At 36.1% G+C, this 54770-nt stretch overlaps 1 protein-coding gene across 6 annotated transcripts; it reads left to right on the top strand.

The window, feature by feature from the left end:
• Positions 1-213: 213 nt before the first annotated feature.
• On the top strand, positions 214-51317 carry LOC131737105 (interleukin-11 receptor subunit alpha-like). Of its 6 annotated transcripts, none has more exons than XM_059023912.1 (13): positions 214-409; positions 23061-23126; positions 27683-27779; positions 29154-29214; positions 29836-30002; positions 33338-33452; positions 37269-37435; positions 39037-39200; positions 40573-40714; positions 41321-41407; positions 43438-43540; positions 44388-44469; positions 47844-51317. In XM_059023912.1, the coding sequence occupies exons 3-12, from the start codon at positions 27683-27685 to the stop codon at positions 44464-44466; spliced, it is 1182 nt and encodes a 393-aa protein (XP_058879895.1). In that variant the 5' UTR covers positions 214-409; positions 23061-23126; the 3' UTR covers positions 44467-44469; positions 47844-51317. The 6 variants fall into 6 exon arrangements, with proteins under 6 accessions (XP_058879895.1, XP_058879879.1, XP_058879887.1 ...); XM_059023896.1 differs by having other exon boundaries at positions 215-409; positions 29148-29214; XM_059023904.1 differs by lacking the exon at positions 23061-23126 and having other exon boundaries at positions 215-409.
• The last annotated feature ends 3453 nt before the right edge of the window (positions 51318-54770 follow it).

The following is a 54770-nucleotide window of genomic DNA, read 5'->3' on the forward strand; positions in this document are numbered from 1 at the left end:
TGCTTTCTTTCTTGAAATGAATGCGGCCAATCTATTTTTTAAATTAAGATTCAAATGAAACGAGCATTTTTCAGATGTAATATGCATCACTTAATAGAATAAATATGCACGAATAGTTATTGGAATACGGTTCCAGAGTTTTAGAGCCCGGATTTTTCCTTATCCAGTTCGTAGAGAACTTTTTATTTTTTCCCCTTGGAAGCAGGAACTCTACTCTACTCCCCCTAACTGACAAGACGTCTCTCCAATGGCACCAATAGGCGCCCCTGTTCACGTCTGAATAGTAGTACTATACATCCTGCCCTACTGATAAACAGATGTCAGTGAACTAATCGAGCCTGCTAAAACGTAGCTGCTCAAAACAGACGAAGATGGGGTTTATACATCGATAATATCCAGAGGAAATAAGGTAAGACATCTTTGTTGTTGCTGTTAGAGTTTTGTGACTTTAAATGAAAAAAAAATGTATTTGTTAAACTACGAACAATGTTAAACTCAATGGACTTTACCGATAGGTTTCATTTCTCTTCCAAAAAAAAAAAAAAAGAAAAAAGAAGAAAAAAAACACCAAAAAAGAAAAAAGCAGTAAAATAAAAATAAAAAACCCTACTACAGCCAACTACATCATTAAGATTGCTATTAGGTATTCATAAACGTGATCTTTTAAATTATGAAACGGGACTAGCTTTAAAGGGTGCTATATTGTGTATCTGTTGTGGTCGTTTTGTTTGATTTTTGTAGAGCTAGAATGACAAGTCTGTTCCTACATCTTGCAATCTCGAAAGTTCTGTTGGTAGATTTATTGCAGATATTATTTGGAAGTTTATGTGCAGTCATTTATTTTTCATGTTTTACGTCATGTCAAATAACTCGTCTCTGGAATCTTTTAAATAAAGTTATTGTACCATAATAATAATAATAATAATAATAATAATAATAATAATAATAATAATAATAATAATAATATAATAATAATAATAATAAAGGAATTTTAAGGCTAACGAATTGTATAAAAACTGGAAGGATGTTTTCCTAACATGGCAACTATTAGTGTTTTTATTTTGCTAATCTGTTTGTTAAAAGCTAACATGAAGGGTTTCAGGGTTTTGGGGTACCTTTTGACAACAATCTGCTAATGTGCGTGATACTTTCCCTCCACAATGAATCTGTATACATATTTTCGGATTAATCCAACAAGGCGTTCAGAAATTCTCTCAAGCTGTCATAGAAATAAAAAAAATACACAGAAGAAAACGTATAACAAATACAATTGGATCATTTATGCAAACACGTTGTTTTAAAAAGTTTGGCAGCTGTCACTGACTCATGCCTGATTGAAGTCTTTATGAATGTAACATTTTAGAAACATTTACTCCTTTATGGGAAAAAGCAAAGTGCTGTAGCTGCCTCAAGCAAGTTATTTTCTTCCAACAACATTGTCTTCAGCAGATAAAGCATTTTGGTTAAACATTCTTCAAGGTTAAAATGTTACTTTTGATATTTAAAATGTATCAGCTTTGTTTAATCAAATGCTAAAGAAACGATAATTTTTGGAGGCATGTTCAGTTATGTATAAAAAACACAGCTAAAGCCCAGTATCATTCTGGGTTTATTGAGAGTAACTACACTTGTGACTGCATGTGTTTAAAGCTGTAAACATGTGAATTTGTACACAAATAGAAGTCATTAGGTATCAGTATTGCAGTTGTGATAAATACAACAGTGCAGACAGCAAAACAAGTGTAGAAGAAAATAGAAAGCAATGTTACAATACATGATGAAGGCTACAAAGTTCAATCAAAGTAAGTTTGATTTTCATAACTTTGGTACTTATAGAGACCTATTTTAATGATGTAACCCGTGGGCAGAAGTGTCATTGACAGGAACCCAGCTCAATCGCTAGACATTCATCATAGCAAAGACAACTGTATGTTGATTACTTCAGCCATATGAAGCAAGCGAATAATGAAGGTAGACAGTCCGACGAATATCATGTTCCTAATCAAATTATACCTAGTTTTCTTTTTTTTTTTTTTAATTTAGTCGTTGCCAATTTTTTTTTTATTATTTTCTCCCAATTTGGAATGGCCAATTATTTTTATTACGATCGGCTCACCGCTACCACCCCTGCGCTGACAAGGGAGATCAAAGATGAACACACGCTGTCCTCCGAAGCGTGTGCCGTCAAGCCGACCGCTTTCTTTCACACTGCAGACTCACCATGCAGCCACCCAAGCGCTACAGCGTCGGAGGACAACGCAGCTCTCGGGCAGCTTAGAGGCAAGCCCGCAGGCACCCGGCCAGACTACAGGGGTCGGTGGTGCGCGGTGAGCCGAGAACACCCTGACGACCTAGCCCTCCCTCCCCCCGGGCGACGCTCGGCCAATTGTGCGCAGCCCCTTGGAAGCTCCCGTCCTCGATCAGCAAAGGAATAGCCTGGATTCGAACTCGCGACTTGATTCTGCACTCACGTGGAGTGCCTTTACTGGATGCGCCACTCGGGAGCCCCCAAATTATATCTACTTTTAAAGGTAAATAAAATGTTGCTATGAAGGCATTTATTTAACAACAGTAGCTGAGCTCACATGGAAGGTGGACGGGTACAAGCACACCCCACATATATAAAGGTGGTTATCGTATAACTTACAGCAGAGGAATGACACAAAACAGGTTTTTATTATTTAAACTGTTCAGTATTGAATACATGTTGTTTTGAAGTGCTAAAATTGTTTTTGTATTTATATTAAAAAAAAAAAAAAAACATGCAGTCAACATTTAAATGCCTTTAAAATGTCACACGCACACATATAAACTACACAAATAAATATTATATTGTACTTGGAAACATGCAAGTACAACATGCACAAAAACCTAGTAATAAAGGTCATTGTCAACACAACCAGTGCTCTTTTTGTTAAAAAAAAATACATAAAGAGAACCTGCAGACGTAACAAAAAATTAAAGTCCTGTAGCTGGAGACATGTAATACACACACACAGACACACACACACACACACACACACACACACACACACACACACACACACACAGATCCAGAGTAATGAAAATGACTCTTGGCTAAACAAATACATATTTAAGGATACATGGATAATTTTAGAAGCGGTACACCATTTCTGCATCTCCCTCAACTCTCCCGCAACTCTCAGCAATATATCCTGCCAGTAAGTAGGAGCTGTGATTGTGGTCTGTGAAAAATGTATGTATTTTTTTGTAACCCTCGCGAGGCAGAAATGGGAGCAAATGCACCCTAAAAATATTACCCCTTTAAAGAAGGATTATTCCTGTTTCCCTGAGTCTGACAAGGAAGTTTTTCATATCATGATAAAGGTAAGTAATTAAAGCTGCATCACATGTAAGGATATCCTAGTCTTCACAGAGTTATGAGATATGCTCATTTAAAACACGCTGGGGTGCATTTGCCGCTGACGAAGCGGTAGATTGCTAAATAGCTTCAATATTACTATGACAGTTACACTAACTACAAGGGCATTGGAATGCTTTCCATAGAACACATGGCACCTCTCCTGTTTAGAGACGTTTTTGAAGGCTGATGATCAAGGTACTGATGTACTAATCAATACCTATGTGTGACAAAACCCTGGAAACCATGTACAAATGTTATGCTTTGACTCTATGTGCTCTATTGCATGTCTAAAAGGACTTCCCTGATAGGTGTTAATAACCATCTGTCCGTTTATAACACTAGCAATTTTCACTAATTGTGAATGAAATTACTAAAAGATAACATTATGTAGCCTGGGATTAGTGGTAATCTGGGTCTGAAAAAAACAGCCATATACTTCTTATCCTATGAGAACATAAATAAATACTGTGAAGTGTGATTAAGTGGATGTGAGTGGCATCAATCATTTAAGGAATACAGTCCAAGACAGAACCTGAGAAAAGACAACTTCACCCAAAAAAGCCAACCCCTTTTGGTATGCTTTTTTTTCAACTTTTCTTTTAAAAGGTTTGCTCCTAATTTCATTCTTAATTTTACTGATTTGTTTTCCACAATTCAGAAAAATGTTGCCTCCTTTTGCAACAAGAATAAGTTTCAGACAGGTTGCCCTGTGCTGCCTCCCTTATGGGTTATCATATGGCTCTCCCCAGCTATAGTATAGTGGCCAGCATTATGAAACCTACACTAAAGTTGATGCCAAATATAAGTAGTGTGCAAGGTATATTTGTATTTGTTGTAGTTTTATAAGTAATCATATAAAACCTTATTTGAATTCAAAATCATTTAGAACCCACCTTTATTGAAATAATCAGACTGGACAACATTTCTAGTGAATATAAAATAGCAGTTTTATTAGAAATAAAACTAAATAAGGGAAAAATAATAAATGTGCAACAACTAAACTGAAGTAATACAGAAAGGAAGAATGAACCAAACTAAACAGTATAGAAAAGAAAATATAAACAACGACACCCCACTCCCGATAGCTGATTAGCGATCCAGAGCAATCTATGGGAGATTCCCTTAAAGGTTACAACCACATTCCTGACAGTTATTTAAGACGAAGGTTAGTCTTAACAGGGGTATTGTAAGTAAAACAAATATTTACTTTAGTTAATATTTGATAATCGAAGCATTGTTAAATCAGAAGGCAATTCTCACTCTTGCGAGATAAAGACGCTTTTTGCGTCCAGACAACCTATCGAGAATTATCTGTTATCAAGACAGCTAAATTTGGATTCTAGCTTTAAACGCAGAATGATAATTGCCTTGTAAAACCCACATCAATTTATATAAATCACATACAACAAACAATTACTATAATGTTCATTAACTCAAAGCATGAATTGAAAGCAATAATACTTTTCTTACATTATACCTAAACAAAACGTTAATTTTACTTTAATGTCTGCTTATTCTCAAGTTCGTAAGAGGATAAACACACTACTTATTGAATACTTAACAGACTTTTGCTGCCTCTTCCAGCGACTCAAAGGTGCTCTTGTAGGTGAAGGAGGCTGTGTGGTCCAGTGGTTACAGAAAAGGGCTTGTAACCAGGAGGTCCCCGGTTTAAATCCCCCCTCAGCCACTGACTCATTGTGTGACCCTGAGCAAGTCACATAACCTCCTTGTGCTCTGTCTTTCGGGTGAGACGTAGTTGTAAGTGACTCTGCAGCTGATACATAGTTCACACACCCTAGTCTCTGTAAGTCGCCTTGGATAAAGGCGTCTGCTAAATAAGAAAAAAAAGGAAAAGTTCAGATTCCAGTTTCTGTTTTCCTCGTGTTAAGACCCTCGTGCTTCATGGTATGAAAGAAATGTCTTTGCAAAAACAAGTCATTAACTATTTAGGTATTCCACTGAACCAGCAATTCCTCCACCAATATGTGCACTCTTCGTCCTGTCATGTCTGAGATATTCCACTGCAAACTCTGGCACTGCTAGCTCAATAGATTGGATATATTTCAATCTCTGTTGACTTCAAATATTCATCCAACTCTTTCTCCAGTGATTAATCAGGGCTAAGATTTGATTACAAGTACTTTTAGGAGTTTAGACGTCTTATGCAGCGGACTCCCACACCAAGGCAAACACTAGAGTTGTTAACTTGTATCAGATTTTCTGAAAACGTTTTTTTCTGTTCAGGCCAGTCGCAGGCTGAGTCTTCAGATTGTTGAAGTTCAGAGACTTGGTTGTGTGTCAAGATTCCTGGATTTCATGCCGGGAGCCCTGTTTGAATGTCACGCCTTTTGTAATTCTCTCTTCACCCCTGTGATTGGATAGTTTGTTTATTTTGGGCTGTGCCTGAGTCCACATGGGGTCTTTCCCATTAGTTGTTCCTAGATGGCCCATTGTTCTCAATTGGTCTGCTGTTTCTCCACTGTCGGCTGTATTTATGAGAGGTACTGTTCGCTCTCAGGGGTATCAAGGCATTCAAACCCGTCTGGTTTTACCTCTTTGACGATCCTGTTGGCACCAAGGGATTTATTCAACGATGGTGAAGATAAACCCCTTGTCCAGTATTTAGTTTACGACTCTTTTTAAAAGCATTCTTTGTCAGTGGGGGAGTTTGTGACCAGAAACCAAGTAGACACAGAGAATGGCTTAGAACCCCCCTCTGTATATTCCAGTTCTGTTAATTCCATACACAGAATGATATTATGACCCACTCTGACACTACATATACCATTATTACTCTTTGTGTTACAATAAAAACATAATCCAGTGGTCAAGATGCAATCAGACCATATAACCTACAGGAAAGGCACCAGGGTACTCAGTATAGCATGTATTGTCATTTTTTTATATATATATTTTCATATTCTGAATTACTTAGCAGTCCTTTTAATATTAAGGAAAACACACGCTATGAATGGCTCAGTGCTGCTCTTGAGAAAATAAGTGTGTCTTTATTGTGGCATAAAGTCGAGATCTTGCGTATTTCACGGAACTGTTCACGTGAAGTGCACTGTTGGGTCGGGACAGCACGTGAGAGGGGAAATAACTGTATGGGGGGCTTTGGTTGGCTGAGGGCCAATAACAAAGTAGCTGTTCATGTTTATCTGTTCAATCTATCTGTTCAACTCCACCAAACAGGGGAGTTTACCCACTTTTTTATTTACCACAACACCACTGATCCAGACCACTGGAGAAAGCTACCACGCTGTATAGCATATTGTATAAACCTTGTATAATCTGTAGAGAATGGTAGAGATATCTGTGTGTGAATGTGAGAGCGTGAGAGAGTCAGTCGACGCAGGCAGTAGGTAAAGGACACACACTTGCAGGTTTGGGTCGGGTCAGGTTGTGGGTAAGAAGACGGTGCTGCAGCGGGTTGCGGGTTCGGGTCTGGTCCTATAGTAGCGGGTCTGGGTTGGAAGCAGACGTAAAAATGGGCCCCTCACAGGACTCTGTGCTGTTCCAGTCCACAGATGCCATTGCTCACATACCAATGAAGCTAGCCAGCCTGGCTCCACAGGTGATTCAAAACAATCTATCTTGCCACAACCTTCCCGGAGTCCTTTCTGCCCCCGACCATTCACCATGAGTTCCCTTCATCCCTCTTGCAGGAGCTCTTCAGCTGGGTCTATCTTAGGCTTCTAGCGAAGTAGTTCTAAGGCACGTGCCTCAGTCTGGCATGCTGGTTGATGGATCCAGATGCCTCTGGTTAGGATCCTGTGGTCAGTGCATGCCTGCACACCCACTATGAAATTCTGCCTTATTTACAAAATCAAAAAAAGAGTTTGCTATATGAACTCAGGCCATTGACCACATAAAGACATCAACTGTACATAAGTCCTAGGCTGATCTGGATAGAAGACTAGCAGTTCCCCCTTAAATACAGATAACCTGGTTAAATTGACAATTAATTATAAACCTGACCACATTCTCACATGTCTTTACAGTTCTGCTCCAGTCAGGTCCAACAACACAGTCCAGCCACATTCTCACATGGCTGGCTTGTCTGCCTATTCGAGAGAATATTAACCAGATGCATGGCTTTAACTCCAATCTCTGCCCTAATATCAATGTTTATGCTGTTTATACTGTGCAGGGCCTTTGTCCTCCCACAAACCCCTAGTACAGTAGGTTTCAGGTGTTGTGATTTGCACAGAGAAAGTCAACCACAGTAGGTTTCTCATAAAAAGTTATTTTTCTAAAAAGCAAAATACAGCAATAAGCAAGCAAATAACAACTACTCGCAAGAAGCTTTTTTTTTAGGTTTGGGAAAATTAATGTTTAATAAACCTATGGCACATTTCATTGACCTTGTTTAAAGAGATGTTTAAATAAATGCTTTCCCCGCTTGTCCAGTTGCTTGTCTGTTTTTACAGATTGAGCTTTACAATCTGAGTTTTTACAGCTTCAGCTGGTAGGAAAATTGAGCTATTTTTAGGAAGTGTGATATTTTGTTGCTTTTATTGGAGTTGTTACATTGCGAGGGATTCATCTAGTAAGCTACTCTGTTACCAGTTTCAATAATGAGATACTGGATCCTAGTCACAAAGTTTTGAAGGGTTAAACATTTTAATTTGCATTATTAAAACTGAAACGAATTCTGTATGTAAAGACTTAAATTGTATGCTATAGAGGTTCTCAGCTTTCTTTGAATCATGCCCCACCTTAGCAATTTTAGGTGCCACAATAGCGAGGATTACACATCACACATCAGAAATTAACCAATCACACTGAAGTGCCAAAATTTGTAAAATGTATCATCCTAGTAACTTCACTGTTTCTTTAAATTTTGATGAACTTCACACTAGTTTCTTAGAAGAAAATATTACCAAAAACGCTACAAGCTTTTCTCCAGCTTTTGTTTTCAATAAAAAATAGTCTGTCATTAGCCAGTACATCACCACAGACGACACACTAAGGACGAAGTTTATGTGCTATGCCGACAAAGGTAAATCCAGTTTCCAAGTAACTTTTATTTTTTTGGATGACGTCATACCAGGAAATGAATGAAAATCAACAGCAGACGGGTATGACTGAAAGCGCTGCTCGCACAGTGTAATTATAAATAAAAAAAATAAAAAGTTTGAAAAAACAAAAACACTTTTGTAAAGCAAAATGGCACGTTGGCAAAAAGACAGACAAAACACAAAATAAAGCAAACTCTAAATAAAACAAGCATTGTGCTGGTTTAAAGCCAGCTTGAGTAGCAATTGCTTATATTTGTTTCTAGTTCTTACCGTTTCACTTTCTCGTTCCACCTCTGAACACTCAACCCCATTCAGCCAAAGCTGCAGGTCTTTTATATTGTGGCCGAGGGGTCAACTGGCTATCAATTACCTAATTTACCCCTCAACCACATTCGGCACGGGTTTTATCATATGCGTGGTCAACAGCCAGTTTATCAGTAAGCACTCACTGTTTATCTGGATGGGGAATCCTAACCTCATCCAGGCTGTAAACAATAATAATAAAACTGTGTGTTTTTTCACACAAAACAGTACATTTAAAAAATAAAACTAATACAAAAATAACAAAAAACATAATAAGTACAGGGCCTGGGAGTACCTCGTCACAGTGTGTCAAAACTATTCTAAGACCACCTGTAATATTCTTCTTTTAACTTAAATAAATAAAATGGCTTTGAAAAGTCTATAAAGCCCAAATACAGTTCTAGATGCCTGTTTTGATGATTTAAGTGAGTGGTTATCCATCATGGACCTCAATTACTACCAACGGTCCAACAGTGTGTATAAGACAGCACTAACAGCCTTCAAACAGTGTAGCTAAAGTAATTTATCTGGAGACTATATTAATCACCAGCCTGCAATACAAATTTAAAAGAACAAAAATAGAACAGTTGTACCTTATCCACATTACCTAAATAATGTATGATCATCACGTGCTGACAACCTGATTATAAATGAAGTGAATGGCTCGTGGTATCAAGACGGGTAGATCGTGCATTATTTAGGCACTGTGAGTAGGGCATTTTTCTTTTATCAGATGCTATAAATAGGTGGTTTCTCTGTTGTAGTGTAAAAGGTAAGGTAAAAGCTGTAAGTTGCATATGTGGCAGAGTGCCCCGCCCCTATGCATATTTTGTGTTTTATGTTTTATGTGGTGTGTTATTGTTGGTGTGTATGTATTGGTGCATGGGGTATAATGTCAGCTATGTATCACGAGTGATTTAAAATAAATATTTGTATTTAGGCACGGAGATTGCACAATCACTTCACTTGCAGATTAAAGTGGGTATCTGTTTGGGGGCACGGGGAGTGCACAATTAGTTCACATGCATACTGTGCTGAGATTAAATTGAATAATTGATTAACAATCAAGTCTCGGCACAGCTGCATAAGAGTGTTAAAGGTCTTTATTTTCGACTTTTAATTAAAGAGTGTTTCGTGCACACGGGGTTGGTGTGTTCGCAGTGGAGAACGGGAGAGAGAGGAGAAAGAATGAAAGAAATAATAAATAATTAAAATAGCAAACTCGTGCTGAAAGGACCAGCACAATACTTGTTTGGGGTTTGTCCACTGTCTGTTTTGTCTGTATTTATTTTGGCCAAAGTGCTGTTTGTTTTGTTCACTGTTTTGTGTTTTGTTTAAACCTTTTATTTTACAATAAATCCGTGCATCAGTGCTTTCATTTACTTCAGGCCCCTCTGTGTCCATTATCCTTCCTGCTCTGACGTCACTACAAGCCGTCCTGTTCACACATATGTAACTAAAATATCTCGTAAATAAGGGATCTCACTGAGTTCAGACAAAGTAATGGGGATGATTCTACTTTGCCTTTACCTCATCCTGAGCCTGAGAAGTTGGTAGCTGATCATTTTTGCAAACACTGCCCAGCATGGCCTGGAAGAGAAGTAGAACACCTACTGTGGACTTTCTATGTGAAAATCACAAGAAATGTTAGGGGGAAAAAAAATGCTTAATGTATTTTGCAAAACGGATGCTAAATTAACATGAAACAATTGGTCTGCATTTATACCCTGTGGATCTAAGTGGTACCTAATTAGACAAAGATTTAATCAATCACAATTTTGTCCAAAAACAATAAAAATGTTTATTCATTTAAAGTGGTGATTAGCAATGCAGGATTTTCCCCATTGTGCTATACAAGATGCAACCACTGGGTCTGTTGGTTTGAGGCAGCATTTAATACAACCTTTTTTGACTTCTAATGCAGTACACAGTGTTCATCTTTTTGCATGAAGTGCAATTCCTTCCAATGGATGATTCACAATGGCTCATCCTGCACTGGCAGTGAGAACCGATTAGGGTTGCCACCTCTGACACACATAAAAACCTTCAGCGTCCATACATTAAAACAGTACATTCAGTCTTTTCACTGGCAACCAGCAACCCTCAGTCTGATTCATATTGCTAATGTATAATGTACTCACAAGGCCATGGTCGTTTATACATTAAAAAAAAAAATAAAGCAGTTTTTGTTTTTGTAATATTGGAAAGATACTGGACACTTTGATGCTTTGGTCCTATTTTTGTAAAGTAAAACACATTTTCAAAATCAAGTCTTAAATTAACATAAAAGTATGTACACCAAAGTCCAGCAGATGTTGAGTGTGCTGGATTTAATCCAGACTGACATTGTGTAGCCTAAGCCCCCAAGATTTATGTTATTTTTGGCATTTACTTAAAACGCACATTCTGTGACAAACACTAATAAAACCTTCACATTGTGTTGGCACAGTGGTTGATCCCTTGTCAAGCAGTGTTTCTTCCTCATAACACATAAACCCTTTTAACGCCTGACAGCTCTGTTGTGAAGATTTTATTAGTCAGTCTCCTTTCTCCTTGCGTGCTCATAGTACTTTTGGTATCTGTTTGTGATTGCTCAGCATGAACACAAGTATGATTTTTAACCGCAGTGATATGTAATCCTTAAAGAAAGTTAAAAGAAAGCACGTTTACACATGTTTACCATTTCAAGATGCTAACAAATCAACCATAGGTGTGCTTTGAACACCCTGAATCTGTCAAATACATCATTCTACACGCAGCGTTTGGCTATCGAGAGGATTACCAGCCATTTGAATTGAAGTAATATCATTAAGTTCCCATGTATTGTCATTGTTATTTTTAAATGGTAGTACAAATTAATGGAAACAATCTTTAGGGTGAAGATGAGTTTAATATTTGTTTCTTTAGCGATACAAAATTACATTTGTGTAAGCTTTGTGAGAAAGAAATACAGTATGGGTTTGTCAATATGGATCTCTGTAACAGGAGACAAAACAGTCTGGCTGTAAACTTCATTTGAGGGCCTCTTGTGGAATACTGCTGCTTCCATTTTCTTTTTTTGAAAGTGTTTGCAGGAGAACTTTTCCCTGTTTCCCTTGAATGTTACAGACATTTGCACATTTAGGAAGACTGAGACTGTTTGGAAATTTAGCATTTGGGGTTAATTTTGCACAGGGTACATGTACATATGAGAGGACCATTCATTCCCTGAAGTCAGTCAGTGTTCTTTACGAATGACTGGGTCTAGGGCCTTTCATGGCTGTGACTCATCTACCAAGAATACAGTTTGCCCTGCCTGAAGCATTCATTTGGGGTCTTTTTTTTCTCAAAAGCTGATTAAAGTTAGGTATTGTGATAGAACACAGTAGTGGATGTTTTCCACAGCAACCAGCCAGGATTCTTAACTTGGCAGAATCTTCCCTAAATGTAATTGTTTTTTTTCCAGCATATCCATTACTTAGTAATGCGGCTTTTGAACTGCATTATTTTGTTGATTTTTGTTGAATCGCAGTATTTTGTTGATTTTTGAAGTTTTTAGACAAATTAATAAGGTTAATTAAAGGGATTATGCTATACCATAAACATATGCAGCATGCTTGGTTAACTCCTGACTAAATTAAAATTGCAGTTATATATTGCAAATTTGTATTCTGCATCTTTGAGAAACCTGACAGCATATCAAATAAAAATGGTGGCCTGTAAAGAATGTAAATACTACTTTTAGCTGTGTTTTTTACTCCTATGCTGTCATCACTTATAAATCATCTAGCACTATTTAGTTTAATCATGAAGGCTAGGCAATAGCTTTGGAAATTCATCATTTGACAAGCTTCATGTGAGGGGTTTGCATGAATTTACAAATTTGCCTAAACTATGGCAAACATTTCTGTATTTTGTAATTTATTATAAAATTAAACACAAACCTTTTATTGCATGTGAGATTAACAGCTTAATGTCAGGTTTCGCTTATTTGCTGTAAAAGCACAAATAAAATATGGATGTAATGTAGGTTCTTTGTAAGTTTTATTAATTTATATTTTGTGCTATTGCTCTTTTTTATTGGTTTAGCAACATTGATAATTGAGAGGTAGGCTTGGCTGTTGAAAAGGATGTGAAGTATTTTAAGCACCTTGGCCTTTCTGGTCCTCTTGAACACAGCTCTCTGTGTGTTCAGTCACTTAAAGAAGTCTTTTGTCTGGTGCAGCACTGACAAGCTATAGCTTTCTTACCCACATCAGGGATTTTCTGTCAGGCTGTGTGGGAGTAAATGATATAAGAATGAATGTGGCTGATTGAAAAAAGTATTTGTTGGAACATTTTATTTAGATATAAATGATTTTTTGGTCTTCGAATACAACCTCACAGAATGGGTTAAACATTAAGTCAGATTCTAGTTAAATTCCTAGTTAGACAGTAAGTTGATAAAGATCTTTCTGGTCAGTTTTGTCTTTGCTAGGACAAGGCTCCAAGACAATCTGAAATAGGTGTTGGCCTCTCCTTTGATGTCCAGTTCTAACAAGAAAGGCATTTGCCATTTAGGGTGGATCATTGTTTTTGTGTTAGAGGTGCCAACACATTGTTAAACATATTTACAGACTAGATATAAAACAGGTCTTCTTAGAAGGGTTATAAAAAAACTAGCTACTTCAAAGAGAAACTGGATTTAACCAGATGCTTGGAAGCTAGGGTTAGGACAATGGACAACAAAGTGATAAGAGATTTATGTCTTTGTCTGATTGGTTTAAAGAAAAATCATGATGTCACTGAAAGACTGCATTTAAACTGAGAATACCGAAATGTTTTTTGTATTGCTCTGATCCGTGCTTGGAGAGAGTATACCTGTAACCTTTAAGATGCCTGGTTGTAACTTTGCAACTCAGAACTTTTATCTTCAATAAAACTACACTTATCTGGACTCGAAAGTAAGAAGCCCACAACTTCTATTTAGCTTCTTCTTTTATTACTTATCACAACAGTATTTCGGTAGCACTTTAAAAACAAAAATACTACACATGAACGGTGAGTTTTTTAGGTCAGTTTTCATTGCTTAGAAACTGACTGAACTTGCAGTCCATCATGTTTATAAGCCATGCACTAGGAATACTGTTTTCCTAAAGAGAGCTGTTTAAAATGCAGATTAAAACATAATGTGCCTTATAATGTACCCCGTATTATATGTGTTGGGCCAAACTGTGATCATTCCAATGATCATTTGAGCAAAAATGACATAATTTCATGCCTGTTTGAAAAGGTTTCAAGGCAGTCTGAGTTTGAGAAATTAGTCTGGCATGGACTTGTATTCCTATTGGAGTTGAGCCATAGGAATGAATGGGTGTTTGAAGTATGCCTCCAGGAGAACTCTGCCCAGTTTTAGTGACAAAGTTTTTTTTGTGTTTGCTGTTGACAGATCTCATTACTATTTCTCTTCAAAAGTAGACTTAATTTTCTTTTTTCTTTGGGGGGGGGGGTCATTAAAAAAAAATAAATAAATAAACAGAGACCCTTATGCGCTGATAATGTCTGTCAGCCTGTCACACCCTACATGGGTCTAGTACCTGCCATAGACATGTATAACCTTGGCTAAAGTAGCTGGATGGTGATAGCTCTTCCAGATGTGTTGAACATTTTAACATTTTTGGTTTGCATTTAAGATGAGTGGATTTTGTTTTTTGTTTGACTAATCTGTTGCTTGAACCTTTGATGATAGTGGAGTGAGGACTATTTTTGAGCATATGTTTGATAAATTCACGCAGAAATCTTTCTAAAACAGGATTCCATAGAGCACTCAGAATGTATTTACATGTGGCTTAAGTTTTAAAAAACACTGTTCTTCTGTGCAATTTGTGCAAGGTGCAGTGGGCATTTTCTGTTTGTTTTTGTCATTTTGTAAAACTGCTTTGCTGTTCTGTGTGTCTGTTGTCTCTGGGGTCTGTTTGATCTTGATTTGAGCATTTGCTTAACACCACTGTAAACTTTGTTTATCTGTCCTCACCATACTATGCTTGGTGCCTCTGGAATTGAGTGTTTCAATTTGAGCAATTTATTTTAAACGGGTCTATTAGTTCTGAACACTTGTACACAACATGCAGTGTACTTTTCTATTTATTCATTAAACATTTAAGGATAGCAGAGCAATAATTTACATTATTCACACTTCTCGAGCAAAACGTGTTTAACAGGGCCTTATGTTCGTGTGACTGAACATGTGCTTGTTTGTTTGAATGGGAGCACTAATGCCATTCATTAAAAATGTTTTGTAAAGTGTTTCAGAATGGAAGGAAACCATTAGTCACTGTCCTGTCTTGTGGACTACTGTGTGTGACTTAGAGACAAACAAGAGTTATTTAAGCAGTCCCTTATGCTGCATGCTACTTAAAAAACAGTTTTTTTTTCATTCATCATCTTTCTTTCCAATTGCTTATTGGACGGTCATTTCATTCCTTAAAGATGCTGTAACTCCATGGACTGGAATCTATAACCATGCCATCCTTCTATAGTATGCAGTGTACATTACTTGCTTGTAATAGAGGTGATTCATTTGCTAAACGTTTAAACTGCAACATATTGGGATTGTTTGTAATCAGAAAAGCCATCACAAGAAACCTGCCATAATTTTTTTTTTTTAATGGAAGGCCATGCAAAGCACAAGCTACTTATTTATTGTGTGTTCAGTAGCTTACCTGCGATAGAGTTAGCTCTTTGAAAAGACCTGCTTTGAGGACGTTTGTTTAGATTGTAAAGGCAAACCTTTGCCCTGTCTTCAAAATCGCTTTGGTGAAAATAAGTCTACTTCCTAAATATGTGTCCGACACCTATCAGTAGCGCAGACAGAAAAGCTTGGGGCAAAACATGCTACCAAAATTACTTCACAGGGCAAAGTCTAATTGCACCCATTTGCGCCCACCTACTGTAGCGACCCATAATCAGTCGCTACCAGCCTTTAGCTTTAGCATTCGTGCCTTTGCCCTGTATGTGTACATCATTTAATTGTATATGGAAAAGGCTCAAAAAAATATATACATATTGGCTTACTGCGTAAACTACTCCATACAATCAATACAAAACAATATGCATATTTTTGACACTTGACAAACATTTAAAATGTACATTCTAAACTATTAACACTCCTACTTTGTAAAAAGTGTGATGCTTCAGCGCATGACAGGTCTGTAGACCCACCTCCAAACAAATCAGGTTTTATAAGTAACTGTAAAGAGACCTTCCAGTTCCTATTTACCTTCCAAGGCTAGATTTAAAAGCCACAGGTGTTTAGTACTAAAGCAAAGTTATTTAAAAGAGTTGTTAGGTGAGCCCTTGTTTTCTGAATTGTTTGGTGTTTCAGCTTAAATGACAGGGCAGCAGACACTAGCTATGCTTCAGTACAAGTTACAGCAGGCTTTTTATGGAAAGGAATGTTACCATTAGGAGTATTAAAAAAAGACTCTTTCTTAGTGGTTATGTTACTTTTCTATTTTCGTAGTTATCAAGGGGTGTTTTTGTTTCCCTCGTAAACCATTAATGTTTGAAGAGTGCATGCAGAGCCATTGGCAGAATGTGTAGTTGACTGTGATGGCTGTTGTACACATCAGTGAGGTAAGTTTGCTTGGTATAAATAGAGTTTGCCAAATTGCTGGTAACAGGACCTTTTTTTTTAAACAACTGACTTGAAATATAAAACTGCATAAGTTCTGTATTATTTTAGACTGTATTTAGTAAAACAACTTCTGGGTGATGAGGTAGTGTGCACTACACTATATGTACATTTTAAATGGAGGTAGTTGAAAGAGAATATACCCTCATTAAATAAGATACGGGTTAAAGACTAAGCATTCAGTTTGACCAAACTAATTCCATGCACAAGTAATAACAAAAATGCCTGACGTTTTGGACTTGTTTCATGATTGTCTCTAAAGCAGGCACAGTGTTGGGATGTCTGCTGTAGTACTTGAATAACTCACTGAATTTGTGGGAAAGCTTTGCTGTAATGATTCACAATGTAGTCTACTTGACACATGAAAATGTATACACCTTCTAAATTATTTGAAAGTATTCTGTTTTTTTTTTTTTTTTATTGTTATAAGTCTTATTTACAGTCATATGTGCACGAGGTGTTCTGCAATTGCTTGTCTCTCAGAGGGGATTTATGTAATTAACTCTCTGGTATTTAACTGAGTAAAGTCACATCTGTGATAAGCTTGGGTGTTTGATCCTCTGTTTCTCCCTCTGTTGTGTTATAGAGGCAACCTTTCCTGCTTTTCCTTAGTTATACAGTAAATATACAGTGCTCAGCTGTTATAACACGCCTTGTTATAGTGCGGCATCGGTTATAACACAGTAGGGTCGTGGCTCCCATTTGCTCTATAATGCCATTACATTAGCCCTTCTATACTCGTTAAAAGGCAGAACACAAAAAGCACGGTCTTGTAACTATGGCTCCCCACTATAGCATTATAAAGGGCGAGCACTCGCGTCGCCTGTGGTGTGAAAGGTACTCATCAAAAGCATAGGTTCTATTCGTTTTGTCGCATTGCTGCACAGTTTCGCTTAACACTGTCTCACACTTTACTGTTTCGCATCTACAAAATGAAACTTGCTAACAACATTATCTGACACAATTTATCGAGAGTATCATAATCTGTTGTAGTTGGAGGCTGCCTTTCCATCTGACTGTATGTCACACATTTTTACGTGGTGTATTCTATTGCATGTCGAGGAAACTGCTTTTCCAGTTGTGATGAAACTTAATTAGGACACAATTTGTTGAGTATCAGAATGTTGGTCTACAGTACAGTATGTGAGGTATTGGACCATATTTTCAAAGCATTTACTTCAGTTTCTAATACACTGGATAAATTAAAGACTGGAATAAACTTTTTGAAAATATGGTCCACTGTGTCATGGTGACATTGTTATTTTTAATATTTTGACTGAAGTTTATTAGACAAGAGAACTAGTGTTCTATTACTCTTTTTCATGGTACTCATTGCTCTTTTTATTACAGTCCTGACAGGGGGAATGAATGTCATTTATATTGTTGATTTGAAGTCTTTTTTAATGGGTTAAATAAAGTTTGATATCCAAACGTTTCTGTACTATTGTTGGTAGGTTTAAGAGTCAATAGCAGCGATATGAATACAACCTCCCTGAACACACAGACTATATTAAGATCAGCAGTGTGGAGTAGTGGTTAGGGCTCGGGACTCTTGACCGGAGGGTTGTGCGTTCAATCCCAGGTGGGGGACACTTCTGCTGTTTCCTTGAGCAAGGTACTTTACCTAGATAGCTCCAGTAAAAACCCAACTGTATAAATGGGTAATTGTATGTAAAAAGTAATGTAATTGTTTGTAAAAATAATGTGATATCTTGTAACAATTGTAAGTCGCCCTGGATAAGAGCGTCTGCTAAGAAATAAATAATAATAATGTTTATTTGCTACTGAGTCCATGTTTAGACAGTTTCTGTGTCGTTATTTTTTATATTTTGGCTAACGTTTCTTAGAAAATATGATTGAATGTCACTTATATGCTGTTTGAAGTATTTTGAATGAATTCAATAGTTTGATATCCAAACTGTTCTATACTGCTGGTTGGTTTAGCAAGTCTGACACTGGCTTGTCAATATTTTTTGTTCAGTTAACTGAATTAACTGAGAAGAACCAAATACTAAGTATAACAGTATCTGTTATATAAACAGAAAACATTTAGCACCTACCCCTAAATAAAAATGAAGTGCTGAGTATTACTGTAAGACATCCCACAGCTTGCAGCCTACTGTATTTTTAGTTCTTACTGAGATTTCGGCACTGAAGTGTTACATTTTGGCATTGCTTCTGAAACCAAACAGAGCAGAGACATACATTCATCACAGATAAAGCAGGGGTTTTCCCTGTAGACAGAAATTAATAGAGATACCATTTTTAGAGGTGTATGTTTTTAAGAAAATGTAAACCTGGCTGATATCAAATATTACTGACTGTCTCATGCCTTTATATAAAGGTACTGTACTGGTATGTAAAATGGGCTAGATTTACTGCAGATAACAGAAGGCAGGGTCAATCCCTGTACTTTCAACCCATCTGTAGAATTAACTATAGAATATCACAAGGTACAAGGTGCAACATGTTTAAAACAAACAAACAAACAAAAGCCGTTAAATCACAGTTAATTCATTTTTAATTCCATGTTCAGACAGTTTATTTACTTTTTCCATGTTAATTTTTACATTTTGACTGAAGTTTATTAGAAAAGTCAGAACTATAGTTCTACTTCCCCTAAAAGCATTAGCAATATTGATAAGGGACAGAAAATGCATTGCTTTTGAGACATTACACATTACACAAGTTTTTTTTTATATTGCCACAGTTACCATTGCCATGGACCACTGTGGTATTTTATTTATGCCTCAGTTCATTTGAGTAAGGAGTTTTTGCTTTTTTACTATACCAAGCCATTTGTTGCTTTAGTTTCTTAATATTTAGATACTGTATTTTAATGTTCATTTAAATGTGAATCACTCCAGTTCTAGTATAATAAAAGCAAATGGTGCCAGTATTTTAAAAAAGTATGTGGAAAGTGTTGTGTAAAACAAAAGTGATGCCTATAACGGCATACAGTGCAACCATCCCGGTTTTGTGACTTATGTACTTATAACAATAATCTTCCACTTTTGCACAGCTTGTTCATTTGTGAAATGGTGAGACTCTGGTTATTGGAATGGTCATGTTGTTATGTCCCCGTTGCCACACCGGTTTAGGGAGACACGCTTTTCTGTAAGGCAGCTCTGTGTGTCCCAGGCTTTGTTGAAAAGGGAACCCCACCCTCCCACACACACACACACTTGTTATTTTTTATTTTTTAAAGCCGAAAAGTCCACACCCCTATAGCCTTCCATCAACTCTAATGTAGAATGTTTTGTACTGAAATATTATAAACTGAAAGTAGACCTTAATAACCCCAGGAGTATATTTTGTTGTTGTTCTTTTTTAATGTAGAGTGTTTGTAATTAGAACTTTGTATATCTTTTGGGATTAGAATAAAATGCAGATCACATGTTTAACAATTGTGAATTCTGTGTGTACAGTATAACATATTGTGACAAGTCATCTAATTTGGATGGGACCTGACTTTATGAAAGAACACTGTACAGCTTTTTTTTCAGCATCTCTTTTCACTCATCCCTGAGTGCACTGTTTTTGCAGCTGTGTTTATTCTTTCTGTTGGGTTAAAAAATGTTAAATGTTTAACCTTTCTGATAAAACTCCATCTGCCCATACTCAAAAAGTTTTCATTCATTAGTTATTGAAAGGCTAATTTCATTATTATTCTGTATTAAAATTGAATTCCAGTAAAACAATTCAATTTGGTATCATGGAAGAACAGCTGCAATATAGAACCGTTTCATTAGAGGCTGTTTTCCTAACCTTGTAAATCCCACCCATTTGCATTTGCAGATGACTAGGGTCATATACTGTAGCTATTAATAGCAGTGAGTTGTTGTTTTCGTGGTTTTGGGGGAATGCTTTGTTGCAGTCTGCAATTTTGCTTGTTTCTGTTCCCCACTATTGTGAGGTTGTATGCAATTCTTTTAATGAATTCAGCAAGTTGAAGAGTCACAGAAGACAAATGTTCATCCATAGAACTGTAAAAACAGTATGTGCACTCATAAATATACTGAATGTCTGCATATTTTATGCAGTCTGAAATGCAAAACTGTTTTCCATTTAATCAGTGACTTTTTGCATTACATCCTGAAGGTTAACGATAAGTTTCCTGTATATTACTATATGATGGGTTATACTTGGTGAGGCATGCAAAAAACAGTACCTCAAGGCACTAAATTCAGTTTAAGACTTTCTCAGGAATGATTTACGCGCTTGCTTTAGCAGAGGCTGTACAGGTACAGCTTCAGGTTGTGATATTATGAAACCCTTGTAGTTTAGTTGAGTGTCAGTTCAGACAGGAATTAATCATTTAAATTCTATAACTTTTTACTGGCTGCCTTATTGCAACCCATATTTTAAATAAACACTGTGACATGGAGCTGTTTGTGATCTAACTGAACAGCTGTCCATTTCATATTTTGTAAAATGAATCACTATGTGTCGTACCATAGCCTGGTGGTGTGTTCATTTAGAAATGTGCTTTCTAATATCAAAGTAAACTGTTGTGTCCAAAAATATTAAATATATGTCTACATCACTCTGTACATTGTAACTACTGTAGTTGAGGAGAAACTGCTGACTTTGTGTAGTGAAAGGATGGTGAGGCAGTGTGAGAGGAGCACCTAGGAATTGGAGTTCTACTACTGTGGCTATGCCCCTGGTTTACCGGCTTCATTTTGACAGTGCTCAATCCTATGCTTTCTAAACAGCAGCTAGCTGCTTTGTGGTTTGTAACGAAGCACAGGTACTGCAGTAGGAGTTTTAGATTTCGCAGTGTGCCCCTGAATTTAGTTTTAAGACATACAGTGATAATTCAGGAGAGAATATACATTAGTAAATAGCAATGCAACCCTGTGTATCCAGTCCCCTTTTATCAACATTTTCAATCAGAACTATTATCAAAGAGGCTACACCGTAGCTAATGAAACAATTACCAACATATTATGTTCCCTTCCATTTGCTACAGTATTTAGATCTCACACACATGCAGAATTTAGATATGACAGAAGCACATGTCATGTCTATGATAAATGTGAAGGTAGATGATTACAATAATTATTTTTTCTTTTTCACTAATTTTGAAAATTATATTTCTGCTGTTGTTTTCCCTGCCAGCTTGAAGCTAGACACTTGGAGCCAGCACTTCCTATTTCCACATTGAGTCCAAAATATATTTAGAAAAACGTTAGGGGGTCACAACAAGTCAAGGACAGTGCTCTGAACATAGTGTTATGCATTCTTTGCCAAGTACAGTAATTTGATGAATGTGGCCTTGCAGATAACACATGGCTGAAGCAAGTTGCAAGTTGTAACACATATGTGATAGATCATTTATTAAAGGCCAAGAAGTTTAGCATTTCATCCTTTGCTAGTTAGAATTGAATTGGTAATTTAGAATTTTTCAAGTACTGTATGACACTGTTTTCATTTGGAGGAAGCGCTGTGTAACGGCACAATAAAAAAAACCTGCGGGCTGTGACAGATAAACAAGTACATTGTAACATTGAAGGGCTTTGTATTAGAAAACTGGTGACGGAGTAAGAAATTGCATGTGACAGATAAGTGCATTAATTTGTTACATACATATAATGGGGATTGATTTTATTCTTAATACAAGGACTGTAAAACACGACTGACATGTATCTGAGTAATGGATATCCGAATGCTAACTGTATTTAATGATAGAATATTTGCTCATCCATTGTGCTGCAGGGGTTCCAAACCAGAGTTTCTAAATTTTGTTTTTAAGTTCTGCGTTCCTTTTTATATAAAACAAAGGGCATACTTTATTGGGAATTATTTGGAAGAAAAATTGTATCATAAAATAAGGTGTCACATGATCAAGTGTAAAGTACTGGTACTGTATATTACACTTAGAGCACTTACCGTAAGTGTTATTGGCTGTCTATAAAATGTTGAAGAAGCACATATTTATTTGGGTTTTACAGGGTTATAGTAGGGGTCCCACTATAGTGTAGCATTTGTACCACAAACATCACATGTACAGTAAGTAGCATATCAAGAACCACTGTCTTGCGTGTCACTTGGACAGAAAATCCCACTGAACTTTCTAGGTGTGGTCCTCAGGGAACTGATGGGAGAGGGCTGCAGAGCAGTGTGAAATTTGAAAAGGCTGCAATTAATATGCACAGTAAACAAAACTGTGGTGTACATGGTGGTTCAATTAGCTATCACTTGGAAAAGGTGTGTTACTGGTAAGTTTGTGATCCTAAATTATAGATCCTGTCACAGAAGGGTCATGTTCTTACGCGACTGCAGTAGTTATTGGCAGGGAGGACTTGATCTTGAAATGCCTTTTTCTATTCTGACTCATGCTTCTCTGGCAAGTGCCAGTTGGATGGGAATGTGGGTGAAATAGTAGCTGCCGCAGTCCTGGCTTACCTAGAATAGGTTCCCTTTTAGGCAGAGATTTGTGTAGAGTGCTATGCGTGGGTAGGGGATTAGGAAATGTATTGCCATGAATACTAACAGAACCAAGACTTAAGGTCTCAGCACACCGGATTTGATGCAATTTGTCCTGCGATTAAAATGGTACTTTCGCTGCGACACTACCTTTCACACCATACCATGAACCATACACCCCAGCTATTTCCAGTTCCCTGGAAATGGACTGCCAGGTATTCTCCCCGATTGCCTCTTCATCATTTTTGTGCCCTTTATTGTACAGCTCCAGGTATTTTGATGCTGCAAGAATGATCTTTTCTTCCACCATTGTTTACTGAAGGCACGCAAGGTAAGGAGTTCCTCATTGGTCAGTTCCCTAGTTGCCATGCGACAATATCGCAAAAATAGACACCAATTCGGCTCGTATCAAAAATGCATTTTATTTTTTTGTCATGGTGTGGTGTGTCGTATGACACATCACATCCAGTGTGTAGAGGTCTTAACAGTACAATAAATAGCTGCTAAGATCAATGCATTTTATTCTTTAAAATGCTCTAATTTTCTCTGTCATGGATAAAGCTTCACTGACTAGCACTTTAAATTAATCTGTCATTTACATGGAATTTTTAGAATATCTTAAAGCGTGTCATGAAACAGCTCCTGTATTTTACTTTTAAAACTACTGCACATTATATTGATGCATGGTACAAAATGTTCAGTGCATGAGGCTCCTTATGTCTTTTTTGTACAATGCAAGACTGCGTACAGTATTGTGAGTCTTAGAATCGAACAGGACTTTATTTAACTGCCATGTGCAGGTAAAACAGAGCTGTGTAGTTTTTTTTTTTTTTTAATACAATTATGTTTAATTTGACTTATAAAGTGTGTGTCTCAATGCTAACAATCCAACCAATGTTAAATTAAATTAATTGTGTGTGCTATGTCACAAAGACGGCCGGAGTGGGTGGCGTCAGACCAGATGCAGGAAATAAATAAACAGAGAGATGTGGTTTGGTATAAGCTGGGCGCGTGATCGCGCTCAGCATTTAATAAACAGAAAATAAAAGGTTTTAAACACAAAAACACGGGACACGGCACTACACGCCAAAATAAAAAGACAAACAAAACGGACTACACAGACAAAACACGGTGAGCAGATTTACCTATAATTATTATTATTATTATTATTATTATTATTATTATTATTATTATTATTATTATTCTCTTTACCTCCGACTCCAATCCCGTTCTCCACTCACCGAACACCTAACCACGAGTGACTAAAAATTTGCCTATTTATACTGTTGTGCTGGGATTCAATTACTAATTAATTATTCACTTGAATCCCAGCACGTGAATTAATTCTGTGCAACCCCGTGCTCACATATTACATTTAACCAGCACGTGAAGTGATTTGTGCTCTCCTCGTGCCTAAATACAAATCTACACTTTTTAAATACACGTGAAACACAGACCCGTTTATATCCCGTGTACCAATGACTATACACCAACATTAACACACGCACGCAACACACAACACACAAATGCACACAGGGGCGGGGCGCATTGCCACAGCTATCAAGACCTTTTATAGACTTTTTGATGACTTGTACACCTTCCACACAGACGGGTTATGGCGGCTCAGAACCAACACTGATGTGGCATTTTAGTCTGTGTGAATTGCCTATACCGTCACAGAGCCGTCATATTTTAACTACCTTGCGAGGTGGTTCAGAGAAGACACTGAACCGTCTAAACTCCTGTGTGAAATGCTATGCCGGCACTGAAGCGCTATAGTGGGCGTGGATTGAAAGTCAACATCCCATATGACTGCATGAGTACCAGACATGTTGGGTATTTTTGTCGTTGGTGTTACATGCTTTCATTTATTTTCAAATACAATGGCTGATCAAGAACGAGGTAGTAATATGAGTCTGGAATAAGTTAAGGAATTGTTAACTTTACGGGCTGATGAGGAGGTGAATTCACAAATAGAAGGGACGGTGCGTGATGCTGTAAATTATGGGCAAATCGCTGTTGCCATGAAAACGATCTGTTGACTGACAGGTTTGAAAGTTGTACTCACAGGATCCCTTTGGCTGTGTGAAAGGGTTATGACGGTATTATACCGGCATAGATTGCGCAATTTCGTGCTGTGTGAATGGGTATTTTAAATATTTTTTTATGTCTCTGAGACAGCTCAGTAGCAGCATTTGTGTGTGAAATGGGCCTTGTAGTACCTGCTGTACCCTAGGTCTGTGGGTGAGTTCTGTGGTTTGACCTGCAGTCTCTATTTACTGCAGTACCAGCCCACTCAATGCTCCTTGACAAAATCCTAGACTGAAGTGACCCTCCCTGACTCAGAAAGTCTGCTGTACTGAACAACACCCGCAAGATCAAACTACTCTCACATGACAGTTAAAGAAGCCAGTAAATTTGAATTTCTACTCTGTGCACTGAACTAAAGTAGCCTGACAGAGTCATTATTGTCAAGTGTTGTTGACTGATTTTCTGCCTTAGGAAGGTTAAGTATATTACTCGACTGCAGAAACCAATACTGTAACACAGCAAAGCAGCAAAGTCTTTTAATTACAGCAAGCACTAATACATTTTTTTGTTTGTTTGTTTGTTTTTTATCAAACAGTAGAAATTATACAAACTGGTGCTAAATGGCTGTAATACAGTGTAGCCCAAATTAATTGTCCAAGATCAGATCTGATCCAGGTCTGTGAAACCAGTCACGAAAACGGACAGTTGAAAGATATATATATATAATCAAGAATACATTGATAACTTATCTTTAGGTAAATGAAATACGACTGAATGTGTTTAATTTATTTTGGTTTGGTTGTGGCTCCACTTCATGCCACTGGAGACATTTGATAAAATAACTAAATGCTACAGTAACAGCAAATGTGTAGCAGGAAGGATTTACTCAGAAATAAGGGTTCATTTTCAGAAAGATTTATTTTTTGGCATTAGATTTGACTACATGGATTATCTCTGCATCCCTTCAACGGAAAAGGCAATTTCCCTTCTGGTGACCCTTTAGCATTAAAATAACAGTTACAAATAATGATGTGAGGTTAATGGAACAGTATATGTAGTATATACAATTAGTAATTCCCTGTTATGTTGCCAGCGTTGGCAGATGCTTATGCAAGGACTGTTTACAGAGATAGTGAAGTAGGGAGTTTCCCTTCATTTATTGCAAAAAAAGAGAGAAATATTTTTATTTATTTTTTGAAAATTGAATGTTTTAATCCCAGGCTGATTCATTATCAATGTGTGAAGAAAAATATAAAAACAATCATATTATGATGAAAGATACATTTCTGTGATACGTACAAAACAGGATACAGCAAAGGTAAGGTACTGTGTTTGTTGTAGAATCAAATAATAAAGGGTTTCTATAGCCTTTTAATTCATAGTTCAGTTAGTCACAAATTTACTGCTTGACTCTAAGCAAGCTGCTTTAAACAACAAATCATGAACCTTAAAGGCAAAGATGTATTTACCAGAATTAACTTCAAACTATATATATAAAAAAATGCCATGATTCCTGTCTGTCAGTGTTAAGTGATGTAGTATACCTTTGCTACTGTAACATCTTTTTTGGTTAATATTAAAATTAAGATTCCACCAGCATTTTGTGTTTGTTTTTTTGTTTCTTTGTTTGTTTATTTAAAGTGCTGTAGGTGCTGGATAGACCTTTAAGCTGTATTCTTCTGGCAAAAAATTGAAATATTTTTGTTATTTAAACATTTGACACAATTCACACTCGCAATTTAATATGTTAAATAAACAAATTTTTGACCCACAACAATGTCTTGACTTGGGAAGCATGCATACATACAGTAAATACAGGAACTGCAGTGTATTTTCTTTAATTTGTCCATGGACCATTCTGTTGTACAATTTTTTACATTGGTTTGAGTATTTGGCAAATGGATGACTATAAAATATTTCAGGGTCAACACTTAAATTGTTCTTTGATTATATTACAGATGATGGTATTGGGATCTCAGTGTGCCACATGACAATGGGGTGCAATGCTGTGTTGGACTAACATTGTCTTATTATCCTTTGTATGCTCACTTTCTGGAAACACTGAGCTAAAACTGAGCTAGTTCCTTTGTGGAACTTCCTATGATTCCTGTATTAGAATGGCTGTATTAGAAACAAGTATGCTTTTTCAGAGTCATTCAAAACAAATCAAATAATAATAATATCTGTCTCTGGAACAGCACTAAATGTTTAACATTTCTACCAAACGAAAACATGAAAAAAACTTTTTTCAATTAAATTGTGATTGTGGTTCTCACGAATGTTATTGTCGACACTGGGGCTCCCTGCTGAGAGTCTGTGCATTTGCATGCAAACTGCATGAGTTCCAAGTTAGAGAGCAGCACAATGAGGCAGTATCTTGGGGAGGCAGCTATGTACTACACATTTAACACAAAACTAAACTAAGAAGCCAATACTTCATACATATAATACATTTGCCAATGCATTTGTTAAGACATAAATCGGTAGACTGTCTCTGTGTATCATGATTTTATATTCATTTGGTTTTAAGCCTGTTTGCGAAGTTCAAATATGTTTATTGAACTCCAGAGTTTGGATTTCTAAAATAGAAGGCCTATAACTCCCGGGGCCTGATTTTTGATAACACATATTGTCTTCATTTTGTTTGTGTCATCTTTCAGAACATTTGATTTTTGTACTGATGAGTAATCACAGACATTCATTGAAGGTGTCCTTGGGGTAACCAGAACAATCCCTTCATACTGAGAACAGTATCAGATATAGTAATAGCTCATTTCAGGGGTGAGTCATTTCTTGTTGCTGTGTTCCAAAGGGTCAGTGTGTGTAATTAAAGGGCCACAATGTTTTGTTCTGCAGATGACTGGTTTTGCATCATGTCCAGGCATTGTGATCATCACTCTAATCACATCCCTAATCTCCATCCCTGTCAAGGCAGAAATATGGACGAATGAAAGTAAGTTTGCACTGTTCACACAGCATACTATAAATTAATCTTCACAGTGGCTGTTTTTATGTGTATGAGCTGTAATCATGTGTGGAATCATTTTTTTCTGTTTTAATATGCTTGTAAAGAAAAAAAAGTCAAATGACTGGTCTCTTTGTTTTTCTTAGAGGCCTTTTCAGTATCTAAACAGCCTCTGGCAAAGCCACTGCCAGAATGCAAATAATTGTACTTTGTGTGCTGGAAAGACCATTTTCCCTTGTGGGACTGTCAGTGTAAGAAGGCCGTATATCACAATTCTTGCAGGCCTGCTTATCTGTTCACAAACAGAAAAAGCAATGTATGATATTGTATAGCAGGTCAGGAATAACCAGATCTTTGTTGTCAACCAGTTTAGAAACATACTTGCTCAAAGGTCAAAAGTTATCAATCAAATTTTACTGTAAGACAGCGTTCAGTTTTAATTTGAATCCAGGATTATTCGTGCGAAAATCATGTTGCTCAATGTGAGCATGTAAGCAAAAGGCTGTTGATGCAAGCGAACAGCCTGATTCTTCCAATAAGCTCTAGTAATACATTGCAGTGTCATGCTACCATGTCTGTAGAAGGGGCAGTACCATTATGCAATATTTGTTGCCTCTGCTGGTGCTGTGGGTCTGCTAATGGTTGTACTATGATCTTTAGAGTAATGCACTGTAATAATTTAATGAGTGGTATTTGGTGTTTCTTTTTTTTGTAACAGATTGTTGATTCACAAAGTTCACACCTCTTTCAGTTCCATTAGTAATTCTAGTGTTCAAATTACACAGTTTCACAGGAAGCTGCTCTATTTTTATTTGCAGGTGGTGATACAGTTTGATCTGGACAAACAACATGAAGCACAGTTCTTGTCTCAGCTCTTTACAGAGTTTATGTTAATAATGACTCCTCATTTTTTCTAACTGTAATACTGTATAGACACTTTTGAGCCTGTTTGATACTTGTCTGCCATACTACTAAACCATACTACTACAATATCAATTGCAAACCTTTCCTTCAGTTGAAAGTGATTGAGAAACGCAAATGGTCTGTTTGAGGATTGAGCATGAGCATGGATAAAGACATTTTGTTTTTTATTCTTGTCCTTCTACTACTCCCCAAAAAGAAATGTTATCCTTGTCAGTTATCAGTTTACTTATCAGTTTATTTGTACTTGTTCATGAAAACGTATTGTCTTTTACCATGTGGCTGTGCTAAGTCAAAGTCAGGGACTGGATTAGCCATCCTAGTGCTATGTAAGGTCTGGCAAAGCAGAGCTATGCTCTCTAGGGGCATACACTGTGCTATTCACAGGGGCTTGCCCTGGTTAGCTCTATTAACTATCTGCTCTTTCTTGCCAAGTTTCAGATGTCCAGTATGGAAGAATAGGATCAAATGTAACTCTTTTGTGCAGTGCTTCCAGAAATGGGTATGTAGGTATTTTTCCATATGGGTAAGGGTATTGTATTATGTAAAATATTTGACAATAGAAGCATCTTCAGAAAAAAATAAACTTTTTGTAAATTAGTGTTTGTTAATAATAATAATAATAATAATAATAATAATAATAATAATAATAATATGCTGACTGCATGAAAGTTGAACCATTCCCCTTTACCACAAATGTATGTATTTCTATAGCATTTGAGAAAAGAAGGGGGAGGGGCTTACATATATGTTAGGCTGTTTCTTGATTAATTTCTTACATTGCAATTCTAGGAATTGTTATTTATCTTCCCATGTATAAATATGCTCTTGGTCCGTCTAGTAGTTATTTAGATGTGCAGTGCTTGGTATTTTGTTAATCAGGTCTTTCTTTGGTGTGGATTCACCATGTCATGGTTTAAATGGGGCTACTGAGCAAGCATTGTACTTTTTCAGAATCTATTATCAAATAAAATCAACCATAACTTCAAATCGCAATCATAACTTCAAAAGAAAGTCAACCAAAATCAACACTTCTTTGCCAATGAAAATGATTAAGCTTACATGGATAACCAATACAAATGTAGGTGTCATTTTCATTTGATTCCTCTTTTTGTATTGACAGCTCTGCAGTGGAGTGGCGACTGAATGGCACTCAAGTTGCTTCCTCATTTGCAGTCTTACAGAATGGGAATCTCATCCTGACCAATTCAGACTCCACAATGGAAGGCAACTACAGCTGTCACGACAAGAAGGGGCAGCTCCTGAGAGCCACCGCACTGAGGCTTGGATGTAAGTCACTGGTACATGCACCCCTATCCCCAGCCTGTTTTGCTGGAGCTTAATTGAATTACCCACGTCCTGAGGGTTTCTAGTTTAATCCCTGTGATGTTTGTGCAAGCCCGTTGTATCCAAAGGAAGCGTGTTGTTTAGAATAAAGCAGGGTCTCATATGACATTAACCTTTGATAGTACACAATAGAGACCTGTTTTAGAGATTTAGAGTGTTACAATTATCTCAAGAACCGCTCATTCATTTGTCACGAAAATGGCTAAGGACCTTCTCTAGCACAAGTTACATAAAATATAATGGTATGTAAGGGGCCTGTCAGGTGTGGAGGGGTTCAGGAAGATGTATAGAGACTAATAATCCCTTAATTACACTGGTAGGGTAAAACACACTTTATTTGACCTACACAGATGTAGGGTGCAACAGTCACAGTTGCACAGGCTCATCCAATGTCTCAACTCCTTTTTTTCCATCCTATTTATTGAACCTGCCTACTTCTCTAACTCTATTGATTTACACACACCACGCCTGTAACAATCCTCCATGCTCAGCCTAGAGTGCTAGTCAAAACAACCTAATACCAACATCAAAATGTACTATTTTATCAGGGAATTATCAACATGACATGCTAACACTGGTTAATGAATACCTGCACCAAATGAGCCTAAAACCCTAGTCCCCAAAGTCTCTAAGTCCCACAGTTATTGTAAATTAGTCAAATTTACAGGGGATTTTGCTGGACCAGGTTTGTTGGTTAATCACTGCCAAATTTCTTGCCATTTTAGGTCCAGGGGCTGTAATTTCCCAGTGCAGCCTCTGTAATTTTGTTCAAATTCAAGGCTCAGCTGAGCTTCATATCTGGTCAATGGTAATAACAGCATATACACAGGGTGATTATAAAGTAAGTTTACCACATTAACACACCATATTATTGATGTAGTAAACTTACTTTATAATCACCCTGTATATCCTACCCAACTTTCTTCATGTTTAGGAATTCCTTATAGTCATGATGTAGTACACCATTTATTGGCCAGTTTCGTGCAAGCAGCGTTATGTTTTTTCTATGATACCCATTTTCTGCAGCGGTTATCACTGAGTAATTGACAATACCTTCAACTGCATGTAAAGTTAACAAACATGTTACAATGACTCTGAACTATCTTGGAAATTTGGAAACTTATTGGCAAGAGGAAGGGCAGTTCCCAACAGTCTTTGGTTTCCTGAAGATAAAGGTGGGAGAGAGATTGTTTATTGTTGAGCACTAGAATTTAGAGTGTTATTTTACATAGATCAAGAGCTGTACTTTTCTTATTACATGGTCATCAGTGTAAGGGTAAAGACCAAAAATCCACTTCCCAGCCAAATGGCCCTTTAAAAGTGTACCACAGTATTTTTGTGTGGTATTTTTGCAGTATTACCATGCTTTTCCCATGGCTATGAAATGCATTGACCATACTTTATCCTGGTCTGCCATGCCATTCTTTACAATGCTTATCTATGTTTGTACCATGCTTTCACTGGGCTTTATTACACTTTGTTATGCTTTTACTGTGGTAAACTTTTATAAAGGATTATTCGTCTTAAATATTTTATTTTTCAGCATATTTTTCATGTTTTTGTTCGGTCATTTAAAATAGACACAGTAAAGTTTTTTTTTTTTATATCGTGTTTTTGATGACTGATTAACCTGAATAATCAAAACATGTCATGACAGGACAGTGCTGTATAGCACAAAGACAACAGGTACCTTCAAGGAGTATAGCCAGTGCCACTAATGCTATTACATGACCACGACAGCTTTCTAAAATGACATCCGACAACACCTCTGATGCATAGCTGGCTGCCGCACCTACTGTACACATCAAATTGCACTGCCTTCCATGAATACTACAGCCTGCAATACGTCAGCCCAGCATTGATGAGCTGCTTAAACTTTCAAATAAGAATATGTCCCCAGTGGATAATTAAGTTTATATAACAACATAAACAAAGCATTTGAAGCTGTCCTGTTTTTCTTTTAAATCACATCTTAGAACTGGTTAATTTGAGATAAGAATATCTGGCAGCATTATAAAGTTTCATACAGTTTCAAAACCTTTCTGTTAAGTTATTTGAAGTCAAGTTAAAGGTTGCATCCAAGAAAAACAGACATCTGCAAACTATTTTTAAAACCAGCAAAGGACAAAGCCAGGTATTCGTTTTCCTGTTTGCATTGTCCTATTGCTCTGGAACTGCAAATAGCCCCTTTTGTTAAGTGAATATGTTTATGTTTAACTACTTTGAACTACTATTAAAGAGAGAAAGTCCTATATTTAACTATGCTGACTTGGTGGGTTATTGTTATATGGATGATCTCAAGCTTCATATGTCTTCTATTAAAAATTGCTCAATTTGTCACATACAGTTTTTGAGCTGTTTCCCAGATTTGGATTTGGGCTTTGCATACAGTTCTTCCACATTTGGATACTTGGGAGTATATTATTTACCACAGCACTAAATCCACTTGAAATACTATCCTGTCTTAAAGTTCCAAAAGATCGAGGGCCTTTTATAAAGTTTATTTTAATGGTGTAATATTAGCAATAACTAAGCTGTTTCTTTTTTTTATTCCTCTCAGAAAAATTGTGTTTGTATTTGTACTGTAATTAGTCAAAATGCAGTGTGGCCCCATCTGTCTGCGATTATGAAAGTTTTTAAATGTTCTGTCACGTAAATTAAACATATACCAGATAATGTCTGTATGACTGATAAGCATGCAGTACAGCAGTATAGCAGTGTAGGTTACCTGTAAAGGTGTGTTGTTCTGTGTTTATTTCTGCACAAGGCTGAGAGAATTGTATCTGTAACACATCATCACATTTCCTTTAACAGTTCTCCTTTTATCGTGGTTGACAGCAATTAGTTTCTACTTGGGACCAAATGGTTAGGACAGAATAACACGGAGGGGACTAATATGCAGGCCTTTTTATATAAAAAGTAATCTTTAGCTGGTTTTGCAGACCTAATGTTGGTCTACTAAATGCTACAATAAAGTACAGACAGTGACTTTACAGGGTGTACACGGCAATATTCTATGATTCTCTAAAAATCCATAGACGTGTTTTTGAATTTCCAACATATGAGCTCTTTAACAGCAAGGTAAACTGCAACATAGTAATGCAAATGCCTTGAAACGTATATACAGGGCCAATACATTGCAATATAAGGAAGTTATCTTCACAAGGGGTATTGTATTGTGTTTTTTTCATATAGAAAATGTTAGGATATGTTGGGGTGATTTGAAAACCCTTGAAACTTAGCAGTGTTCATTTGTTGTTGTTCATTTAAACACACAGATGGTCCAGCATTACTGAGAATCCACTGCATAGCAGCAAATTACTACAGCATCTGCTGTTCCTGGGAGCAAAATGTGAAGACATTTCTGCCTACCGAGTACATTTCAACCTTCAGGTGGGAGATTCATTCTTTTAAAGAATACATTCAAATGCCATGTATTATCTGTCAAACCTACCAATGTACCTATAAACAAACATTTCAGCAATTACCTTCATCATTATCTAGTCTTATGGTATACTTTTAAAGAACGTATTTGTTATGAATATTTACACCAAGCTGTGATGAAGTGAGGAGTGGAAAGGGTACCGATGTTAATTGATAAAATCAGTAACAAACTTATTTCATTTTCAATACATGCAGCCCCTCTCTAACACATACAGTCATCTTGTCATTTTGCACATAAACAGGTTCCTTCCGTGGTTGTTAAGACCATTGCTAAGGAAATAGAAAACACCTCTCTAGCCTATAGCACCATTCTGTGATCATAGCGTCACAAGCAGCAGGGAGCCCGGGAATCAAAATGTGTAGGCGGGAAGCAAAGACAGATTTCTGATCACTGATCACAGAAAATCCTGAGGAAAATAGTGATTTCTGAGTTTTGTCACAGACACGAAAAAAAAAAAAAAAAAAAAAAAAAACAACAACAACAACATGGAAAGTACAAAGTACCTGCGGTGGTGGAGTGTGCTTTTAATAATTATCAGTCAACTGGGGGAGAAACAAGCAGGTTGCATCCTGCTAGCACTGTAAAGTGACAATATGAATAAACTGCATTCAAAACACAGCACTGGTAACTGCCACTAATTTATACCGGTAGGTTTTTAGTTTTTTTCAACAGCTAAAATGAGAATGTGAATTAATTAAAAACTCAGGCACAATGCAACAGCTGTATTTTTCCAAAATGAGTAGGTATTCGATATACGATATTACAAAAAAAATAATACAAATGCCAGGGCAAATTAAATAACATGGCAGAAAAAGTACTGAATATTTATTTTTCAGGTTTTGTTAGCACACAAATAAAGGTAATGAATGTATGGAAAACGTTTCTAATAAATAACATTTTGCCTAGTGCCTAGCTTGAAAAGCAAATAATTTGGAAGGTATTTAGTGTTTTTTTTATTTAATTTTCCCTTTAAATCCAATTCTGAGTAAAACATTGTTGACAGTACACATTTATTAAGCTAATGCAAACTAATGCAAACTACAAATATTTGGAAGTTTACCTAAACTAATATTAGGTAGTCCAAGGTCAGTGCTAATCAGGGTCTGTGAAACTAGAGTCTTTAACTAAGGCTTTAAATGTTTTTTGGTTTTTTTTCCGGTCACATCTTATACTTTAACTTTAACTTGAAGTTTTATGTATATGTATAAAAGATTAATTTGTTTTTGTACTTTTTTTTAGTACAGTATTATGTTTTGTTCTGCCATTAGGACTCCAACAGACACCTTTTTATTATGTTTTGTGCTTTTGTGAAACAGTATCTGCTACTTAAAAATGTCTACTTGACATTTAATGGAAAAAGACACTCCATAGCTCAGCTTACTAAGAGGAGAGATATGTAGTACACATTCTGTTACCTGTGAATTATATAAAACTGAATTATATAAAATTTTGCCTCAGTTTCTTTATTTTTCTATTTGTCTTCTATGTGTTAAAACCTTGAAGTAATATCTCAACGTGAAATTAAATGCCGTTATGAAACTCTGTTGTGAGTCATTACATCGAACAGTGCAAAATGCAGTACACATAATGAGACAAAGAGGCTCCAATGAAAAGGAACATTAGCATGTCAAAATGATTTCAACTGTATGCCTAGGATGTCTGGCAACATACAAATATAAACATCACGTTCCATAAAAGGTACACTAATACAGCGTTTATCATCTTATACATAGCACCACTAAGTGCAATACAGGCGGTTTATTTTAATTTAGTGTGAATTTATTACTGTATTTTAGTACTGGTTTTGGAGGAATCTGCCAGTACAAGTTTCAGTCTCAATTATATTAGCAGACAAGCGACTCCAATGCTTTTAATGGTTTTGCTGCACGTACTTGTGCCCCGTGCTCAAAATAAATAATTCGACAAAGATGGAGATATTGCATGGGGTACTCCAGGGTACCGCGATTAGTCTCATATAACAAATAAGGGGTGGGTGAAGTCCACCAGAAATAATCACTAGCAGCATTAAACAGCAGAGCTCTTTTTTGTGGGCACAATGTGAGAATGCTAGGGACTGCACATTTTGGTCCGTATTGCCTGCCAAATAAGCCTGCTAAGAAGGTTGCTTTTTTAAAACATACCGGTATACCAGGAAATCCCACAGAGACCTGGGTCTTGTTTACAGTGCTGTCCTAGTATATGAATATAAGAAATATGAGTGACTTCAAGTTTCATCAGTCCAACACAACACATTCCATGATGTGTTCACAATGTGTGCAGGGCAGTAGTCCATAATGTTTGACACTGTATATGCGCTTGGCTATATGAGAAGAAAATAACAGCAAGGGTTGGCTGCTATTCAGCTGAAGAGTAGCGTGTCTAATAATTCAAAGATCGTTCCTTTTGTAATTTATTCAGTTTCTTCTCTTGAACATCTGCTTTAGCTAGGAAACCCTGTATTGATGTATTACTGTAACTGCTGGTTTCTCATCCCCAATAACCGTCAACTTGCTGTTGTAGAAAACTTTTTTAGAGCCCACCAACTTAACATCATTGTAAAAATGATCATTTGCTGTCTGACTGAGGGGGGTGGAATCATTGGGTGATATTCATTAGGCAAATGGTAAATCAGCAAAATATGCCTGGAAGTGAGATAGCAGAGACCACTTCTTTGACAGCTTTCTATTTCAATAAGTTGAACTCTATACATATCAACAGCAAACAATACGGGACTTCTAAAGCTTTTCATGCCAAGGCACGCAACACAAAGCATGCTCATAATATTGTTCAGCTCACTTCCACTCCAAATGAAAAATAGGCACAATTAATGTCAGAACCTTTTAATTTGATCTCTGTCTCTATAAATCAAATGCCAGTTGTGTGCACTATTTATTATTATTATTATTATTATTATTATTATTATTATTATTATTATTATTAATAATAATAATAATAATAATAATAATAATAATAATAATAATAAGTAAAAGGTTTTTGGTAATACATAAACAAGAGTGCTAGCTTGCGTTGTGTGAAAGGATAGCGTCACAGCCCAGGCTGGTTAATGTCAGGAAGCAGACCCAGAGACAGAAGCTGCAGTTTAAAGGTGCTGTTGCACACTTTTATTTCACCGTAAACAAAGAAAAAGTCTCAAGGGCCAAATAAAGGTTTAGACAGTACAAAAATACAAATCCTTTTTATCATCAGGCTGGGCATTACCTTCACTCACGGTCTCACCAACACAGTCCCTACCCTACCAAAACTCTTCACCCCACAACCTAATTAATCATCAATTGTTCAATTATTCACTCCAGCCACATTCTCACATGGAGTTGGCAGGGAGAGATTAAGTCCTTCCCTGCCAACTCAACACAACACATGTGCAGGGCCTCTGCCCTGTCACACATTGTTTATCTACTTTAGAAAGTATGGCTGAATTAAAGTAACAAGTTATCCATCCTTCAACTCCAACTGTTATAATGTGCTTTACAACAGATGCCAAATAGTACTTTTGAAATAGAAATAAAACATCCAAAACATACCGTAAAACAACGGAAAACATTTCCAAGAGCTTTTATTTTTCTTGCTTTGATGTCGACTTTTCAAATCCGGCTGTTTGTTCATTTTATAGTTCCCAAATGGTGGACATAATGTTTGCCTTGCCCATTTTTGTCCCATGTTAAACTCTTTACAAAACAAAAACAAAAAAGGTATGTATTTAGTTATTAATATTAATAATAGCACCACTGTTTTGTTCTGTTTAGGCATGCCTCTAAAGCGAGCGAGACATGTCACCAGGACTTCTTCAGAACAAATGTGTGCACCATAAAAAACCCCAAAAACTGGCACTCTTCTTATGTGGTTAACATCACTGAAGTGAACCCCCTTGGATCCACATTTACCTTGTCTAGAATACAGTTCCTTGATATTGGTAAGTTGGTAAACTCAGTTGAATACTTGTGTACTTTTTTTTTTTTAATATTTTTTACAAACACATTTCATTTCAGGCTTAGAATTCAGAATCCTTTATTGAGTCTTCAGACTGTTTTTTTCTTAAACAATATCTAATCTTTTTTGTACAGTGTTTTATGTTGTTATACAGAAAAAAAAAATATATATATATATTTTTGGCCTAGCCAAAATAAATGGAAAAATACAATTTTGCTAACATGCCAACACTACAGTTATGTGAACAATTCAATACTTTCGAACTACAATTAAAACTTTCATACGAGTCTGGTGTAACCACCTCAGGAAAGCATGAATTAGGCAGTGTTCACATGCAAGCATGTCTACACTTTCAGCATGCAGGAGTTATGCCTCAAACATACTGTATTTACTCACTCTGAATCTTATATAATAGTTCCTTGGAAACTAGATGAACATTTTCTATGGTATGTTGTTGATGCAAAATGCTTTCACCACACACTGGGACAAATTCTCAAAATGATTGTGCAGGAGCAAATTATATGCAGTATGAAACTTTATTACACTTGTGTTTTTAAATTGCAAAAGAAAAGTCTGTTGTAGTTGCAGATAGACAAAAACATACACTATCACTATCACATACACTATCACTATCACATACACTATCTGATATTTCTGTTAAATAATGAGGCTCATGCAGATTGTAACATCAATATTTATTATTTTACTATAGATTTGTTATTCGTTTGTTGTTATACTTTGGGCAAGAGTCTCAGAAAATAAGTATTTTTTCAAATTGATTTTTTTCGTTAAGGTTTGCTTGGATGATATGTTAGCTTAATAATAATGAGATACTGTACTTGCATACTTAAATGGAGGGAATGTCTACTAGTTATCCTTTTTTCTGAGGAATTTTCATACTTAAATGCCCGAAGTGTTTGTGTTTGTCCGTTTTCAAAGCTGGATATGAAAACCGATTTCTGTTTATCAATAACAAAGACACATAGGCCTATGGATTGTAGCTGCATTAATTACATACTTTTGTTAATTATAGTGTGAAAATGTATTAAATGTATTACACCTTCTTTAAACGAATATATAACATATACATTGTGTTTGGATTTGCTCATTATTGAATGCAACATTTTTTTTTTTAAATGTACTACAGAAATTACTGTAATTATGAAAAATAATCTCTAATTACTAGTGCACTGACAGTATAAGTCCCTTCGTTATACTGATCATCCAATATACCTAAGCATTTGTAGCCTGCGTGTCTCTCAATGGGTTTGACGGATTGCAACACAAATTTTGCAGACAATTCTGATTTATTAGCTAGCATAACCTCATTTTTTATAACTAAATGCCCACTTATCTTGAGGAAGAGTGTCCCATATTATATGCTACATTAGGTGGAAAACATTCCCTTTCCTCGAGGAGTGAGATTATAATATGGCAAGCCACCCCTAATTGCCTCATTTATCATCTGTTTAAGAGCAACCACTGCCTAGTGGTTCAAATGGCAAGCTTCTGCTTGTTGTGGTCAGTAGGCCTTGGCTTAGCATAGCACGCCTAACCTAATGTTTGTGTTCTGTTGTCCTGTAGTGAAGCCAGATCCCCCAGAGCGAGTCTCAGCAGAGCCTGTCCATGGTTCCCCAAGACGACTGCGAGTGTACTGGGAGTATCCTGCCACCTGGCCCAAAGAGAGCTCTTTCCCCCTGAGGTTTCAGGTCCAGTACAAGCCTATGGAATCAAGGTCCTGGTCTGTGGTGAGTTTTAGCAGGTCAATTACCTGTGGTTTGTGGTCAGATGACAAATGCTGAGGTTTCAATTGTTTGCCCTTTGTTGACAAGTGCAAAAACAGAAACTACTAGAAAAAAAGGAGTCAGCAATACAGCTGGAACGTTATAGAAGAACATGTTTCAGTCACTTTGCATATTCCATTTTTCGTTCTTGTTTATGTTTCCTTTCCACTTTGCAGCTTTGTGCAAGATGGTAATGTAGGGACTGCTTTGTCCACACAGCAAGCACAATGCATTCCCTACGTGTAGCTGGTGCATCAGCTATTCCAGCAGATGGAATATTTGTTTCATTTGGTTGGTCCCCCTTCTGATATCCTGATTCGATATGAAAATACTGTAGATACATGACTAAAACAGTTAGCAAAGTGATAGACAATGTAGTAATATATGTGGGTTGGAGTTAGTAATCTAACATAAAAGCTTATACTGTATTTGTAAACTTAAATTTCTTTTTTCGGGTTCTCTACTGTATGTGGCTAATCAAGTGGGAAGTACTGTAACCTAGGTGTTATCTCAATTTCATGCAACAGAAAACAAGAGGATAGACAGTAAGATTATGTTATTGTATTTATTATTATTATTATTATTATTATTATTATTATTATTATTATTATTAGAAGTAGTAGTAGTAGTCGTAGTAGTCGTAGTATTTCTATTTATTTATTTATTTATTTATTTATTACCATTTTTCAAGAATACCGTTATTTAAACAGTTTATAATTAAGGTTTGATAACTTTACCAGACTGTTATTAAAGAACCCTAGAACTGTCTAAAACAGGTTTGTGATTATCAAAACTGTTTTATTCATAACAAACAGACTTTGAAAACAATGTGTTTCAATAGATTAGTATAAATAGGTGGAAGGAAATGAAGTAAATAAGTATTTTGCTTTTCATGAAAACACCTGGTAGCTTTATTTAGTCAGGATATCCGAATTCAAAATCTTGTGTTTTGAAATAATGCCACTGCTGGACAAAACGTAGCTGCATGTTGTTGAAGTGAGTTATCTCACGGTCACAGACTGCAGTGTCTCAGCAGCACTTAAATAAATAAATAATTTAAATAAACCTCTGCCTTTTAGGTTTATATACAGATCCATTTAAAAAGCTAACATACCTTTAAAAATCAAACATTCTGTACATTAAAATAGCTGATTTAGTAGAACAATAAAGAAAAATACAACAATAAATACCTTGAAAGAATTATTGTGTTTTATTTTTTATTTCGTTTTCAATTTCACTTCAATTTAGGAAGTTCTTCTTGAGCAGGGGGATGTCTGTTTGTTTTGGATGGTTTATGCATCTGTGTTTTAGCATCTGTTTTATTTATGTAACACAGGTGGAAGCTACACATCTCACGACAGAATTAACAGATGTTTTAGCTGGTCATTTTCACATAATCCAAGTCAGAGCAATGGATTTATTGGGTAACGGAAACTGGAGTGAATGGAGCACTGAAATCAAAGCTCTTCCTTGGCTTGGTAAGCATTTTTGTACACAGTGCCTCTCAGGTGTCTGGAAAACTTAAATGAATCCCAGAAAGAGAATATTTTTTTATATATATATATTTTTTTTTTGTTATTTTTTATTTGTGTAGATACCATACATGTCTATTTACTTTATACAAATTATTGTTACTTCGGTTCTTTTAAAATGAGTTTTGTCATCTGGGGTAAATATAAGGTGCACGTTGTTGCTTCGTCAGGGGGCAAATTCTCCAGGAACATCACGCTTCTAGGAGAATCTATACATAAATGTAATCCTAATCTAAAATGTTAACCCCTGACTTCAAAATTGCTATTCAGTCCCCTAGCCGGGCGATCAAAATAATATTCTCAACACAAGAGATGCTATTCAAGGTGGACTTTTCCAGATCATTTTATACTGATGAATCAATTATATTCATGTAGAGTACAGGTATCCTTGTGATCAAGCAAACCATTTCTTGTTCAGTGTAACAGAAGGAAATGTTTCAGCAACTTGTTGGTTTGATTTGATCAACTTTCTGTAAAATTTCTTTAAACAGTTGGAAGAAAATGATACACTTCCAACATATAAACTAACCACATTTGTATTTTGTACATTAGAACCAACTCCTAAACCAGAGGAGGCTGAAAGCAGTACACAGAGTCACACAGAAAATACAGATCATTCTTCAACTTCAGAATCGAAAGGTAAATGTTAGTACAGTATGACTGTTAAGTACTTAAACCAATGCAAAGTTTTTACCAGACCGGTAAAACTAGTAATGTTATAGAAATATAGTCAATTGTCATGTAAAGTGTGAAACTTAAAGAGTAAGATGCGGGGTTCCGAAAAATATAGCATTACACATCCCCACGTGTTGCTCATTTGGAATGAAAACCAGCAGACACAGGGGGTCCACTGATTTAGAGGACAGATCTCAAACCCTAGTTCATTAGAGCGGACATTTTGAAAAGAGCTTTGAAACAGACTTTAAAGTTAAGTGTTAAAAGTTGTCAGGATGTTAACAATGAAAAAAAATTGCAGGTACGTTATTTAAACAGTTGTAGCAGCTTGTGGGGACGTATAACGCTATATTTTTCAGAACCTTGCTACTTACTCTTGAAAAGGACTTACTGAGTATTTTTGAATGCTATTAACATCTTGTTTTTTCCTTTTAGAAAAATCAAACTTTTTCTAAGTAAATCTTACATAATGTAAAAATCTCTGTAGATAAAAAGGTCAAGCTTCTGAATTTAAATTAGATTTGGCTACAGTTTGTAAATGTCATGTTGTGATTGAAAAAATAAATAAATAAATAAAAAAGAAAGAAAAATTGGGATTGAAGCTCACCATCAGCGGTTACACATAGTGCCAAAGGAAACATCCTATATTAGAGCTTGAAAAGTGTAGATGGTAGAATTTTTTTTTTTTTTAAAAAAACCTTTCATCCTTACAAACTGTTTCAATAAACATGAACCCAGGAAACCAATTACTCCTTTTTAAATGTACAGGATTCTACTCTATGTGTTTATTTAAAGTTCTATTAATAGGTTGCAACATGACTGGGCCAAAATAAATAGATGTTGTGGTTCCAGTTATGGTGCGGAATAAAATAGGGTAGGTAGGGCCAAAACCTTTTCTAAATATACAACCAAAGAAATGAAAAAAATAAAATAATAATTGTGAAACAGTATAATAAAGTAATCAAACTTATTGGATGCTATACATTAGTGGTACCTTCATAATAAAAACAAATGTGTTTTTTTCTTAAACCGTGTATGCTGATGCATAAAGGAACACCTGAATAAGTGAATGATGGCTTATTGCACTGTAAATGTATATTTCATGTATTGAAATGGTTTTATGATATTCCCACTGGAAATATAAAAGTTGTTCAGGTATTTTAATATTGTGTGGTTATTGCAGATCACTGATGTAAAACCCAGTTTAGCACAAGTTCCTTGAGATATAAGGCAGCTGGCTCTTTCCCAACATAAAACCAATGTCACCTTACAATAATTGATTTTGAGTTTCAGTGTTTTAAAATTAAATATCAAATAGAACGAAATTTCAATGTACCATTTGTAATTCAGTAATATGAGAGAATTGGTCAGGGGTCTGAATACTTTTGCAAGGCACTGTGTGTATATATATATATATATATATATATATATATATATATATATATATATATATATATATATATATATATATATATATTTTAGCTCAATATATATATATGTATATATATATTTTTTACACACCTGCACAGCACACAAAACCTCTCCTTCACCTTCACCTTCACCAACAATAATTCTCATTCTTCACTAGCTTAAACTGACATTAGTTCTCTGCACCACTAACCAAGTTAACACCTGTGGTCACCTTATTTATACACCTGTGGCTGGAGCCTTAATTAATTATTTAATCACTTATTCAACTCATGGCTCCAGCCACCTTCCCATGTGTTTTTGCAGGGACGATTTTAACATCTTTTCCTGCCACCCAATAATCTACACACACACCCCTACACCAATAACAACACACAAAACAATCCGAAAATAATACAAATAAGCACAGGGGCGGGGTGTACCCCGTCACAGTGTCCCTGTGTAAAAACACTTGGAAAGGCACACAAGCATAAAAAATTATCAGAGAGGTGGATTAATGATTTCAATTTGATGCCTTTATTTGCTTTTATTTGCTTTTATTAATAATATGTGTTTTTGTCATTTAGTTGAAAGCGAAGAACAGTATGAGAAGCTGGCCCTACTCGTCTCTCTTGGATCCTTAGGAGGAGTTTTTCTGGCATTGTTGGCTTTTTTTACCATTTTGATCTGGTAAGATGTGGTGTAATACTTTGGCGGGGTATTTGCCAGTTTGACATTTAGTCTAGCGAACCCCTCCTTGTGGATAATAATAGATGTAAGAGAAAAGAAGATAACATATCACCTATTTCACCAGGCTTCTTTAGTGTGCATGATCGTTTCAGGTATATATTTTAGCCCAGTATCTTGGTACATCCCAAAAATATACCAAGATACTTAAAAATGCTGTGTTTTTTTTTTTTTTTTTTTCAGTGTAGATGTTGCTTGGTATTTTATCTGATTTTTAGCTCAAATACTGGTACATCATGCTGAAATATCTTCATAAAAACCACATATAATGTAGTCATCCCTTCAGTGTAATCTGATACATTTTCTTATTATTGGTTACTAGGGGAGGGAGGCCTTACAAACTGCTTTAACGTAGCCAGCTGGATATACAGTGGTGGCAGTCTATATGTTATTTCTGTAAAAGCTCAGTTATTGACCATTTTAAGATTTAATTTAAGCAGTTATAAATAATGACAGAAAAACATTTTAGGAACCATTTAGTTAAGACAATTCTTTTGAAATTGGTCAGTGGTTTGTTTTCAAAGTGAAAGGCCGCCAAATATCATTTTCCATGGTCTGTCCAAAATAGCTGGAAAAGTAGTTTCCAAAATCATTGGTTATTTTTCTGTCACAATCAGTCTTTGATTACAGTTATTAGTGTACCTCTCACCAGCAATACTTTATTAGGCATAGAGTTAAATAAATATACCAGAATGGGCTTTTTGATGTATAAAGTTCTCACATAATATTTTCACATCTGACTGAAAATTGCTGTTATGATTTTGTAAAGCTTTATTTTCATTTTGTTAAGGGTAAGACATAAAGGAAAGGAGGAGACATCAAAACAAGAACTTACCTCAATGATGAAGATGAAATCCCTGCCAATGTAGGATGTAAGTATACACTGATCTATTTCTCTTATATTGCTGTTCAGATAATACTCTCGTAAAAATGATTTGCAGGATCTCAAGACCCATAAATACATATGGAATATGTACTTATTATTATTAAGAACATAAGAAAGTTTACAAACGAGAGGAGGCCATTCGGCCCATCTTGCTTGTTGGGTTGTTTGTAACTTATTGATCTCAGAATCTTATCAAGCAGCTTCTTGAAGGATCCCGGGGTGTCAGCTTCAACAACATTATTATTATTATTATTATTATTATTATTATTATTATTATTATTATTATTATTATTATTTCATCGCAGACACCCTTATCCAGGGTGACTTACAATTGTTACAAAATATCACAGTACAAAGTATCACATTACAAAATATCACTTTGTAAAGTATCACATTTCATAATATCACTTTACAGAATATCACATTACAGATAAGAGCAGTTGCAAAGTACAATAAAATCAGTAGCAAAAGATTCAAATAAGAGCATAAAATAGAGAATACAGTAAATAATTACATGTAAGAGCAGGTTCCACTAAGAGCAGTTAACTTATATTACCAATATTTGCTTATACGAGTAAAGTCCAGTATGAGCACATAGTAAGTACGATGAATGGATGAGAATGATTTCAAATAAGAGCAATTACAAAAAAAACATGAATACGGATACCTATAAAATATATATTGAGCAATAAAAACATTGAAACATACATTTATAAAAAATTACAAAAATAAAATTTTAAAAATAAAAACTCCTATTTTACACAGTAATATAATATAATACAATTTAATATAGTATACATGGAGGTGTATAGTGATCAGGTCATTAAACTTACTGGATACATTTGCAACAGGACCTTTTTTGTATGTGGAAAGGAAGTATGCCCTTGTCTTTCTCATGATGGATTCTTAGGAAAAGCATTTCATTGTTAACTGCTGTGATTGGCACATGAAGGAAATCCTGCAGTGTCGAGTTAAGGGAGTACGTTAAATAAACCTGCCTGATTTACTGAGGTGATTTTCTTCTTGGAAAATCCTGAGGCATCATAATAAACCACATTAAACACACAAAACAACCACGTATAGATTGTTCCATGTGGATGGTTAATGTTTAATATAGATCTATTTAGTTAAATGATATGTCTGGTATGAAAACTTGGCAATATAATACCTGGTAACCTACATGTGAATTAATCACCACCATCTGGAAGTAATATCAATTTAATATTAACACTATGTAGATCTGAGGAACTTTTTTTTTTCCTCTCAGAAAATCAAAAATAAAGGAAACAAAACACGTCCATTCCATACTCCAGTGTAGCGCACCACCGGCCCTCGAGGTCCATTCCAGACTGGGTCTGAATTTAAAAAAAAAAAAAAAGTTTATAGCTCCGCCCTCACTATACTTTACGATGGATATGGCACCTCCCTAATTCTTTATTCCAGACAGGCCCTAAAGTAGTTAATGAAACGTGGTATTAGTCAGTTAAATAATGTATTCCTGTAATTAGTCAATTAAGTTATGACCTACAGTGGTTTACAGAAGTATTCACCCACCTGCAAAGTTTTCACATTTTGTTGGCATCTGAACGTACTCCACGACGCTTTCAAATTAGGCTTTACATGTCGAATCTACACAAACTACTCCACATTGATAAAGTTAAAAAAAAATGCATATAAAATATAAATAAGTAAGATTTACAGAGAAAAACAGATTAATCTCAGTTGCTTAAGTATTCAACCCCTTTGCTACTGCAGCCCTAAATCAGCTCAGGTGCAAATGATTTGATTGAAAGGTCACAAAATTTGTGAAATGGTTTCAGCCTGTGTGTACTCAAAGTGGTTTAACTTGTAATAATATATAAAGGTATATAAAGACTTTCAAGCTGCAACTCACATAGTGATCCAACAAAGCAACCATGAAGACCAAGGAACTTTCAAAACAAGTCAGGGATAAAGTGGTAGAGAGGCACAGAGCAGGAGAAGGGTACAAGAAAATTTAAAAGGCGCTGATTATCCCTCTCAGCAATGGTGAAGTCCATCATAAGAAGTGGAAGATGCATCATACCACCCAGAAACTACTCAGATCATGTCGCCCTCCCAAACTGAGCAGCCAGGCAAGCAGTAAACTGGTTCGGGATGTCACTCTGAAGCCAACAATGACCTTGATAGATCAGCAAAGTACTGTGTCAGAGATGGGAGTCAGTGCTCACACATCAACAATAAGCCGGTCCCTACACAAAGCTGGCCTGTATGGATGGGTGGCAAGAAAGAAGCCATTACTCAAAAAGCCTCATCTTAAAGCACGTATGGAGTTTGCGAAAAAGCATGTAGATGATACTGCAGACATGTGGAAAAAGATTTTGTGGTCAGACGAGACAAAAATTGAACTTTACGGTCTAAATTCCAAGCATTACGTCTGGCGCAAGTCCAACACTGTACATCACCCAGTCAGCACCATCCCAACTGTCAAGCATGGTGGTGGCAGCATCTTGTTATGGGGATGTATCTCTTCAGCAGGGACTGGGAAGCTTGTCAGGATAGAGGGGAGAATGGATGGTGCAAAATAAAGGAAAATCCTTGAGGAAAACTTGTTTGAGTCAGCCAAGACTCAACTGGGGAGGAAATTCACATTTCAGCAGGACAATGACCCGAAGCACAAAGCCAAAGCCACACTGGAGTGGTTGAACAAGAAGAGAATAAATGTTCTTGAGTGGCCCAGTCAAAGTCCTGACTTGAATCCAATCGAACATTTATGGCGAGACTTGAAGATTGCAGTCCATCGACGATCCCCAACAAACTTATCAGAACTGGAGCAATTTTCCTGTGAAGAATGGGTGAAAATTTCACCATCCTACTGTGCAAAGCTAGTAGAGACCTATCCAAAGAGACTCATAGCAGTAATTGCTGCAAAAGGTGCTTCTACCAGGTACTGGATTAAGGGGCTGAATACTTGTGCAACCAGTAAATTTCATTTTGTACATTTTCTTTGCAAGTTTTGCTGACATTTAACCTCCTCCTCAGATAACAGTGTTCAGTTTAACCACTACAGCTTTAAATAAAAAAAAGTTTGTTTGAAAAACTGTGCATACATTATTTGTAATTCAACAAAATGTGACATTATTGGTAGGGGGTGAATACTTCTGCAAACCACTGTAATTGGAACAAAACCCTGGACTGAAATGGATCTCGAGGGAACAGAGTTGTGCACTGTTGCCATGTACTATTCTATTAAAACATTTTTTTAGGCAATACAGGTCAGAGGAATCAGTTAGACAGAACACCAGCATATACTACATTCTATAGCCTTTACATTTGTTTACAAATCAACATTAAATACTGGACGTTTTTCTTTTTTTTCAGGTGCACAGATGACATTTACAAGAATCAACCCTTATAGGGTAATCTCAAAGGGAACTATCACCACTGCCATTAATAACAATAGGACAGAAGAAGAGCCATTAAAGATCTTCTGAAAAGAAGTTGCTAACTTGGTGCCTTGTGACTGTCTACATTTACAGATCCAGTATCTACCTGTTTGTTTTGTTTCGTTTCAAGTGGATTCAGTTCCGTCTGTTTTATAAACCTACAGCGATTTTGTAGCACTTGATTCATGGACTGGCAAAGTTTGCTAAATTCTTCAGTTCTTCACAAACCACACCAGTGGACACAAAGTGTAATATTTTCTACAGAAAGAACTTGTGAGTTTTACGCAGGGTTGCGTGGATTCCAGGTTGTCACAAGAATGAAGATCTCATCAACCATTATCTAGCTACATTTCCCTTAAATAATGTTATTTTTTAGAACTCCCTTCTGAGATGTGCGAAGATCCAAGTACTGGATATTGAGGTTATCTATTAAAAAAGAGATTTCTGTCCTTCATGAATGATTAGAATACAGGGCATTATGTACATATTATTGTATAGCCTTATAACAGTATAAAGAAGTAAATATGCATATTTGGGTGATTTAAATAATAGATACAAACTACCAGTTGTCCACTGTTGGTTGATGTGGAATTCATTGAGATGAGCAGCATTACTGTGCTAAGGAATGATTTCTACCTCACAGAGATGTGTACAGTGTAAGGAATTTGGTTTTGTAAGCTGGAGGGCCCAAAGGATATGGAGAAGGCTGGTGCAGTAGAATGCACACCTGAATGACTAAAGAGACAGTACGGAGAAGGGCGTTTGTTAGAATGCTGCAGAAAATCATTGGCTATGTTTTCAGGCCTTAACCACATCTGTAACAGAGTTACGCTTGTACATAAAACAAACCTATAAATAAATCTTTAAGTTGCGATTAAAAAATGTGAATCCCTCTCGTAAGGTGTAGGGCCATGAGAAAAAGAAGCTCTATCACATCTTATTTCTTGGCACACAAAATAAAACCAGGTCAGGTTGTAAATCTTGGCAGTAGCCTTTAAGAAATGTGAAAAGAAATCAATAGAGACGTTGGGAACTTGTGTTTAGTCATTTTTTAGTGAAAAGTTGTTGCAGTAATTACAAAAGCACAGTCACTCTTCCTGTTACTTTTCAAATAATTCTAAAACACAATGCTCAACAAATAGGTCCATGGTTGAAACCACAACCTGTAAGGCCTTTTTAAAGTCCACAGTTTTCACTACTTGAACATGTGTGAGAACATACAATCAGAACTGCCACAGATGTGGTAAAACCTGAAAACAGAACAAATACAACTGAAGAAAGGGCCCAACAGTGAAATTTAGTTTCAGTTAATGCTAATAAAGGTATTCTCATAGAGCACCATTCAGATTTTTCATTAGAAGATGATATCCTTTTTTGCTGGGTACCATACCAGCAGAATTATGTAAGCATAATAATACAACATTTTATTTGTTATTTTAGCAATTTTATAAACAATATAATCAGATTTTCTACAAATTAAAAGATATACAGTAGTTTAATTCTTTACCTTCAAAACCATACCCTGCCAATTCAGACAACAAGTTCTGACTCAATTTGTATAGTAGATCTCTGGAATAATATGAATGTTTTAAGAACCCGTGTTTTTAGAAACTTTGTTTTATTTTTTTTACATGTTCTATATTTTAGCATTGTGGATACTTGGATAGTAGATGACACATTAGGGAAATGACTCACCCTGTTTAACAGTTGTTACAGAAAATAGTGTGTGTGTGTGTGTGTGTGTGTGTGTGGTTCCAGTAGGGCCAGTCATCGGGATACAGTTGGATGAACTTGACTATAAACGGGGCAGCTGGCTTTTTGAGCAAAATACTACAGAATATGGTGAAGCGATACATGGGAAATTTAACAGATGATAGGTTGGTTTATTGAGTTTTAGGAAAGAAGGTCGTAAAAAGTGTAAAATATACCAGGGCAGTGGAGGTTTATCAGCTGTCAGTGAGTGAATGTTATGATGGAACAGCTGATATACCATAAATATTTGTATTTTTCATCAATTCCTAGTATTTTGGGTGTTTTAATAAAATATTAACATTCAACCAAAAATGCCTAGACATTAGATAGGTCAGTATTCTGAAAAGAAAACTTCAAGAATGGGCTCATGAATTGGCCAGTGAATATCTGCTGCCTTGGAACTTGAACTCATCAGACTATGAAATGCAAGGCTGGGCCTGGACAGTATTTGGACGGGGTACCTTCTAAGAAAAATGGAGTTTTGAATGAAGTGTTGTTGATTTAGTAGGGGTCAGGGTCCTCACTGGGCCCCAGGCTGGTTTCCTCAGGATGAGATGTTAAACTCTATACCCGGGATATGAATGATGCCATGACAGATGAGCAGGAGTACGTGACCTGTTTATTTTGGGCCTGGCTAAGTGCCACTTCTTAGTTCTCTAGTAAGTCTCCAGAAGAGATGTGATAATACACTGAGGTCACAATAAGGTCTCAGTCACAAAATCTAGGTCACATTAAGTGGTGTTGTCATTATACAGATCAAATTGTATTTATTTTGTATGATTTATGATAACATTTTAATTAATAATGGACTAAAAGGTGCAACTTAAATTAGATGCAGTGCTTTTTGGTTGGGCATCATGATACACACCTCTATCACAGCATGTAAGGAAATATGATTCAAAAATACAATTTACTCAGCTGGTCCCACCTTGTTAAATAAAGGGTTGATTTGATACTACTTAAGTGTTTTTGTTAGACCCTGCAAAACTCACTGAAACAATCAATGGATTTAAAATGAACAAATAAGTATATAGACTTCAATATTTTGTATTTAAATGTTATGCATAACACAGGAATTGCATGGAGTTACATTAAAATGATAAGACGTTTGTCCAGTATATTTTAGAAAGGGAAAAAACAATTCAAACATATTTTTGATGGTAAAACTTGGCTGAAAAGATGCAATATTCACACACCAAAGTAACTGCATTCCATTGCAGAGTGTTCTGTATCTGTTTTATTTATAGACAATTGCATCATTGCACAATTCAGTGTATATTGTTGACCTCCCTTGTCATGATTTTGAATTTGGAATCAATAAAGAAATCAGTGCATTTAGCATTATAAGCTAAATACATCACGAAAGCTGTAACAACCCAAGGTGTGCATTTTTCATTAGACTTCAGTAAAATGTAGAGCATGTGGCATCCCTATATTTTTTTCTTTGAAATGGTCCTTTTCTGGGTAATACACAATCTGAGGTATGGGGTATCAACAGAAGAAAACAAGTTTTGTCATTGTGAGTAAACAGAAAAAAAGGAGGAGACCACACTTACTGTACAGTGTGTTTTGCGCAGGACAACAGACCGAATAAGCTGATTTTGTTACTATTCATGTATGTATTTTCATGTAATAAAAGTGATTTTAGATCTTGAAACTGGTACTTTTCTTAATCTCAGTCTACACTAATAAATAACTGTGTTTGCAATGATGCTGTGGAATTGGTCACCCATGTGGAAACGCTTGTGATGAGTTATACCAAGGATGAAAGCCCTTCTCAAGGTGTGTATGGTGGACAATAATATTGTTATGTTTTTAGTTTCAAGCAAATTAACTGGGGAGATAGCTTTATGGAGCAGTTTGAATAAAATGGGTTTCACTACAATGCGTTATGAGCAGATAAATTATTTACAATGTCTGACTGCTTACCTCAATTATTTTGACAGAGGCTGCCAAAAAGACTCTGGTTCTAGGAGTCGGGTGCCTGTACCTTTTAATGGTGTCAGAATAGGTGCCAAAGAAGGTATAGGAAGAAGGAGGAAAACACAACAATGGAAGCTCGTCTGAATCACACCATTTTATTATGTATCTCTTTATAAATTCAGGAGCACAGGGGGCAGGCAGCTGCCCTTCAACAGTAGGTAACTTTGAAAACGAACAGCTAGCTCTGTGTTTTGTCCTCCAAGTCTGTGTCACAATCTTGCTAACCCGCCTTTACTTTCTATCTGAGTTGTGTCAACCCCAAGCAGCTACTTGGCTGGGACGAAGCAGCAGGTGGCAGTGCGTTGCGTTGACCTTTCAATTATTTCTCCTGATTCACATTCCCACAAATATTCAATGTGTCCTTCATTATCTCTCCCGTCTCCAATATAGACCTTGAATATGTTCTGGCCTATCTTGACTTGGCATGCAGTGAGTAACTCCTTCATTTTATAAAGAACAGATGCTGCCTCTCTTAAAAGTTCACAGATATTACCTGTATAAAAAGTTCAGTTCTCAGCAAGAAAGAGTTAAGCACTTAACATGATTATTATAAGTATATTATAATACTACAATGGTTACACGTACCAAATATTGCAATGTAATATCGCTTTATTATCAGCATTATCAGTATGTGGTTTTGTAAGAAAGTTAAAAGCTATCGCCAGTATTTATTTGAGGGAAAGAATAGTGCAGAGATAGCCTTTAAACATCAGCGTAAATGATCAGGATCATTGTCTGGAAAGCTTAATAAAAGGCTAGTTTCCATTACCAAATGCAGTTGCAAAAAAAAAAAAGCTTTCAGAATATTATTTTAAGAAGTTACATTGCTGAATGTAAAAAAAAAAAAAAAAACAGTACTCTTTAACTTTTACGCCACCAACTGGACAAATATTTATATAACACATTGTCTAGTTAACTACATTATGGATCTTGCTTGACTTTTTTTTTCATTGTACTTTTATTTTCTGTTGTGTCCAAGAGATTTGTCATTCAACACGTTAGTCCAAGGCACATTCTATCTGTAACAAGCTTTTTCTACAAAAAGAAACTGCACAGTGAAAAACCCATTTTGGAAAACATGTTTTGGAATAAATACCTGAAAGGCATTTATGTACAACATAATTGCTTTAGGATCTTTATGGCTGAACTTTGCATTCCAAATTGTAAAGGTTTGATTTAACAAGAACACAGCAAGCCATTTTATGAACACAATAAGACGCGGACACATTGATGCAGTCTGGGTAGTTTTCTCAATGCTGAGCTCTTTTGAGAATGTCTGCATTTTCTCTGAGACAATGGAGCACTGCAGTGCATGAATGGACTTCCATTCACACTGCTGGTTTCAGATGAAAAAGCACCCATGCAGCCACACTAAGAAGCAGTTCAAAATCATGTGTATTATCAGTTTAATCATGATTTATTGGACTCCACTCCTGTTAATATTTTTGAGGAAATATACATTAGTATAGGGGGTGGAACATTTTTCAGAATACAGTTTGTGTAACTACAGAATACGCAACATGGAAACTTCAGAAATAACCCATGGATACCCTACCAACCTTTGTTTATTTTAATGAGCTAATTCAGGGATTTTAAATTTACAATGCTGACAATTTTTTTCTTCAAGAAATATTACAGTGAATGGCGGGATTAAACTTCCTATAAATGCCTAAATGTGTTCCCATCTCTCTTGGGCATGTTGGATGAAATGAGAGTTTACTGCAATTCTTTATTAGCAGCTGAATTAATTACAGTGCCTGCATTATGTGGAAACAGTTTCCAAAATAATTCAGAACTAAAATATATATATATTTCCAAAGACACTATTAGACTTCAATTACGTGAAAATGAAGTTGCTTAATGTACCTGTACTGTATATATCTTAATTAAAGCAAACACACAGTATACTGTAGGTGTTTTAGCGATCTAATGCAGAGACACCATGGAGTGACAGTTTGGAAATATTTAATCAAAACGAAATCTAAACAGTCTGAAATCAGCCATTGAAGTCTGAACCTTATTATGATTGTAAAACAAAACTTTTTAGTAAACTCAGACTTAACATTATGTAGCTATTATTGTTAACTGTACATCTGATCATAAACCCTAATTTGATTGATAGAGATTATTAATTGATGATTGTTTGTATTCATCGGCGGTCTCTAGAGACAGCTTAGTTTGTAACTTTTTTTTTGTTCTACTGTTAGTAACAGAACTCTTGGATTCCCTGAATTAGTTTTACAAGCTATTTGAGAGCAGCTGATTATAGTGCTCTGAGGGCACTGTAGTGCAATAATGATTAAACCACTTGATGTATGTAGGAGTTTTAAGCAATTCATGCCAAGACTAGCATTCCAAAAATGACACACAGTTGGCAGTGACAGTTAGATAAATTAAATGATATGGCTATTTTTAAGTGTGGGTTTTAATTTGTCTCAGTTTTTTTACCATGGTAATGAGGAGAAACACACCAAAGCTGAAGAGTGTGCATAACATTTATAATTTAAACTTGAAAGAAAAAAAAGATTGACTTCAATGTAAAATAGAGTATAAAAAAAGGTGTGCTACCCGGCATCACAGCACTTGTGTGTGTGGTTGTATTGGGTCTGTTGTTTTTACAGGCTTTTAAAGGTTCCATTGCATAACAATCATTAACATATTCGTTCAGCTGCACTGAAAGTACCTTGGTTTATCGTTGCTGTACTTCAACTGATGCTGCGTCTCACTGGGTTTTAAAAGCAAGCAAAATTATTTAAAATAAATTATCAAGTGTGTCCCAACAGCACTTTAATTGTATATGTTTGAAGTGTTTGTGTTTTATGAAAGTGCCAGCATGTAGTTCTGGGAGCGAGGCTCAGTTTGCTATACTAATCCTGTTGGCTCCTTAAAGTGTATTGTCCAGGCTCACCTTCCAATACTTGTTCTGCAAGTCTTTCTCCTCCACCTCCCCACCACCTCCTTTGCAACTGTATCTCCCTTCTGGGGGTCGGTGGTCCTCCATCACCTGGTCGCACCTCAAAAGAGAGCGTTTCCTATTGATCCAGAAGGCGAGATCCTGGGCCACACAGTCAATCTTTTTTTTTTTTTTTTATTTAGTTGTTGCCAATTATTTTTATTATTTTCTCCC

Source organism: Acipenser ruthenus, chromosome 1 (assembly GCF_902713425.1).
Source record: "Acipenser ruthenus chromosome 1, fAciRut3.2 maternal haplotype, whole genome shotgun sequence".
Taxonomy (NCBI): domain Eukaryota; kingdom Metazoa; phylum Chordata; class Actinopteri; order Acipenseriformes; family Acipenseridae; genus Acipenser; species Acipenser ruthenus.

What these genes read in the sequence shown, in the direction of transcription:
- LOC131737105 (XM_059023873.1), top strand. Translation starts at nt 16,282, where the DNA reads ATGGCTGTTGTACACATCAGTGAG. An exon ending in CTGTTGTACACATCAGTGAG is followed by an intron (nt 16,306 to 27,682) that starts GTAAGTTTGCTT and finishes TTTGTTCTGCAG; the next exon opens with ATGACTGGTTTTGCATCATG. An exon ending in TGCAGTGCTTCCAGAAATGG is followed by an intron (nt 29,215 to 29,835) that starts GTATGTAGGTAT and finishes TTGTATTGACAG; the next exon opens with CTCTGCAGTGGAGTGGCGAC.